The following is a 67,739-nucleotide window of genomic DNA, read 5'->3' on the forward strand; positions in this document are numbered from 1 at the left end:
GGCAGGATGGGTACGACAGGCTACGGTGTCAGCTTACCTTAAGGCGGGCCGAACGCCCGAACGGTCGTTTAATAGTAATAACATTAAAAGTTAAAATGTAATAGAATAAAAATAATAATTTTACGAAGCATCTTCTCAATACCTACCAAAAATAAAATAAATGTAGTAACTGACCTTAATATTTTTGCTAGGTATCTTCTAATACCCACAATAAATTTACACCAAACCCGAGTTCCACTAGGTACAGCCAGGGTTCAGCATCAGCTTAGCTCTATGTATACTGAAACCTTCTCCAGAATGTAACAAACACTTTTCTGGAAACCGCAATCTGCATCAAAATCGGTTCAGCCAAACGCGAGATAATTGCGGACCACACGGGTCAAACTGAGAACCTTTTTTTAAGGCGGTTTAAATGTTTGGAGTTAATTCCGCCGTGTGAGTTAACACATTATACAATGGATAATCTTGTGTAGTCTGGTTACGAGTTTTACTAGGAGCACTAATACAATGAACTCTTACAACTTAAGATAAATAACCTACGCGTGACTGCCTCAATATTCCCCATGCCCTGGTTACACGTTTTACTAGAAGTTGATACAATGTAGTCTTCTAACTTTAGATAAACGAAAACCTCAATAAGCCCGCGAGTCTTGGCCACGCGTAATAGTATGAGCGCTCATACAACGAACTCATCTAACTTTAAGTTAGCATAGTTATGCGCAGCCACCAAATGTATGAAACAGTGGTTACGCCAAACTATGTGTATGCGTTTATTTCAAAAACTATGTACTTTTACATATAAAGTAAATAAATATTATTCTTCACGTCTATTGAAACACAAAACACATATTAAAAATGACGACTCAATAAACTCACGAAATATGTGTTTATTAGTTTTCACGCTCACCAAAAACTTTAAAGTCGATTTACTCAAAACCGTGTTTTTTGAGATAGCAGAGATACTTACGTCTGACACGGCAGAGGTACTGTCTCTTAAAACCCTTATTACCCTTACTAGAGCTAAAAAACCTTTAGAATTGGTACATTCTGATATCTGTGGACTGATGATTACACCTGTGACTTGGGACGGTAACAAATTAAATTAAATTAAAATTAAATTTCTTATAAGAAATCTTAAAAATAAATGTTAGTAATAAATAAATTCTAATGTACCTATAATTTAAAACTTATATTCTAAATTTGTTTTGACAAGCTTGACTAACCCAAATATTATGGGACAGTCAAACCTGTCAGCTACAGTCTTCAGAATACGATTGTTACTGCCTCGCAGTCTGCTTAACAGTGATGCTACCTTCTTTTGCTAGATAGCTTGAAAACTATCAGTACGAGCTTCAGCGAACATTGTAGACGCGCTGCAGAAGCGAGGCAGTCTAGCTCTGCGTTCACGCTCCATATCTACATCATCGCAAAGGTTTTCTGTAACAAAATGTCCAAGGTATTTAAATTGCTTCACTCTCCGTTCATAGTTATGCTGCTGCTCAGAGGATGCTGTTAAGGCTGCCGAGGCACTGTAGTGCGTCAGGCATGTTCGCCGAGGCGCGAACGGAAGACTTCTATGCCATTAGACGGAAGAGAGTGGCCTCATTACTCCGACGTGTGCGCGGCAGCACTAACTGCATGCTGAGGGCGTTAGCCGAGCGCCTTGACTGCCCGCTCATTAGGTACTGGACAGAAGTAGTCATTGGTAGGTCTAAGTAGATATAGGTTACTAACATAGTATTAAGGCTAAAATGTTACTAACAAAATATGGATCGCTTTTGATCTGAAATAAATATTTTTTATTTATTTATTTATTTATGCGAGGGATGTCTGTAGGACATTTGTTACCAGCCTTAAAGATCATGAATTCTGTTTTCTTACAGTTATATAACAGCCCATGTGCCTTTGCGTAACGTTCACAAATAGCCAGAAGCTTCCTTAGTGCACCCACAGAGGGCGCCAGCAACACCATATCGTCTGCATAACTGATATTGTTGACACACGTATCACCAATATGGCAGCCGACACGCGTGCTACTGAGTTCCTCTATGAGTGCGTTCACATAAAGGTTGAAAAGGCCAGAGGGGGAGGACAGTCCTCCCTGTCTCACTCCACAATGCAACCCATATGGTTTAGATAGTTCTCCGGCCCACCTGACCTGGTTAACCTGATTACCGTACCAACATCGGAAGATGTTAACGAGGTCAGGAGGTACCCTCACTCTTTCCATCTTCTCCCAGAGGATGTTATACGATATAACATTCATAGATGTTGTGTGACAGGGACAACATAATAAAACACTATCAATACTATCAGGTTGAGCCTGTCACACGATGTTATACAACATTTTATAACATGAGACTGTATCGTCCGTCCAGTGGCGCCCTCATTGGAGGATTTGTGATTTCTAAAAAATCTATTAATTTCTGTATAAATCAGTATTTTAATATTGTTTTCCTAATGATTCCCCAGCTAAACGGCAAATGGTGGCCACATTTTTCCTTTTAGGTGATAAATCAAAAAATAAACAAAATAAAACTGTGACAGAGACCAAAAGTTGGGGAATCAATAGAACTGATTACTGCAATACTTATACTGATCCCACCAAAAACATTTTCATGTAAAATGTTGCCAAGACGAAACCATAAGGCTCGCACTATCAAAAAGTTATCAGATCTCTTGTAGAGCCAAGCTTCTAACTTCACAAATTCTACACCTTAGTCAAATTATGTGGCTTGGCCGTTTCGCTACCGTCACATGGACGTAAGGTGAAAAGTTGATTCAAAATTAATTATTTTTTATTGTACAATAGTTCTTTTTGTAAGTTACCCTCATTTTTTTCATCCCCTAATTTAAAGGGTTGGGTAATTTACTATTAAAAATCCTGAAATACGTATCTGTAGGCATCCTTTACACAATCTGTTTTTTACTGATTCCAAATACAAACTTTAACCCCCTTTTCCCCTTAACGCTCTTTTCCACCCCTTTAGATGATTGATGGGGTGATTTTGAGGTTGAAACTATTATATACGAGAAACCCCATCACAAAAATTATCTACATACCAAATTTCAACTAAATCGGTTCAGCGGTTATTAATTCCCCATACAAAATTCCACCTCCTCAAGTTTTTGAATTTTTCTGTTGTTTGTGTACTCAGACTATCTTAAATACCAAATTTCAGCTTCCTAGGATTTCCGGAAGTACCCTAAAGGTTGATCAGTGAGTGAGTGAGTGACCAAATCGGGGTTTTTTTTAGATATGAATAACATCTAAATCTAAAGTATAAGAGGTATCAAATTAAAAAAAATGCTTAATAAGTCCACTTAATTAGTCTAGTCTTTTCCAGCATGTAAATGCTCGTGTTTGGCATGGTCCAACATGGTTTATACAGTTATTTTGAATGGTAGACTGGGATTGGGATGGGATTGGTCATTACACATGAGGCGATATTGTGCGCGCGAGCTGTAGGCGAGCGTGCAATAAGAAAGCCGATGTGTGTAATGACCAATGCACACGCGTTTCATACGACGTTTTTCAACACACTTGCGATAAAAAAAAGAAACTTTCATATTAATCAGCATGTAATAGTTAAAACAGTGTTGCGTGTTGCACCTGTCATACTGGCGTGCGCCGCTCTCGCCTGCCGCGGGCGCGGGCGGGCGGGCGAGAGACCCGGCTCGCGAGCACGGGGCTCTTGCCGCGTACCCAGTCTGTGTTGTAATATATATACTCGACAAATTTAAGAAGGCTCCGTTTCCATGCATATTATTAGCAATCAGTTACCGTCTTAACTCAGTCGGATAATATAATGAAAAAGCACGAGTGTTATAATATACCGAAAAAGCACGCGTGTTTAATATCTAGGATTATGAGCCAAAAATCAGTGGAATAAAAACTTAAAATAATTGGCATTTTAGTACTTAAAAAAGTATTATATTTATAATGTAGTCTTAACACATATCCTTGAAAGAGGTTGAATATTAATCAGACATCTGTGTAAATATAATATTATAATACAATTATGCTAATCAAATAAATACAACGATTGGCGGAAACCGTGGTATAAAAATAAAAAAAAACCGGCCTGTTTTAAGAAAAGTCATCGATATCTCTTCTAAATACCTAAAACTGGTATGGATGTGTTCCTCGCGGTCTTCAGAATACGAATTGACCGGTTTTAGCTTTTTCATATCTATTTGACATTTGGAGACCTCGAGGAATCGCAGCCATCTTGGAAAATGTGTACCATCCTGGAGAAATTTGCGTTTTACTCTAAATCTACGTTCTCTATGAAAATATGGTGTAAGGTAACATTAAAGCTTAATTATTAAATTCAATACTTGTTCGTGTACAGTCCTCGATTATAAGAAAAAAATACATCTTGTTATAGAAAATAATTGCTAAATCCAGATTTACCGCTTATACCCTTTCAGGGGATATTCTCTTAATAGGAAACTTGGAGGAATATGAATTCCACTTTAATCTATATATTTGTACACGTTATACCCCAATGTCAACATGTTACTCGCCTCGGTTTAAATACTGATAATCAGTACGCCCTGTAGCTTGTCAAAACTTACAACAAATTTTAATTCAAAAACATGATATCCGCGGTCCTGAGCACGCTCAGTGAGAGTGAGAGAGGAACACGAACCTCGGTAGCTTGGCACTAAAACTTCCTGTCACAAATAAGAATTTTAGGCAATTAGAAGACGTTATCCTTACTAATAGGTATTTTAAATGAGAAAGTATGTCTGTTACCGTTTCATACCAGCGGAACCGATTAAGATGAAATTTGGGATCCTGCCGTTTTCCCAAAAAGAATTTGGTCAAATTTCATTACCCAAACAAATTTTAGCAAATGTTTTATTTGTCAATGCTATCTTTGGCAAGTTTACAATACGCATATTTTCATTTGGTCAAATTTTCTTTAAGCAGAATATTACTACGAAAATTAACATTTAAGCATTTGGTCATTTGCTAAATGTTTTATTAAGGCAAAAAAATATTACACAATAAACATTTAGTCAAATTACTTGTTATGACCCCACAGAAAAGTAGAGTATAGTAAACATTACACATAAACAAATTGTTTCATTACACACCCATTTACCTGTTTAGAATTTGCCCCAAGTGGAAAAAACACCCTTGCAAAAAAACCCCTTCATAATTGGACCTTAGGCTTGAGATTGCTGCCTTCTCAAAATATGTTTTGCCAACTGAAACATTTTACTTAATGTAAATTGGTGAAAACACTACTTGGTAAGTGATTCATTGCCTTAACATTCTTAAACTAAATAAAACGTTAACGTAACATTTTTTTGGGAAAAATAATATTGGCAAATCTTTATTTGGCAAATGAAATTTTGGGAAAAAATTTTTGGGATCTGAAATTTTGGCAATTTCTTTTTGGTAAATCATTAGTAACCCATGAAATTTGTATGCAGGGGTGCCAAGCTAATAACTTTGCTGACTGTACATACTGAACACAGGCCCATCATTTAGGCAGTTGTTACTGTTGTCTTTCTTGTATTTGTATATTTTTGACGTTTTTAATGCAATGTATTAAGGGGAAAGATTTGTGGTTTTTTTCCATACAAACGTTTTCGCTATTTTCCTCTCTGGATGTGATATTTTGTTCTCCACAGCTGCAACGGATTGCCGCATTAACGCTGCTGCAGGCGCCATTCTAATGTCACCTTAAGGTAGTTGACTTTACGCGCTTTCGTCTTTCGCAGTTGAGATCTGCGAACCTGACCTTCGGTTTTCTTTAGAGACACTTGATTATTGAGTTATGACTGTCCTCTTGCATCAATGTCATAAAGAAAACATATGGTTTACAATACGTGTTAGTGCTGCTGACTGGCGGCAGAACATTGCAGTAATACCCCCTATTATAGAGCGCTTCTGCTGATTCTCGTGATCCTATGTCATGATCACTGACTTGACTATTCACGACGCCTTGATGACTGAGTCTTTTTACAAGGTGTTCGAGGTAGTAGCTGTACTACTAAGTACACTAACTGTCGTCCGCGTTAAGAATGCAGTAAAATCATAATTTTTCGACTGCCTAGCCACGACCGTAACTAATCAAACCGTTCCTAATTAGAAAGACAAAAGTTCACAGTGACCAGATAAAAGTTTACCTACTGTCGAATTAGGAACGGTTTGATCGGTTACGAACATACGAGCATCGCTATTCCGGCGGACAATGATGATTTTTCTGCATTATTAACGCGAACGCACTTTATAGGTAGGTAGGTAATAATTAAAACAAATTTATCTAATGAATGCATTTATTTATTCCTTCGACGTAGTCAGTTGTCATCAATGTCCTTCATCTATGGTGATATTGAGGTTTTCTGGCTCGTAGTCAGCGTCGACCACTCTGTTGGCGATGATGTGTTTGGCGACCAGCGCGGATTTGCGAGCAGTTCGCGTCCTCTCGTCCGATTCGAAGTCCACCTCGTACAGACCAAAGCGCTCTCTGTTGAAACAATAATAAGTTAAATATATCGCCAGTGTCAGGTTTGTTAAGTATTATGACTATTATGAATACCAGTGTTGATCGCAGTTCACCAGTTAGATTTCTGAGTTGCAAACTTTCACGACTCGCACGATATCTGAAGGTTCTCCGCGAACATCGAAGTTCGCAAATTGCGGGCATCGTTCTCTTTTACTCCAATTAAGGCGTAATTAGAGTGGCAGAGAGAAATGAACTTCGGTGTTCGCGGCAGGCCCTCTGCTCTAGGAGTTATTGTTATTACATCAACCTTTTTTCAGATCGCCTGCTGAAAAGGACAGAAAAATATATAAGTTTTTTCTCTGTCACTTTTAGCAGCAAAATAGGACGAAGTGTCCAGAAAGGATAGAAGTAACAATCCCTTCTCTCTACAGATAATTACTGATGTTTTGACATAAAGTTTGACTAAGGGCCACTTGCCCTTAACCCCGGGTTAGTGGGATGCTGCAAGTGGCGCTTAAATTTAAAGTTTCTCGGTAATTCATTACAATTTCCTATGAGCAACATAATTTTCTCCTTCCTAAATGAAAACTTGTTTTATTTCATGCGATGTCTGTATATTACTTACGAGAATCCTGCCGTCCACTCAAAAGTGTCCATGAAACCGAAGGCTATGAATCCTTTTATCTGCACGACTCCCTCATCCAGCACATCCAGCAGGTCGTTTAGCATGGCTCTGTAGTAACTGATGCGAACGTCATCCTCAAGACCGCCGGTTGTGGACCATCCATTGTCCGACACGTATATGACTGAGCTGTTGTATCTATTGTGTACTTCATTTAAGGTGTTGTATAAGCTGCGGGGCGCCCACTGTTGAACAACGTCTTGATAAGATTTTTTAAAAGGGGGTTACACTTTTACACACAGCAAGGTTCCTGACTCTCCTGTATCCTTAAGTTAATGGTTTTTAGTGGTATCTACTCGCTTATTATTTACCTTGAGATAAAATCATTACTGATATGCAGACACACTGTACACTGGGTTACCATGGCAACACACTAATAATATTAGACTAATACCGTTCGAGAAATGGGCCCCTGACCTTCCAACCCAGACGGGAAACTTAGCCTTATTGAAACTAGTCGGGTTTCCTAAAGGTGACGCGCGTTCTGATGCCAACTGCAGCTGCATTACTGTACGATGTTTTACTTCACCGAAAAGCGATGGGTAGGTAAATATCAAATGATATTTCCTACACAAGTAAGTTTCTAGGAACTCAATTGGTACGAGCTGGGGTCAGTCGTCCCAACTGGCATCCTACCTAGGATCCTAATAAACTTTACTCTTACCAATAAATGGGGTTAGACCTTTACGATTTAGGATTTTAGATTCCGAATTAAGCAAGTAAAATGTGTGTAGCGCTTGACCGTAGTAATGACATAGGTAACAATACATATAACAAATCATTAACCATTTTCTTATGTCGAATGTTGCTCAAGGCCGTCCGAGTTTGAGCAATTATTAGTGCAAGTGTGTCACCGGCACAACGCGTTAATTTTTTTAACGATAATATCATGCCATGAGTCACCAGGGTGCGTATTTAGTAACTTGAAATATGATGCTATTTTGAGATCAATATCGGAACCATCCGCTTCGGCATATGTAAAGGCTTAGAACGAGTGCGAACCTACGGTTCCGTTTTGGTTTCGGTAAAAAATCCGGTTTCGGTCGAATACTAATAAATATATCCTAATTATGTACGGGGATGATGCGTACTCCGTCGGCGTGCTACGACATATTGCAATTGACATGAGAACTGCGCGTCGAAAGTGCAAGCGTTATTAAATATTATTAGCAACGTATTAGGTATACTTAAGAATAAATCATAATAGACTTTACGAGTATTAAATATGAGTTAAACTATTGTTTGCAAAAAGTATGTAGGTACCCGAATCTATTTAATGTAATGTATTTAGACTCGACTAAAAGCCTGCTGGACAAACTACTAGTTAGCGACTACGCGGTGTTCAGTATACCTATGAAATATTTAGTGTGGAAATAAAACCACATTTTTTTATATCCGATTTATAGCAAAATACACATATTGAGGCCTGCTGGAATTCGCAGTAACAACATCTGTTTCATCATCAACGCGGTTTTTAAAAGCTGCGTAAAACTGTGACGAGCTGCTATTTTGGACGGGTTCAGGGTTCAGGGTTACGTTACGACACATTTCGCGACACGTGTTTCAACTTTCGCACTTTGAAACGTTCTACTCCTAATACTTAAGACCGAAGTGATACCATAAGTGCTCCGTGAACAAATTTTCGTACAAAACCCTAAAAATATTGAAAACAAGAGAGAAAGATGAAGACTGAAAATAAACAGCAAAGGGAAAGCAAATAAAAAAATTAATAATATGATGTTGTATAACGGACAAGGTAGCGTAAAAAACTAAACAGCGAGAAATAGCTGTAGGGTTTATCAGTTAATATTAAGACATAAGACAAAAACAAGAGAGGTAACCTACGAGGTATTTTTCAAGGAAATTGACAGATAGAGTGGTGGCAACAACGACGCCGCAACAATAATACAGTTGTATGTACGTACATGCACTCTTGTTCACAAGAGAGATACTTACCGTTCGTTTTACCAACTTTGTACTACAATCAAGTCTAAAAACTGATTCTATCTCTGAAGCTCTTAGATGTAGTGCAAGAAAACAATCCAGCTTTAATCGAAACAAGAACGTACAGTTCTTTAGTAGCTTTTAATCTCTTAACATTATATAATGTTATATAAAGTACCAGTATATACTTATACACTTACTTTTAACCAGGAAGACGCTGCCGTAGGCCATTCCGTAGGCTGAGACGAGCCTACATTCGTATCGTCCGCCAGGCTCGGCACGATATTACCTGCTACATAATCACTAGCGTAAGCGTACACATAAGCGGCTGTGTAGTGACCAATACCAATGAAGTCCGAAGCGCCTTTCACGAGGGCTATCTCTTCCTCAGTGAACTCTGGGAGACGAGATCTGGGGTAGCCCTGTTCCTCGCTTTTTGCGGCAACGCGCTCAGCGAACTCCTTGGGCCAGCCGCCTTGCTCCGAGAAAATGGGATCGGAGTATATGGCCCACTGAAAAGGATAAAGAATTAAACTCTTAAAATTGTTTCGAACAATTTTTCAGGACCCATTTTTATAGAAGTGGCAGTTGTTCATGGCATTTTACAGGTACAGTCGACTGTAAATTCGGTTTTTTTTAAAGCGATTTTTTTTTCTATGGGGGCAGGTCGACCAACCCTCCATATAAAAGGATTTTTTTTTGCGTCAAAAACTTTTTCTTATACTTTTTCCTAACAAGAACATGATACCAAATATGTCCTTGAACGGATCCCCACATTTATTTATATTTTTGACCTTATCAGGCCAAGCAATAAAAAGGGGGCGTCCATTAATCACGTCATACGTTTTTGGCTAGTTTTTGACCTACTACTTACTAGCATATATAAATAAATTTCCGTTCACTGGTACCAGTGCAATGTGAAGATAATTTAGTTTGTACCTACATATATACTAACTGTTAGTGTATACGTATAAAATCTCTTCGAATAAACCTATTTATAATGCATCGACGATGACATGTCAACATTAATAACATTTGATTACATAATATTATCTGCATATCTGCGTTATTTATGATTATTTGTGTATCGTATATTTATAAAAACAATATCGAATGTTGCCTTTGGAAACTTAAAACATTCCTGCAGTAAGAAAATACGCCTCTTCTTTGACAAGCGTTCCGTTCCATTCAGACAACTTATTAAGAACGGTTTTTCAACTTTAAAAACTAAACGTGTTTAATACCAAAGATAGATATAACTCCGTAATAGATGGATACAGTCTAAGGAAAAAACGTGCCTCGAAAATCAAGAAAATTTGATTCTCGTTCAGAGGGCGCTACTAGTTTTGGCCTACAGTCGTATAGATGGCGTTGACGGTTTCGTTTGTTATTTAACAATTTAACGCATATCAGTGAAAGAAAATGGGTCAAAATCATAAAAATAATTAATGCAAATAAAAAAAAATATTTATCTATATTTAAACACATTTTATCGTATTTCTATAAATCTTCATTTTTAGTTTTAAAGTGTGTCGACAGATGGCAGTGAATTTACTGGGGTTACAAAATTTACTATGACAGTACCGCTCTAGTATAAGTTACTCTATGTTAATACTTATAATGATGAAGAGGTAAGTAATAAAATATGAAATATGCATATTTTTCGTATTCTTACATTAACAGTAGGTTTTTATGTTGATTACGACGTTTAAAGGAAACTAATATAAACACTCATCAATAAGTAGTCATGAATTGAAACAAGTATAAATTTAAAAAAATTGGAAAGTAAAAAGCACTAGTTCGCGAAAACCAACTTTCCGCACGCTAAACAGCCACGAAAAGTATCACTTTTTGAGCAACTGTATTAAAAATTACTTTTATAAGATTCGTCATAAGTCCTTGGATGAGACAAGGACAATGTTGAATTTATTAATAAAATGAATGTAAAAAAAATTAGGTATTTGTTTTTATGAAATAAAACTATGAAAACGGTGACGGGTGAGTCACCCGTTGACCACGAACGCTGTAAAGAGTTCGAAACGTCGGGATGTATTATAAATTCAATATACGCGATATAATCCGTTTTCATAGTTTTATTTCATGAGTAACTATCGCGGTAACCGAAGACAATATTATTTGATTACTAACTTTGCTTATCTGAGACCTCATTTGGACTAAAAACTTACCTGTGCTTGATTAAAAAGTTCAGAAGCAGCCTTATCCTCCTCAGAATCCGTCAATGGCGAGTAATAGTTAACGCCGATCGTGATTCCACACTCCCCGCCCTGGCTGGGCTTGAAGTCGTTGTTGTACGCGTGGTACGCTTTCGCATGAGCCACCACCAAGTACTTCGCGCACAAATACTCCCCTATACCAGTGGCATTCAGCTGAGGCGCTTTTAATGTCTGACCGTAACCTTCATAGCATATCTCCCTAGGATCACAAAGCGTTATCCAATGTTTAACACGATCACCAAATAAGGAGAATGCTACTCTAGCGTAATCCTCAAACCATTCAATAATGAGGGGGTTTGTAAATCCTCCCAACTCTTGGAGTTTCTGAGGCAAATCCCAATTGTACAGCGCTACCATGGGCGTGATGTTGTACTTGACCATTTCGTTGATGTAGTTGTTGTAGAAGTCAACTCCCTCTTGATTTATTTGGTTGGAGAAGCCGGTGGGGAGAATTCTGGACCAGGACAGAGATAATCTATACGCATCTAGACCTAATTCCCTCATCATCTCTACGTCCCGTTCGTACTTGTGGTAGGTATCGCATGCGATGTCTCCGTTGGTCTCGCCTGTGATCACTGTCGGCTTGTTGTGGATCATGTAGTCCCATATGTTTTCTGATTTGCCTATAAAAGCGCAGTTAAGTAATAAGGTAACGTTAGGCGAACTCAGTGGCCTACTACCGAGCTATCTATAGATACGAGCTATCGTACGATTGAAGATGTTTGCTTTAGGTTCCCAGAGGGTCTAACCAAAACCAAGACATACGTACAATTGACCAACACCAAAAGAAAAGTAATGTTTTTGGCAAAAATTTCATTTTTGGTATAAACTCTGTTATCGCTGACTGTACTTTTCTTTCCACAGGTAACGAATACTCATCGAGACAATTCTAAAAACTCCAAACATACTTAGACTTCGTTGTTTTATCTCATACAGCTACGACGACAGGCGAGACGAGTTCCTATGGCCACCTCCTGTCTCCATCATCAGATCTGCTCGATGGTACCATAATATAGCATTTTCGCCCAACTTACATATGTATGCAAATTTTCAGCTTCATTGGAAGTCAGGAAGTGGGTCAATAACAAAAAGCTTGCAAAAATGTATCGGGATGACAGACGTTACGCTTACGTAACTAGTCATGTGACTATTTTCATACATTATTTAAGTTTCGATTTGCGTTTTCTATCTACGATTGTTATCTTTTTTAGGACCCCGCGGTGACAGCACGGTTCCATTTTATCGCCTGTCACTATGCCTGTCACTTTCGCACTTACATACTTGTTAGAATGTGACAGGCATCACATGGTGACAGGTGATAAAAATGCGACCGTGCGACGGCCGCTATGTACTTATATGGTCAAAGAAATCTTTCAATTATATCTTAGAGATTCTTGTAGCAAATTAGCGATACACATTCCATCTAAATATTAAATAGCTAATAATCAAATGCAACTTTTTAATCCTGATGCGACTTCTGTATTGAGTCTAAACTTCATCAGTGGGGATTTTGTTTTCTATCGCTCTAATATGCAAGAGCGATAGAGAGGCAAGTAACAAAATTTTTATTTTTCATGTTGACGGTATGCTCTCAGAACTTTGTTCTTACCACTTATATTCCAAGCTCCCTCTATCTGGTAGGCCGAGGATGAAGCACCAAAGATGAAATCATCAGGAAACTTCTTGACGGATTCGGCATTGCTGCCAAGCACTGCTAAGCTGAAATACATATTAAATTATTTTTATTGTAGAATGTGTACGGCCCGAGCAGGATTTTAACTCGCAGCTACAGATCTACGGTGGCGGAAAATTTCCAAAAAGTTGGATAAGTCTCAGAAATTTTCACAGGAAACAAAGAACACTTTCATTTTGGGAAATGCAATGCAAGAATGCAAAAAATGCAAAAATAGGCTACAAATTCGGTCAGGATCCTTATCGTGAAAAATAATCAAAATTTTCAAAATGGTGAAAAATAAGAGATACTGCCTATACTCCTAAAAATACGTGTGATACCTAGTTGGATTCGCAAAGATGTCTAAATAAATGTATTCGAAGCATTTATTCCCACATAAATAAATTCAAAAGTTATTAACAAAATAAGGAAAAAATAAAAGAAATATTTCTTATTTCCCCAATATCTCAAAAAGTATTAATTAATATTTATGAAATCAAAAATATTATTTTAATAGTAGTTTATGTGACTGCTACATAATGAAAGGCATTAAAACTCGAGTGTGGGTTTATGTAACAAACGAAGTGAGTTACATAATAGAATCACACGAGTGTTTTAATGCCTAATTATGTACAGTTACATACACTGCTTTATCTACACACATATTGTAAACTTTCTATGATATATTCACTAACCTTATATTACAGCCGACATTGGGGCATACCTAGTTGCTCTCTGGCGGAATTCGCGGATATGAATTATGAGGTGGCGTCTCCGAAATATCTTTATCTCACATTTTACACGAAGCTTTTGCTAGAGTTAAATCAGGCAAATGGCGGCAAAGAAAACTTTTTTCACGCATGTCATGCATCCGTAGTTTCTTTTAATTCAGAGACAAACTAGAGTGGGGGTCGATTGCCATATAGTTCGATACCAACTAGCAAGCGAGATTTGTCAAAATTGTATGCAATTGACATTTCATTTCGAATAAAACGTCATCTCGACTGATATTAGAATAGAGGTCAAATCAAATTTATTTGTTGCCAAATTTATTTCAGAGCATTATGTATCTAAGCATACATAGGGACAGACGGATATGTAGTGATTAAAAAAAGTTAAAATAATTGGCTTAAAAATATTTCGCCTAGTGGAGCCCTTACATACTTAACAAAATGACGTCATAAAAGTAAAAAAAAAAAAAAAATATTTCCAGTTATTGTTACAACCAAGTTACAACAATAGGATAATCTTTTACAGCAAAGGTTTAAAATCTAAATGTTAAAGCCTGATTAACGGTGGTCTCCACACTAGGCAAAGCCTGTATCGTGGTTACCAGTTTAAAGATATGTACTTAAATATATCAATTTTGACATAAAACTTTTTTTTTATACATATATTGCCAATTACACTATGTATCTATTTATTTAAATTACGTAAGCAAAAAGGTGCACAAGTTAATAGCAGGTAGGTATTTTAAAATTTAATCTAGATGTAAATACAAAGGTTAGTGTGTGTGTGCATGTATGTGTGTGTATGTGAATGATGTGTGTGTGAGCACGCATTAAATCATAGCAAGCAAATGTAGCCCTACGAGGGAATTTGTTCTCTTGGGATCAGATACCAACCGAAGTTACTATCTACTAATACTATTACCTTACAACTTTTAAAATTTCTTCACATTCGTCATAACTCCAGGACACCAGAAGAGCCTGGATTTGCATTTTGGCTTGACAACCGACAATCTTTAATATGACAGGTTTTGAGAAATTTGTTGTATATGTGTGGAAACAGAAATGCTTTAAACCGTTTAGCAAAGGCAGATTTAACGCGCGGTTTCGGGACTTGGAATATTCTTTTCTGTGACATATTTGTCAGGTTAGATGAATTATTAGTATCTCTGTGCATGAGCATGGTAACACGTAAAATGAATAATTTTCTCACTGTCAAAACTTGAGCTTCACTATACAGAGCATGTGTAGGATATCGTCGGGGTCTACGTAAGGAAACCTTAAGAACTGCCCTTTGAGCTCTTTCCAAGTCTATTAAAGTGGACTTAGCACAGCCACCAAGTTTTAATAAAGTTAATACTTTGCTTAAAATGAGTTTAAGATAATAGTGAAAATCAACAAAATATTTAAAATCAAGTTAAAATTGTAAAATATAAAACAATATTATAACCAAAGTATACATTTTTACAGAACTTTTAAAAAGTGATCTTATTAAGCATGTATATAAGAAGGACCCTACAAAGCGAAAAATTTATAAGTACTATAGGTAGTTATTTAAAAAAAAATTTAGTATTCAACAACGAAGGAAGTTTGAGAAAATTTTGTTAATTAGCAATTGGTAAACTCGTTGAAAAAATAAATTCAATATAAATTTCTACAAGTAGTACATTTTCTGACATCTTTAAAATGCACTATATTTTTTTAAAATTTTCAAAGAAATAATTAATAGCTTTAAAATAATATTTAGTGTTACGTACTCGCTTTTTCATGCCGCGCGCGTTTACCGAAAATGAGGCGCGGAGGGCTGTGTGTGTTCAGCGTTGAACAAAAAGTATAATTAATGGAGAAGAACTGTAGTTTTGCAAGTCAGCATGTTTTCCACAAGAGGTTAAACCAATAACATGAGTAAATGTTAATTACAGGCACAGAGACCTAGCTATTACTTAATATAATATTTTTACCTTAAAATGATGAGTAGCTGCATGGCTGCCATCAGCAAAAAGCATTTAGAACAAGTGCCACATTTCCTTATATATCGATTGGCTGCACATACTATTGGATTGTCTATACCTATCTATATACTTATCTTGTATGCTTGTCAAAGGACTGTCTCATTTCAAACATAGACAGAGAGAATTATACCTACTATCTTTGTCAAACACTAGTACTAGCACCCAAAAGAAAAGGATGAGTATAGTTCGTTTTGTTCTTATTTACTGACAATTTGGTTTGAACGGTTGGTCAAACGAACCCCTCATATAATTATATGTTGTCATAGCAACCAGGGTTATTCTCGCAAGCAAAGTGTACTTAAACGAAAGTAAATTGTTTATGATAACCGGTCTAACCCGTTTTTAGGGTTTCGTAGTAACCTAGAAACCCTTATACTTTCGCCATGTCTGTCTGTCTGTGATGTCTGTCTGTCCGAGGCTTTGCTCCGTGATCTCTAGTGCTAGAAAGCTGCAATTTGGCATGGATACATAAATCATGTATTATGACAGAACGGTAAAATAAAAACTATTTTTTTTTTTTTTTACTTTGTCTCATAGTGTGGGTTATCGTTGGACAGGTCTTTCAAAACGAATGTGTCTCCAAAAACCCTTTTTTTTAAATAGTTAATATTTTAGGAAATAATCGCTCCGAAAGAAAAAAACCCGGCCAAGTGCTAGTCGGATTCGCGGACGAAGGGTTCCGTACCATTACGCAAAGGACGGTAAAAAATGACGTTTGTTGTATGGGAGCCCTACTTAAATATTTATTTAATTCTGTTTTTAGTATAATGTTGTTATAGCGGCAACAGAAATACATCATCTGTGAAAATTTCAACTGTCTAGCTATCACGGTTCATGAGCCTGGAGACAGACTGACAGACAGACAGACAGACAGCGGAGTCTTAGGAATAAGGGTCCCTTTTTACCTTTTGGGTACGGAACCCTATATTACTTTATAATCTTATATAATTGTATCTTGTATAATTGTATATGTGACATGTATATTATTTTTATTTTTATCAATAAAAGATCTCAATCTCGTTCAATCACGACAGTGAAGCGCGTATTTAATTGTCAAAATCAGATAAAATAAGTACCTAATTTAATTTTTATCACAATTACTACAATCGATCACATTTTATCTGATTTTGAGACCCAAACAAATTGATAGCGTTAAGGATGACTCACGTTAGACCGAGCCGTGTCCGGGCCGGAGCTTCCGGCGCTTACTTTTTTTTTTTAAAACAGCTTACAATCTTACACAATATGAATTAATATTAATAAAACACAAGCCAAAACAGTTTCCACTAATTAATTAAGGCAGAAAAGCTCAAAGGGAACTTAATGAAATACAAAATGTAGAAAAGTAATTATTCAAAGCAATCAGGCAAACCAAAAGCTATTAACTTGAATTTTAGCTAAAAACTTATGCTTTAGAAAAAAAATAAAAAAAATAAAAGGCACAATACAAAACTTACATAAGTATGCTAGGTAACTAGTTATTAAGTGCTAATTTTAGGTTTTTTTTATTTTTATTTCATTAAGTTAACAAATTTACCCAGCTTCATATTGAACACATCGAAATTGGAATATTTAGAATTATACATTGAGCATGCTCTAACTAGATATGAGTTTTTGAAATACTTTGTACGACAGAGTGGAATGGCAAATAAAGTTTTTGATCTAGTTCGGGAATTAGGACATCTATATGAAATATTGCTAATAAGATATTGCGACTCGATTAGATTATTTAATAGTTTAAACAGAAAGATTTGATCTTTTTGCTTCCTGCGCAGCTTTTTCTGACATGACAGGTGATCACGTGGTGCTTTCCATAGAAAACGAAGCGCCGGAAGCTCCGGTCCGGTCACGGCCCGGTCAACGTGAGTCATCCTTTACGAATATGATTATATAATATCATTTTTAAGAATCAGATGCAATTGTCCATACTTTATACTAGAACTCACTCACACTGTAAGATAAGCTATGCGAAGGCATTGCTTAAAAAAGCTGCTATAACAGTATAGCAGGGGAGGTGACGACGCTAAATGTGTAGTAACTCGAGCGTCGTAGAAACCTATTGGAATCGAAAGATTAGATGATAGGAAGAAAAAAAAAATTCTTTTTTAGCGAGCAGGAAAGCGTCTACAGATTTTTTTAAATGTAAAAAAACCACCATGTGGAGTTACTCGAGCGCGTCAGATTAAACCCAAGTGGAACTCAGCCTTTGCCCTGCGCAAACCTTACCGTCGACCATCGAGCTTAAAGCTGACTTTCGGATCCAGGTCTGCAACAGCGTCGCTGCTGCAGCGTTGCAGCAGCAACGGCAATTTGACTGTCAGTTTCCTTAATAAATTAGGTTGATAACATTACCACATTTCTGTCGCGATTAAAACGTTCAATCCATCCTTTAATTTATAGAATAGAATAGAATATAGAATATTTTTATTTTTTATTTTTTTGCTTAAAAATGTGGTATAATAGATGTTATAAAAAATATATCGTGGTCACACACATTCCACCAGAAACAGGCATGCAAAATTTAAAGTACCCAAATATTAAAAGAAAGCATGCAACGGTACGCATTTAGAGTACTTACAACTAATATTCTAGTGCTCTTAAATCTAGCGTATTACTAAAATGTCAAAATTACAATTATATTACCAATATGTCATAACTACAATACAGATTCAATAACTAATTATATCATAAAATCTCAAGTTTGATGTCTAAAGTAATCGAAATATTCTTCAACAGAGTAAAAACATTCTTGAATGAGCCAGTTCTTAAGTTTACCGAGAAATTTGTCAGTGACATTTTTGTTCTCCGCAGCTGCAACGGATTGACGCATTAACGCTGCTGCAGGCGCCATTCTAATGTCACCTTAAGGTAGTTGACTTTACGCGCTTTCGTCTTTCGCAGTTGAGATCTGCGAACCTGCCCTTCGGTTTTCTTTAGAGACACTTGATCATTGAGTTATGACTGTCCTCTTGCGTCAATGTCATAGAGAAAACTGGAGAAAACAATATATTTACACTACGTGTTAGTCCTGCTGACTGGCGGCAGAACATTGCAGTATTACCCCCTATTATAGAGCGCTTCTGCTCGTTCTCGTGATCCTAAGTCTTGATCATTGACTTGACTCTTCACGATGTCGAGCGGCCGAGGTGATCACAATATCTGAACACGCACTCTAACGCGTGCGTATAGAGGCGTGTTCAGATATTTGTGAGCTCCTTGGACGCTCCGATATATCTGATGGCGACTGTACTACGTGGTACTATATACTAAGTACACTAACTGTCGTTCGCGTTAAAAATGCAGTAATATCAATATTTTCCGCCGGTAACCAATCAAATCGTTCCTAATTAGAAAGAAGTTCACAGTGACCAGTTGAAAGCTTACCTACTTTCGAAATAGGAACGGCTTGATTGGTTACGAACATACGAGCAGCGCTAGCCCGGCGGACAATGACGATTTTTCTGCATTATTAACGCGAACGCACTTTATAGGTAGGTAGGTAATAAAATTAAACAAATTTATTCAAGAATACATTTATTCCTTCAACATTAAAGTTGTCATCAATCTATGCTGATATTGAGGTTTTCTGGCTCGTAGCTAGCGTCGACCACTCTGTTGGCGATGATGTGTTTGACGACCAGCGCGGATTTGCGAGCAGTTCGCGTCCTCTCGGCCGAATCGAAGTCCACCTCGTACAGACCAAAGCGCTCTCTGTTGAAACAATAATAAGTTAAATATATCGCCAATGTCAGGTTTGTTAAGTATTATGATTATTATGAATACCAGTGTTGATCGCAGTTCGCCAGTTAGATTTCTGAGTTGCAAACTTTCACGACTCGCACGATATCTGAAGGTTTACCGCGAACATCGAAGTTCGCAAATTGCGGGCATCGTTCTCTATTACTCCAATTAAGGCGTAATTAGAGTGACAGAGAGAAATGAACTTCGGTGTTCGCGGTTAGGCCCTCTGCTCTAGTAGTTATTGCTATTACATCAACCTTTTTTCAGATCGCCTGCTTAAAAGGACAGAAAAATATATAAGTTCTTTCTCTGTCACTCTTAGCAGCAAAATAGGACGAAGTGTCCAGAAAGGATAGAAGTAACAATCCCTTCTCTCTATAGATAATTTCTGATATTTTGACTTAAAGTTTGACTAAGGGCCACTTGCACCAATCACTAACCCGAGGTTACCGGTTAAACCTGGAGTTACCATGGTTACCAGTACAATTTGACACTGGGTTAACGATTTAACTGGTTAACCCCGGGTCAGTGGGATGGTGCAAGTGGCGCTTAAACTTAAAGTTTCCAAAATTGCGAAATTTTTCAAACTTGGAAATTTCTCCGAAATTCATTACAATTTCCTATGAGCAACATAATTTTCTCCTTCCTAAATGAAAACTTGTTTTATTTCATGCGATGTCTGTAGATTACTTACGAGAATCCCGCCGTCCACTCAAAAGTGTCCATTAAACCGAAGGCTATGTATCCTTTTATCTTCATTACTCCCTCATCCAGCACATCCAGCAGGTCGTTCAGCATGGCTCTGAAGTAACTGATGCGTTCGTCATCCTGAAGACCGCCGGTTGTGGACCATCCATTGTCCGATACGTATATGACTGCGCTGCTGTATCTCTTGTGTACTTCGTTTAAGGTGTTGTATAAGCTGCGGGGCGCCCACTGTTGAACAACGTCTTGATTAGATATTTTTAAAGGGGGTTACACTTTTACACACAGCAAGGTTTCTGACTCTCCTGTGTCCTAATTAAGGGCTTTTACTGGTATCTATTCCCTTCTTATTTACCCTAAGATAAAATCATTACTGATATGCAGACACACTGTACACTGGGTTACCATGGCAACACACTAATAATATTAGACTAATACCGTTCGAGAAATGGGCCCCTGACCTTCCAACCCAGACGGGAAACAGCCTTATTGAAACTAGTCGGGTTTCCTAAAGGTGACGCGCGTTCTGATGCCAACTGCAGCTGCATTACTGTACGATGTTTTACTTCACCGAAAAGCGGTTGGGTAGGTAAGTTTCTAGGAACTCAATTGGTACGATACACATCCTACCTAGGATCCTAATAAACTTTTTCCTAGTTAATGCACTCAGACTCTTACCATAGAGTAACTTATACTAGAGCGGTACTGTCATAGTAAATTTTGTAACCCCAGTAAATTCACTGCCATCTGTCAACACACTTTAAAACTAAAAATGAAGATTTATAAAAATACGATAAAATCTATTTAAATATGGATAAATGATCTTTTTCATTTGCATTAATTATTTTTATGATTTTGACCCATGTTCTTTCACTGATATGCGTTAAAATTGTTAAATAACAAACGAAACCGTCAACGCCATCTATACGACAGTAGGCCAAAGCTAGTAGCGCCCTCTGGACGAGAATCAAATTTTCATGATTTTCGAGGCACGTTTTGTCCTTAGACTGTATCCATATATTACGTAGTTATATCTATCTTTGCTCTTACCTATAAATGAGGTTACTCCTTTACGATCTAGGACTTTGGATTCTGAATTAAGAAAGTAAAATGTGTGTCGCGCTTGACCGCTACACCCAATGACATAGGTAACAATAAATATAACAAATCATTAACAATTTTCTTATGTCGAATGTCGCTCAAGGTCGTACGAGTTTGAGCAATTATTAGTGCAAGTGTGTCACCAACACAACCGTATTTAGTAACTTGAAATATGATGCTAATTTGAGATCAATATCGGAACCATCCGCTTCGGCATATGTAAAGGCTAAGAACGAGTGCGAACCTACGGTTCCGTTTTGGTTTAGGTAAAAAATCCGGTTTCGGTCGAACACTAATAAATATATCCTAATTATGTACGGGGATGATGCGTACTCCGTCGGCGTGCTACGGCATAGTGCAACTGACGTGAGGTGCCTTTACCTTATGTACGTACATGCACTCTTGTTCACAAGAGAGATACTTACCGTTCGTTTTAACAACTTTGTACTACAATCAAGCCTAAAAACTGGTTCTATCTCTGAAGCTCTTAGGTGTAGTGTAGTGAAGAGAACAATCCAGCTTTAATCGAAACAAGAACGTGCAGTTCTTTACTAGCTACAATCTCTTAACATTATATAAAGTTATATAAAGTATCAGTATATACTTATACACTTACTTTTAACCAGGAAGACGCTGCCGTAGGCCATGTCGTAGGCTGAGATGAGCCTACATTCGTATCGTCCGCCAGGCTAGGCACGATATTTCCTGCTACATAATCACTAGCGTAAGCGTACACATAAGCGGCTGTGTAGTGACCAATACCAATGAAGTCCGAAGCACCTTTCACGAGGGCTTTCTCTTCCTCAGTGAACTCTGGGAGACGAGATCTGGGGTAGCCCTGTTCCTTGCTTTTTGCGGCAACGCGCTCAGCGAACTCCTTGGGCCAGCCACCTTGCTCCGAGAAAATGGGATCGGAGTATATGGCCCACTGAAAAGGAAAAGGAATAAAACTCTTATTTCGAACAATTTTCCAGGACCCATTTTTATAGAAGTGGCAGTTGTTCATGGCATTTTACAGGTAAAGTCGACTGTAAATTCGGAATTTTTTGAAGCAAAAATATTTTTTTTCTATGGGGGCAGGTCTACCAACCCTCCATACAAAGGGATTTTTTTTGCGTCAAAAGCTTTTTTTCTTATACTTTTTCCTAACAAGAACACGATACCGAATATGTCCTTAAACGGATCCCTACATTTATTTATATTTTTGACCTTATTAGGCCAAGCAATATAAAGGTATAGAGAGGAAAATGCTGGGAACACAATTTTGGACTCCGTAACTTTGTTTGGACTAGTTAGGAGGTGAACATATCAAAAGTCCCAGGCCGTAACCCTGGTGCCGAGGGTTTGAAGGTTCCATTTTTCGGATTCTCACATATCTTAGAAACTTTGCATCTTGGCGATATGACTACTTAAACAAAACGAAAGCTGATAAAGGGTCTAGCAGGCTAAGCGAACAAGAAGTGCCCCCAACGACGGATTTGGTCATTCTTTCAGGTGGTGTACTGGCGGGTCCTAAGAACACTATCTATCTATACATATAATAAAGCGGAAGAGGGTCGAAAGTCTGTACTTGGAAGATATTCGAAAAAAAATTGGCTAGGGATACTTAGAATCGATAACAGAACACGTTCCAACAGTTTTTAGATTTTTTGTCTGTTTGTCTGTTTTTCTGTTTTTCTGTTTATCTGTTTGTCTGTTTATCTGTTTGTCTGTTTATTTGACCGCGCATCACGTGAAAACGGCTTAACGGATTTTGATGCAAACTTTACAAATCTGTCGAGCAAATCCCCGGCCAGGTTATAGGCTATAAAAATTTGAGAAATTTCACCCCTAACGGGGTTAAAAAGGGGATAAAATTTTATATGGGGTTCAAGATTTATTTTAAGCTAGCAATTTGAAACTTCGTAAAAAGATATATTATTGAAATATATATATATATATATATATTTTATATTATTGATAAAATTAATGTTAAGAAATGTAGTATTTGTTTTTATGAAGTAAAACTATGAAAACGGATTATATCGCGTATATTGAATTTATAATTCATCCCGACGTTTCGAACTCTTTACAGCGTTCGTGGTCAACGGGTGACTGAGGAAAAATTACAAAATGCAAAAATACCCACATACTAAAATAATGAACAATCATAGACTACAAACTTTAAGGCTGGTTGTACATGCAAAATCGGTTCATAAGGCTAGTTATACACTATAATTATTTTTCAAGTAAAGATATATATTATATACGCGATAAAAAAAACTATGCCGGCTCCAACCCTACACCACGGACCCGAGAAGATTTAATTCCCTCCTAAATTGTAGGAGGGTATCCCAATATGGGACCGGCAACAAACTCGGCGGGACACATCTTTTCAAAACATCAGAATGTCCAGCATCATCCAACACTACGGTCTCACAGTCTATGTCTCGCTTGCTCCTTTATCAGGTGGACTACAGGATCCCAAGCTGGTGGTAGAGAAAAGCCATCTTCCCTATTAAAGTTTGGATATTTCTTAATCTCAATGGCCTCGCGCAGCATTCTGGGTATGTAACGCTTCTCCTTGGCAAGAACCAGAGGCTTATCAAACTTGATTGAGTGATTGGCTTTATCCATGACATGCTCACAGACAGCAGACCTAGGTCGACGGTGCTTGACATCAGCTATGTGTTCCTTCACCCGAGTGGAAATGCTCCGTTTCGTCTGCCCGACATATGATAGGCCACACTCACAGTCCAGCCTGTACACTCCTGCAGTCTGTAGAGGGGTATTGCATTTTACAGGCCTCAGGAATTGTGACATCTTCTTCATTGGCTTGAAATATGTTTTTATAGAAGCACGCTTCAAGATGTGGCTGGTGGATGTGTGTGTTTGATAAGCCTCTGGTTCTTGCCAAGGAGAAGCGTTACATACCCAGAATGCTGCGCGAGGCCATTGAGATTAAGAAATATCCAAACTTTAATAGGGAAGATGGCTTTTCTCTACCACCAGCTTGGGATCCTGTAGTCCACCTGATAAAGGAGCAAGCGAGACATAGACTGTGAGACCGTAGTGTTGGATGATGCTGGACATTCTGATGTTTTGAAAAGATGTGTCCCGCCGAGTTTGTTGCCGGTCCCATATTGGGATACCCTCCTACAATTTAGGAGGGAATTAAATCTTCTCGGGTCCGTGGTGTAGGGTTGGAGCCGGCATAGTTTTTTTATCGCGTATATAATATATATCTTTACTTGAAAAATAATTATAGTGTATAACTAGCCTTATGAACCGATTTTGCATGTACAACCAGCCTTAAAGTTTGTAGTCTATGATTGTTCATTATTTTAGTATGTGGGTATTTTTGCATTTTGTAATTTTTCCTCAGTCACCCGTTGACCACGAACGCTGTAAAGAGTTCGAAACGTCGGGATGAATTATAAATTCAATATACGCGATATAATCCGTTTTCATAGTTTTATTTCATGAGTAACTATCGCGGTAACCGAAGACAATATTATTTGTTTTTACTTAAATTATAGGCAGATTTGAGCTTTCTGACAATCAATTACTTTGCTTATCTGAGACCTCATTTGGACTAAAAACTTACCTCTGCTTGGTTAAAAAGTTCAGAAGCCGCCTTATCCTCCGCAGAATCCGTCAATGGCGAGTAATAGTTAACGCCGATCGTGATTCCACACTCCCCGCTCTGACTGGGCTTGAAGTCGTTGTTGTACACGTGGTACGCCTTCGCATGAGCCACCACCAAGTTCTTCGCGCACAAATACTCCCCTATACCAGTGGCATTCAGCTGAGGGGCTTTTAATGTCTGACCGTAACCTTCATAGCATATCTCCCTAGGATCACAAAGCGTTATCCAATGTTTAACTCGATCACCAAATAAGGAGAATGCTACTCTAGCGTAATCCTCAAACCATTGACTAATGAGGGGGTTTGTAAATCCTCCCAACTCTTGGAGTTTCTGAGGCAAATCCCAATTGTATAGCGCTACCATGGGCGTGATGTTGTACTTGACCATTTCATTGATGTAGTTGTTGTAGAAGTCAACTCCCGCTTGATTTATTTTGTTGGGGAAGCCGGTGGGGAGAATTCTGGACCAGGACAGAGATAATCTATACGCATCTAGACCTAATTCCCTCATCATCTCTACGTCCCGTTTGTACTTGTGGTAGGTATCGCATGCGATGTCTGCGTTGGTCTCGCCTGTGACCACTGTCGGCTTGTTGTGGATCATGTGGTCCCACATGCTTTCTGATTTGCCTGTAAAAGCGCAGTTAAGTAATAAGGTAACGTTAGGCGAACTCAGTGGCCTACTATCGAGCTATCGTACGATTGAAGATGTTTGCTTTAGGTTCCCAGAGGGTCTAACCAAAACCAAGGCATACGTACAATTGACCAACACCAAACAAAAAGTAATGTTTTTGGCAAAAATTTCATTTTTGGTATAAGCTCTGTTATCGCCGACTGTTCTTTTCTTTCCATAGGTAACGAATACTCATCGAGACAATTCTAAAAACCCCAAACACAATTAGGTTTCGTTGTTTCATCACAGACACCTACGACGACAGACGAGACGAGTTCCTATGGCCATCTCCTGTCTCCATCATCAGTTTTGCTCGATGGTAGCATATATGAATATGAATATGAATTTCTTTTATTTTCTACCGCTCTAATATGCAAGAGCGATAGAGAGGCAAATAACAAAATTTTCATTTTTCATGTTGACGGTATGCCCTCAGAACTTTGTTCTTACCACTAATATTCCAAGCTCCCTCTATCTGGAAGGCCGAGGATGAAGCACCAAAGATGAAATCATCAGGAAACTTCTTGACGGATGCGGCATTGCTGCCAAGCACTGCTAAGCTGAAATACATATTATTTTTATTGTGGAATGTGTACGGCCCGAGCACGATTTTAACTCGCAGCTACAGATCTACGGTGGCGGAGAATTTCCAAATAGTTGGATAAGTCTCGGAAATTTTGACAGAAAACAAAGGACACTTTCATTTGGGATAATGCAATGCAAGAATGCAAAAAATGCAAGAAAAACCTACAAATTCGGTCAGGATCCTTATCGTATACAATAGTCTGGTTCACAAGTTCAAAATGGTGAAAAATAAGACATACTACCTACTCCTAAAAATACGTGTGATACCTAGTTCGATTCGCAAAAATGTCTAAAAAAATGTATTCGAAGCATTTATTCCCAAATAAATAAATTCAAAAGTTATTAACAAAATAAGAAAAAAAAGAAATATTTCTTATTTCCCCAATATCTCAAAAAGTATTAAGTAATATTTAAGAAATCAAAATTATATATTATTAAAGAGGAGAATGTTTTCAATAAAAACATCCTGACTTTCAGAAGTATCTCCATTATTTACACTTTTTATTCAACGTTCAACACAGCCCTCCTCGCCTCATTTTCGAGAAACGCGCGCGGCGTGAAAAAGCGAGTACGTAATAACACTAAATATAATTTTAAAGGTATTAAATAATAATTTGAATTTTGAAAAAAATTATAAACATTGAATATATTTCGATAATAATCAAAGAGTTAGAAAATTATTGATTAACACATTTTTCTCGAAGTTTCGTCTTTATTGTGAACTAGCGACCCGCCCCGGCTTCGCACGGGTAGTTGAACTAATTTACACAAAACCTTTACAAATTATACATACGAACCTTCCTCTTGAATCACTCTATATATTCAAACAAAACCGCATCAAAATCCGTGGCGTAGTTTTAAAGATCTAAGCATACATAGGGACAGACGGACAGACAGCGGAAAGCGACTTTGTTTTGTACTATGTAGTGATAAAAAAAAGTTAAAATAATTGGCGTAAAAATATTTCGCCTAGTGGAGCCCTTACATACTTAACAAGATGACGTCATAAAAGTTTTAATAAAGTTAATACATTGCTTCAAATGAGTTTTAGATAATAGTGAAAATTAACAAAAAATTTAAAATCAAGTTAAAATTGTAAAATATAAAACAATATTATAACCAAAGTATAAATTTTTTCAGAACTTTTATAAGGTTATCTTATTAAGCATGTATATAAGAAGGGCTCTACAAAGCGGAAAAATTATACTATAAGTAGTTATTTAAACATTTTTTTAGTATTCAACAAAGAGGGAAGTTTGAGAAAATATTGTTAATTAACAATTGATTAATTTAAGATAAATTTCTACAAGTAGTACATTTTCTGACATGTTTAAAATACACCATAACTTTTTTAAATTTTCAAATAAATAATTAATAGCTTTAAAATAATATTTAGTGTTACGGAGGGCTGTGCTTGATCAGCGTTGAAACCAATAACATGAGAAAATGTTCATTATAGGCACAGAGACCTATTACTTAATATAATATTTTTACCTTAAAATGACGAGTAGCTGCATGGCTGCCATCAGCAAAAATCATGTAGATCAAGTTCCAACGTTTCCTTATATATCGAGTGGCTGCACGTACTACTGGATTGACCTATCTACGCACTTATCTTGTATGTTTGTCAAAGGTCTGTCTCATTTCAAACATAGACAGAGAGAATCATACTATATTTGTCTTACACTAGTACTAGCACTCAAAAGAAAAGGATGAGTATAGTTTTTTTGTTCTTATTTACTGACAATTTGGTTTGAACAGTTGGTCAAACAAACCCCTAATATAGTCATATGTTGTCATAGCAACCAGGGTTATTCTCGCAAGCGAAGTGTTCTTAAACTAAGATGAAAGAAAATTCAAAAATAATACGAAAGTATATTGTTTATGGTAACCGGTCTATCCCGTTTTTAGGGATTTCCTAGTCACCTAGAAACCCGTGTCTATGTCTGTCTGTCTCTCTGTCCGAGGCTTTGCTCCGTAATCGCTAGTGCTAGAAAGCTGCAATTTTTGCATGGATACATAATTAACATAAATCATGCAAAGAGACAGAACGGTAAAATAAAAACTAGATTAAAAAAACATTTTTTTTTCGCTGTGTCCCAATGGTGTAGGATATCGTTGGATATAGGTCTTTCAAAACGAATGGGTCTCAAAAAGCCCTTTTTTTAAATACTTTGTTAATATTTTCGGAAATAATCGCTCCGAAAGAAAAAATACCGGCCTAGTGCTAGTCGGACTCGCGCACGAAGGGTTCCGTATCATTACGCAAAAGGGCAAAAAAATCGCGTTTTTTTGTATGGGAGCCATACTTAAATTTTTAGTTTATTCTGTTTTTAGTATAATGTTGTTATAGCGGAAACAGAAATACATCATCTGTGAAAATTTTAACTGTCTAGCTATCACGGTTCATGAGATACAGCCTGGTGACAGACGGACTGTAGACAGACAGTGGAGTCTTAGTAATAGGGTCCTGTTTTTACCCTTTGGGTACGGAACCCTAAAAATATGTGCCCCCCCCCTCTAACTTTAGAACCATGGGTCCAAAAATATAAAAATTCATGAAACAAAAGCTTAATAAATACTTTCAATAAAAACTATATCGAACATGATCGTCGTTTTTGTGTTATTGCAGAAAATCTTATTTTCTTAGTAAAAAGACGTACAAAAAGCGCTGCAAAGGTACTCCCTCATGCTTGTAATGTACATGATACTTTAAAATAGCCGCCTATATAATAGTTTGGCCTATTTTGACAGAATGGTAACTACGAAACCCTACACTGAGCATGGCCCGACATGCTCTGGGCCGATAAAAAAAAAACAATATCGTAATTCTGAGTAGGTATTAATAACTCAAAACTTTCTATATTTTTAGAATAAAATAAATGGTACGGTCTATTTTTTGAAAATGACCTGCTAGAACTAGCTAACATTACAATAACCTAAAGTATGCCATCCTAGATGTCGCTTTTTGTGGGGGCCCATCTAATCTTGTGGGTGCGAGTGCCGTTTGCCGGAAATAAAATTATTTTATTAGGCAGGCGTCCGGTTTTATATCCCATAGCGCAGTATTTAGTCCAGTTTCACCCAATAGCCTAGTACATTTTAGATATCATCAACTCTCAATAGTCCCTGTCGGGAGCTGCCTCCGAGTGCGTTATAAATTCAATAAACGCGATATAATCCGTTTTCATAGTTTTATTTCCGAAAAATTGTTCCGTGATGGGAAATTTTAATGTTTATTTTTTTATGTCCGGAACTTCGCCCGCGTGGAATGAGATGTCCTTTCTCGGGCCTCAAACTCTCCATATCAAATTTCATCTAATTCGGTTCCGCTGTTTAAGAGTGAAGAGGTAACGTGTAAGACAGAAAAACAGTTTCTTCCGCATTTATGTATATCAACTTTAGGAAACAGTAGATATATATTGCGGAAGTCTATCTAAAGAAGAATATTTAAAATTAAACTGGTTTATTAACATAAGTTGTAATTTGTTACAGAATTTACCTTGTTTGTCCGAAAATCAGTCAAGACACCTGTTGGTGATGTGGAGGTGATGTAGGCCTTATAGGCCTAATAGGCCTGTCCAGACGAGGACAATTTTTCGCCGATCTGATTAAATTGTCCGATCAAATCAGGCCGTGTGGACGCAAACGCCAATTTGGCTCGCCGAATTCGACCGCCGATTATGACCGATATTGCCGATAAAATGAGGTGCGGACCCGTGCTGCTGTCGTTGTCGTTACTGCGTAAACAATTCTGGATTTTATCTGCTCGGACTGTCATTAACCGATTAATTCGTAAATGTTACAAATGCTTCAACGCCATTTCAAAGCCAACCTGGCTGATTTACCTGCATCAGGAGTCACGCCATGTAGACCGTTTTCAAAGGTCGAAGTAGATTATGCCGGTCCTTTCTTAATCAAGACGTCTAAATTAAAACGTGCTCCAGTCACGAAAGCATATTTGTGTATATTTATCTGCATGGTCACGATTACGTGCCATTTGGAATTAGTATCGGATCTCTCCACAGACTGTTTCTTAGCCTGTCTCACTCGGGTTATTAGTAGACGAGGATGGTGTTCTGATGTCTTTTCTGATTGTGGAACCAATTTTATCATGTAAAATGTTGCCATGACGAAACCATAAGGCTCGCACTGTCTAAAAGTTATCAGATCTCTTGTAGCGCCAAGTTTCTAACTTCACAAACTCTACACCTTAGTCAAATTATGTGGCTGTACGCAAAGTAAAATAAAAATGTATGAGAATGACAGATGCAACGAAAATGTAATCATTGAATTTTTTTGCATTTATTATACAGTTATTTTGTATGGTGGACTGGGAACGTATTAAAATATTTGGCAACCAGGATTTAAAAGTGCCTAGACGTTTTAATGGAAACATAATGTTGTTATATATCTTTTAAAACATGTAGAATAATATAAGGTACAGTGCTCGTTTCTCTCAAAAACTCAAAAAAACGGCCAAGTGCGAATCGGACTCGCGCTCGCGCATGAAGGGTTCCGTACCACTAGGCAAAAAACTTCATAAAAATCACGTTTGTTGTATGGGAGCCCCCCTTAAATATTTATTTTATTCTGTTTTTAGTATTTATTGTTATACAACAGAAATACATCTGTGAAAATTTTAACTGTGTAGCTATCACGGTTCATGAGATACAGCCTGGTGTCAGACGGACAGACAGACAGACAGACAGGCAGACAGACAGACAGACGGACAGACGGACAGACAGACAGACAGCGAAGTCTTAGTAATAGGGTCCCGTTTTTACCCTTTGGGTACGGAACCCTAAAAATAGACATTTAATTTTTAGTACTTGAAAAAGTATTTTAAATGTTTTCCAAATATGTCAGTACTATTAACACATACCCTTGAAAGAGGTTGAATATTAATCAGACATCTGTGCAAATATAAAATATAATATAATACAATTATGCTAATCAAATACAAAGATTGGCGGAAACCGGCCTGTTTTGAGAAAAGTCGTATTCGACCACCAAATGCAAGTAGGTATATAAAGTTCTAAACGAAGAAAGAAAAAAGCGAGAAAAAAAAGAACAACATGAATTAAAATCAATCCTAACCAAGCTGACAACAAAGAAACAAAAAAGCATTCAAAGGGCGATTGAAGAAAAAATCATCACAGTGGCTAACAGTAATACCGACCAAAGCTGATGATACCGACCTAACAGCAACGCGGTTTCTTGATGGAGTTGCGATCAGATATGGGCATGAACCCTCTGGCCTGCCACCAACGTGCGATGGTTGCGGAGAAAATAGCTTCAACCTCAACCACGCACTTAATTGCAAGAAAGGAGGGCTCATAAAAAGAGGCCACGACCAACACAGAGACGACATCAAAATCTGGGCGGAACGAGCATGGGGTTTGGCTACTACTGAACCAATAATGCGAGCCGCAGCCCTGGATCAACCAGGGTTAATAAGCGACTTTTACTAATGGAAAGTGTGTGGGAGCTGGGAGCTAGCGATGAAGGCGTTTTTTGACATTCGCATTGTAAATGCCGACACCGCTTCGTATGACCTACTCACATGGCCCACAATCGCCCAAATACACGCTCGTGAAAAACATCGCAAATACGATCTGGCGGCAGAAGATCTTAGAGCCTCATTTACCCCCCTTGTGGTCTCCTACCCATACCCATCTCACACTGTACTCGTACTCATACCTACACAATATTCATGCATGGCCATGCCAAACTATACTTATACGTACTCATACAATACTCATACCCAAGTAAGCACCCATCCCTCACCACACCATACCCGCACTAATAGGTACCTATACCATATTCATGTCCTTACCATACTTATAGCCATACCACTCATACTATACACATATTACAACTATACACATCTTCATACTCACATCGTACATTTTACCCACTATTGGTAGTAACTGCAAAAATAACTATGTAATAGGATATATTTATATGGGACTACAAACTTACTTATGCAGTTCATAAATCTTTAAAACGTGACTGATATTGTAATATTTTTAGGTTTTTTATGGCGTGATAAGCTAAACGCTACTTATGTTTAAAGTTTGAAGCTTGTGGGTCTGCTAGAAGTACCTTAGAATTATGATGATCTTAAGTAAGCGAGTCAGTGATAAAACTAAGGAACTTTGACGTGCAATAATTCTTAAACTACAAGTTCAAATTGAATGTTCTTGGGAATATATCTAAGCCATATTATTATTTCCTATATGTCACTGAAAATTCAGGGTTCTAGCTTTAGCCAGCACAAAATTACAGGATGTTGAAAATAGCCTGAATGGCTTCGAGAAAAGGATGGTACGGCCGTGCCTCTTTGTTTTGTTCGACTTGGCGGGGGCACTGCCGTGCCCCCAGATTTTCCGCCGGCCTGGTCACACCCGTAAACAATCAAATCGTTCTTAATTAGAAAGACCAGTTCAGAAAGGTTACCAGTTGAAAGCTTACCTACTTTCGAATTAGGAAGGGTTTGATTGGTTACGAACATACGAGCATCGCTAGTCCGGCGGACAATGATGATTTTTCTGCATTCTTAACGCGAACGCACTTTATAGGTAGGTATGTAATAAAGTTAAACAAATTTATATAATGAATACATTTACTCCTTCAACGTAGTCAAGTTGTCATCAATGTCCTTCATCTATGGTGATATTGAGGTTTTCTGGCTCGTAGTCAGCGTCGACCACTCTGTTGGCGATGATGTGTTTGGCGACCAGCGCGGATTTGCGAGCAGTTCGCGTCCTCTCGGCCGATTCGAAGTCCACCTCGTAAATACCAAAGCGCTCTCTGTTGAAACAATAATAAGTTAAATATATCGCCAATGTCAGGTTAGTTAAGTATTATGATTATTATGAATACCAGTGTTGATCGCAGTTCGCCAGTTAGATTTCTGAGTTGCAAATTTTCACGACTCGCACGATATCTGAAGGTCTACCGCGAACATCGAAGGATTCAAGTAACAATCCCTTCTCTATAGGTAATTTCTGATGTTTTGACTTAAAGTTTGACTAAGGGCCTCTTTCACCAATCACTAACCCGGGGTTAACCGGTTAACCTGGAGTTACCATGGTTACCAGTACAATTTGACACTGGGTTAACGGTTTAACCGGTTAACCCCGGATTAGTGGGATGGTGCAAGTGGCGCTTAAACTTAGTTTCCAAAATAACGACATTTTTTAAACGAAATTCATTACAATTTCCTATGAGCAACATAATTTTCTCCATCCTAAATGAAAACTTGTCTTATTTCATGCGATGTCTGTAGATTACTTACGTGTATCCCTCCAACCACTCAAATGCGTCCATGAAACCCCAGGCCATGTATCCTTTTATCTGCACGACTCCCTCATCCAGCACATCCAGCAGGTCGTTCAGCTTGGCTCTGTAGTAAAGGATGCGATCGTCATCCTCAAGACCGCCGGTTGTGGACCATCCATTGTCCGTCACGTATATGACTGGGCTGTTGTATCTTATGTGTACGTCGTTTAAGGTGTTGTATAAGCTGAGGGGGGCTAGCTGTTGAACAACGTTCTTGATTAGATTTTTTTGTAAGGGGATTACACTTTACACACAACAAGGTTCCTGACTCTCCTGTGTCCTTAAGTTAAGGGCTTTTAGGGGTATCTACTCCCTTGTTATTTACCCTAAGATAAAATCATTACTGATATGCAGACACACTGTACACTGGGTTATCATGGCAACACACTAATAATATTAGACTAATACCGTTCGAGAAATGGGCCCCTAACCTTCCAACCCCGACGGGAAACTTAGCCTTATTGAGACTAGGCGGGTTTCCTAAAGGTGACGCGCGTTCTGATGCCAATTGCAACTGCATTACTTAACTGTACGATGTTTTACTACACCGAAAAGCGATTGGGTAGGTTCCTACCTAGGATCCTAATAAACTTTTTCCTAGTTAAAGTATAAAGTATCAGTATATATGTACCTAAGGTCTGTTTTTTTTATTCCGTAGACTAAAATGACGTTTCATGTGTAAGACATGACATTTCTTAGTACCACATGAAATGTCATTTTAGTCTACGGAATAAAAAAAAAACAGAATTTATACACTTACTCTTAACCAGGAAGACGCTGCCGTAGGCCATTCATCGGGCGTAGACGTGCCTACATTCGTATCGTCCGCCAGGCTCGGCACGATATTACCTGCCTCATAATCACTAGCGTAAGCGTAGACATAAGAGGCTGTGTAGTGACCAATACCAATGAAGTCCGAAGCGCCTTGCACGAGGGCTATCTCTTCCTCAGTGAACTCTGGGAGACGAGATCTGGGGTAGCCCTGTTCCTCGCTTTTTGCGGCAACGCGCTCAGCGAACTCCTTGGGCCAGCCACCTTGCTCCGTGAAAATGGGATCGGAGTATATGGCCCACTGAAAAGGATAAGGATTAAAACTCTTATTTTGAACAATTTTCCAGCACCAATTTTTATAGAAGTGGCAGTTGTTCATGGCATTTTACCGGTACCGACTGTAAATTCGGTATTTTTTGATGCGATTTTTTTTCCTATGGGGCAGGTCAACCAAAACCCTCCATAAAAAGGGATATTTTTGCGTCAAAAACTTTTTTCTTTTACTTTTTCCTAACAAGAACACGTTACCGAATATGTCCTTAAACGGATCCCCACATTTATTTATATTTTTGACCTAAGTAATTAGGCCAAGCAATAAGAAAGTATAGAGGCAAATGCTGGGAACTCAATTTTTGACTCCTTAACTTTGTTTCGACTAGTTAGGAGGCATAATATCAAAAGTCCCCGACCGTAACCCCGGTGCCGAGGGGTAGAGGGGATTTGAAGTTTCCATTTTTCGGGTTTTCACATATCTTGGAAACTTTGCGTCTTGGCAACATGACTACTCAAATAAAACGAAAGCTGATTAAATTTGCTACGAGTTTCATTCAGTCAAATTTTTCGATATCTTGAATAGTTTTCGAGATATTCTCTATTGAAAGTTTATTTGGGGCTCTTAATTTTATCTTGATATCTACATCAATGAAGCCACTACTAGGCCATGTTTGGTATCGGTAATAGGGAGTGTCAAATTCATTTAAATTTTAAACAAATACCTTTTTTTAACCCCTCTTCACGCTTAAACCGCTGAATCGATTTAGGTGAAATTTGGTAAGTATAGAGATGTTGTAAGTTCCGAGACAGGACATAAGATTTTTTATCTCAAAAATCATACTTTGAAGGTGTGAAATTTGCTGTAAGAGGAATTCAGCTTCTTCGCTGAAGTTGAATTCCTGATGTTAATACTGTTTAAGTTTAGGTTTGAAGTCATGTTTGGCATTCTTTTCAAACATGTATACCATCCCAAATACTATTTAGCCGGTTCAGCGGTTATGGATTCCCCGTACAAACTTCCATCCAACTTTTGACACACTAAAAAGTTAACTTTGGCATGCCCTCCCATCCCGAAGGCCTTATAATTATTTTCAAATCGATATCAATAGATGGCGCCAACTGTCACGATCGACCATTACGAAATTTTTATCCTACAGATTAAGACTTAATTAATGGTATTTAAAGTGTCATTAATTCAAAACATTATAAATTAAATACAAACATCAATAAAAGCACGAATTCAATGCATTATTTTAGAAGTTATAAATCACAACTATATGGCGAACGTCTTCGACGTAAACACACATAAGTAACAGCATGCGACAGTTTTTGGGCTTTCCAAATAATATTGAATATTGACACTAGATGGAGCCGACCTGCGCACTGAGAAACGCGGGTCGAGATTTTGTTTCAGTGTGCGTGCGGCGACCATAGATACAAGTCGCGCACACATACAAACCGCGCGCGGTGCGTTGTATCACGTTGCATGAAGATAACATACTTTGCTCTGAGGGCCTACCGCGAACCACGTTCGACGTGTTGCCTCCCTGTCACACTTACATACGAATTTACAAGTGCGACAGAGAGGCAACACATCGAACGTGCTTCGCGGTAGGCCCTCTGTTTATGTTCATCAAAACGGGACGAGTGTGTGCGTTCCGTTTCATCCATCTATCCTGCGTTTTGTTTCTCGTTTTTAAGGTGTGATGTTATGTTTGATTTCAAATAATTACGTATAAGTTATAAATTACGAAAATTATCACAAAATGTAAAAAAGGGACCGGTGAATACATATAATCTAAATGGGTGTTTTAAAGTAGGCCTGATGTTAAAATACAAATTAAAAACGCAAAGCGCAATGTCTTTTACTACTGCATTATCAAAACGCAAGAATACTTTGTAAACAGAATCCAGTTTTTGGAGTTTTCACTTCGCTTGGTTTCCGAGTCAAACGCGCACCTTAGGTACCTTTTTATTTACTAATTTCCTGCAACCAATAATTGCAATCGACGACCTGGCATTCAAACGGACTTTTGACGGACATTCCACATACGCGACTGGCAATTAATAGGACTCCGACAATTACTCACGACGACCTGGCTTGGATTTGGACTCGAAAATCCGCTACAATTTGATACGCCGTACCGTACGCTTTCGAAAACAGAAGTAATGCAGAAAAATGCCGCCCACGTGTTCGTATTACCAATGCAAGGCCATGACCGGTCAGAAGTCGATGTTCCGCTTCCCAACTGGCGACAGTGCTCGATTGCAAACTTGGATTGTCAACTGTGGTAAGTCTTTACTACTTTCTAAAGCTTTCTTACATTAAACTTTCCTCTAACCAATTCAATAATTGATTTAAGACGAAAGTGGAGGACCCGCGCGAAATCGCCTTTTTATACAAACGTAGTCCTCATTTTCCTCTCTGGATATTAACATTATTGAGAATATTTTGACACAATTTTTTGTATATAAACCACAGCTATGTTAGATTTTTTCGAATTTTTAATTAAGTATTATAAGAGAAAAAAAAAAAAAAAAATTGTATGAAATCTGTTTTCGCTCCTAATTTTCAAAATAGTCAAACATAGGGGCATAGCTATGGTTAATATACATATGTACATCCAATTATGTAAAAATATCTTCCATAATGTCAATATCCAGAGAGGAAAATGGGGACTAACATAGTATGGAGATACGGCCATCCCCTTTCCTCTTAAAAAGTGTTTGCAGTTTAGGTATGTTGTATTGACAATGTACATATTTGTCTATTGATATAAAATATACCTAAACAGATTTTGTTTCAATAAATTATAATTTTTTGTGGTAACAGGTATGTTACATATTACAGAGATACAGTGACAAATAATGTTATTGTCACAGATCATGCAATCCTAGTGTATCGTTGTGTAGATGCCAATTAAAAGGTGTTCCAATCCATTGCATTTTGAAATTTTATTTTTGTCTTTTGTGTTGGAAAGTATTAATTATGGGCAGTTAAACTTTAAGTATGAAACATAATTCAACACGGATAGATGTTTAGGAAATCAAGTTTTCCAAATACCCACCTACATCATTTTACAAGCATCTAATTTAGCCTTAAAAACAATGGAAATTATGTACATTTGGCATCTAATTCTAACTATTGGCATAGGCACTAGTTTTAATGAAAGTGATTTCCCGCTGATTTTCCAATCCCGCTGATTCTCATAATATTGTCACAGATCACATAAATATTGTCCTTTAATGAAGAGTTAGTTAGTTACATAACTTATAAAAAACTCATTGGTACAAGCCGGGGATACCTCCGGATGGAAAATTGCATGCTCTTAGCGCTAGGCTACCAGCAGTTATTTATATGGAAATAATATTAGTTGATATTTTGTATATTATATGTAAAGTATGTAGCCATATTTTAGTTGGTTAATATTAATATTTACATGTACCAGTGAAAAGTTCTTGTTCTTATAATTTAATAATTGTTTGCTGACACAATGTTTGCCTTGCATAAGTAGTAGTAAATACCTTTTTGCATTAAATCCTCTTTAATACAAGCTTAATTTAACCTAAACATAAAACCAAGTTCTTTAGGGGAGGATTCAAGTACGCAGCAACAAAAATTTGGAATGATCTCCCACCACCACTAAGAACTCCTATGCCGTTGCTAAAATTCAAGAAACTGGTTAAAGTACATTTACTAAGAATACAGAAAGGAAATCCCCCCCTAACTATCTAACGAATAAATAAAAAACAATATAACAATATAACTAATAAAAATATATATATATATATACACAAACACACACACCACACACACACACACACACACACACACACACACACACAGCTATAAGCAGCCGCGCCGATCGCATATATATAATATGACCAGTATAGGTACATACTGGTTTGAGCAATGGTGTGTAACGACCGACCAAAAGGGGCCCGTCTGAAAATCAGCGCTGGGTATATCAACATATATCTAGCAAAAGCTGAGACTGGTACCCATTGCCTATACCACAAACAGACCTAGATGTAGTTTACTGTTTCAATTTTCTTTTTTTTTTCTGTGCATGTTTTCTATGTTTTTTTTTTGGTTTGGCTCTTGTGCAATGTTTTTATATTTTTCTTCTGGTATAAGCAATAAAACATATTTTATTTTTATTTTTTATTTTTTTAGTTTCACCTGTCTTGTTGCTGTCTGTGTAGTGTAGACACAGACAGACGTCTGGTGGACGTCTGTATTCAAGTATTGCAAGTTAGGCTTAGGCCCAGGCCCACTTCCCGGTTTCCAATGAAGCTGAAAATTTGCATACATATGTAAGAAGGGTGACAATGCAATATTGTGGTACCATCGAGCTGATCTGATGACGGAGACAGGAGGTGGCCATTGGAACTGAGATAAAACAACGCCACCTAATTGTGTTTGGGTTTGGGCTTTCCACAGGCAACGCAAGAGAAGTACTTACAGTCAGCAATAAAAGTTTTTATCAAAAATGAAATTTTTGACAAAAAACTAAAAAAAGAGTTTAAATAAATATCATTTTCAGGTAACATGACCATTGCCCACTTGTCTCGAGATGCTCTTCGTCACAAATATGTCTGCATTGATCATTTCGAAAAGCGGTTCATTCAAATGATTGAATAAGTTAGCCGTACCTGTCCATTACAAAGGAGATCCATCGACAGAGAACTTCCCAGATTCACCAGTTGCGTCAACATCAGAAGGTATGTGATTACCTATAATTAATTAGCTCGTGCATGTCGTTACCTATACCTATCGTATGTATATATTCAGTGTCTTTGTTGGTGATGTGAAAAAAGATGCCCGTTTGCGAACTTCGGTGTTCGCGGTATAGTCCTGGCGGTTCACCTCGAAATTCAGTAAAATGCTGCAAATGGTGTTAAAGCTGTGAACATCGGCATGATTGATATTTAGTCTATACAGGGTGACCTTAGCCATTCGACAGACCCTGAAATCCCACGTAGGGTTACTTCTCAGGAATGCTCTATAACTTCCAAAACTTGTTCATAGATGGCAGCACCAGTCTCTCTCGCTACAACGTAAATCCGTAAGGAGTTCGTTTAGGAGGTGCAAGCGCGCACTGCTTGCCCTTAGAGCTGGTCAAAGACGCCTAGTCTTACTAAGATGGCATATAGTCGAGAAATTCGGACGGGCACCGCCGTGGCGGGGTGGCCTAGGGGTTCATGGCGTTAGCCGCGATAGCTAAAGACGCCGGTTCGAATCCGGCCTTCACCACTGGAGGGCTTCGTCACTTTTTCTTAAATATATGAGACATCTATTACTGTTCTTAATTTATATATAGTAGTGTGACTACTTAAAAAAACACAAAATCAAAATATTTAATAAAATAATTTGATTTGTTCCCAAAACTTGTTAATGCTCTATAACGTTAATATTTTTTTAATTAGAACAAAAGATAAAAAAATAAATGTTCAAACAAAAGTTATTTCCAATAATCGACAACAAAAATAAACATGCTGTATTAATCATTGGCAGTGCTGTTGACAATTTGTTCGAAAATGTACGGCAATGATGACATTTGTCAAAAGTCAGAATCGTATTAGTGTCATAAATAAAAAAGATAATCACAAAGGTCGAAGAAGGTTTCATACTATTTATTACCTCAGGAGCTACTAACACATACATCAGGCTGCTCTAAAGTAAAAAATCGTAATTTGTTAATTTCTTCGTAACCGCTACACCCGTTGTTATGATACCTACTTTGTATACTGGTTCTAAATACCCTAATGCATATGTATATTTCGGCTGTGTCCAATGGCTAAGGGACACCCTGTATAAATCAATTTGACTCGAAGCACCAAAAAAACAGGAGAAATTTGTTTTTGTTTAGAAACCTATTATATCGTGTATGCTATTAAATGAAAGGGCATTCTAAGCCGGTACTAAAAATATGTCTCGTCATTACATTTTAGTCACGTGTTTTAAATAAAAATAAAAATAATTTTCAATACCTACCAAGTCCTCCTCCTCCCAGATATGATATGATACGATACTTCAGATACGATATGGCAGTTTTTTTGTATAATATACTATAGGTACAAATCATTCGTGATACCCTCATATCTAACCCCAAGAACGAAATTTTGAAAATAATTCCATTGTTTTTTTTTTTTTTCAATATTACAAAGTAACAGTTCTGCTTCAGTACCTATTTTACGAGACTATCCATAAGCAGGGGGGTGTCACTGCGCAGTTTAGGTATATTTGGCCGGCGCACCGCCCGGGCAGGTGTATGGCAGTGGGCTGCCGCTCGGCTCGCACGATAGTCGTGTCACGTGCTCACGTGGCGCTCGCGCAAAATTGAAAAATTTGAAAATACGCAATGGCTTCGAAACCTAAATCGCGATCTAATCTGTATAAAAGATAATGTTCTGTTTACGGATGTCTGAATAAACGGAAGAACCAAGAAGCAGAAAAAAACATTTTTTTAAAATTCCGGACTATATTGACCGACATATTTTCAAAGGAATAAGTACTTATGTGGCATACCTACTTCCGTGAGAATCAGACATACTATCTCCGGCTAAAAATTTTATGTTTACAGAATCAACGTTTGTAATTCCTACATATTTATCTTAAAAATAATAAATCAGTAGGTATAGGTACAAAAACTTGTCGCGTGACAACCCCGTGCCGACACTCGCAGCTCGGTCATAAAACTGCGGCGCGCAAAGAAGATTCACGGTTCGTGCGCGGTTATAAGTTTCAATTTTGCTTGCAGGCGGCGAGTGTAGGTATAATTTTATACCTAAATCTGGCTTTTGTGAAGGAGTGAATTTTCTGTACGGTAGTTCTATTAGTTATTCTGTGCCATAAGTCTCGTTCCCTATTACTAAGACTTCGCTGTCTGTCTGTCTGTCTGTCCGTCTGTCTGTCACCAGGCTGTATCTCATGAACCGTGATAGCTAGACAGTTGAAATTTTTACAGATGATGTATTCTGTTGCCGCTATAACAACTAATACTAAAAAGTACGGAACCCTCGGTGGGCGAGTCCGACTCGCACTTGTCCAGTTAAAAAAAACTAATGAAATTATTTTCAAAATTACTTTCTTGGATATTAGGTATTATTTGAGATATACTTTACAATGCGACCCCCGCTCTGGATCGTACCTGGTTCAACAGATCTCAATTGCAGTGCAGCGAGGGAATGCTGCAGGCATCATGGGAACTTTTGAGCCGGGTACGATGCAGGGTGGAGGCGCATATTAGACCTTTAGTTTATTAGTTTTAGATTATTAGTTTTAATTATTGTTTGTAAATGGATTATATTGCGTATGATTAGAAAAGAAAATTATACCCAGAATATACTTTACAAAAAATTATTCAACGGTATCGTATCTGAAGAAGCCCAAACTTGGTATGTTTTGAAAATTATCGTCACTGCAATGTAATGATGTGATATATTTTTAGAACCGGCTCAAGATGCCCTTTTATTGAATACTACACACGTTACGATAGGACTCTACTCCTGTTTTTTTTTCTGGTGCTTCGGGTCAAATTTATTTATATGGACTAAAGATCAATCTTGCCGATTTTCATAACTTTAACACAATTTGCAGCGTTTTGGGGAGGCCTTTGCCCAGCAGTGGGACACTAAATTACGCTGATAAAAAAAAACCGGCCAAGTGCGAGTCGAACTCGCGCTCCAAGGGTCCCGTACATTTACACAATTTAAACAATGTATTTTTTATGTGAAATGTCTTTAAAAAACCCGTAGGTGTCGGATCAATAACTAAGTAATTAAGTCCGACTCACGCTTGACTGCACATGTATAATAGGTTTTCCTATGTGCGTGTAAAGATCTATTTTGTGTATTTTTTATCAACATTTTTAACCCAGTTGTTTCGGAGATAAAGGGAGGGAATGGTCGTTTCTTGAATAACTTCTAAACTGTTTATCTTAAAATTATAAAGAAATATATTTCAGATTCTCACAATGAGCTCTTCCATTTGGTATGTAACACGATATAGTTTGAAAACTTTTTTATTTTTATTTTCTCATTTACCCCCCAAAAGCCACCGTGTTTAAAATGTATTTGTTTACGTTTCATGCCCGTCTTTGGGTCACAAACTTCCATATGTATACCAAATTTCAACTTAATTGGTCCTGTAGTTTCGGAGAAAATAGGCTGTAACAGACGGACAGACAGACAGACAGACGCACGAGTGATCCTATAAGGGTTCCGTTTTTTCCGTTAGAGGTACGGAACCCTAAAAAATAGTAGGTATATTATTATATAGCAGTTCGTTACAATATTATGTACCTATTTTTTTTTCTAGGCCAAGGACCGACAGAATTAAAAGTATTAACACCAAAAAAGTTTACCCTGGTGTTAAAAATCAAGAAGAAAATGAGGAGGAAATATTTACGACACCGAAAAAACGCAAGCGACCAGCCGATAGCGACACACCGAATTGTAAAAGATTAAAAACTGTTATTGAAGATACCAAAGAAAGAAAGAATGAAGCATAGGCGATTGCAGAAAAAAAATCAGAATAAGAAATTAATAAATTTAAGCGCTTAATCTATTCCTAATCATTCGACACCCTTCCTGTGGAAGGGTGCATGTGGGAGTTCTCGTCCGCATTTCTGCTTTGGAGACTGTCGCGCCTCACCGTGTAGGGCGATCATCCGTTGTCGTGTCTTGGCTATGGACAGCTGTGCGTCTGTGAAGCGAGGCCCAGTTCCTGACTACGCCACTGTCCCACCTACCCGCTACTACGCTCAGGAGGCTATGAGTGTGGCGGCTGACGCAGACTTTGTAGAGCGTCGCGGCGCAGCGCTTGTGTGGCGTCGCATGGAAACCGTCCAGCCGTCCACGTGCGCGTGCGCAAACATGCCAGACGTTCAGGGTGCTGCCGCGGCAGCCGCAACAACACCCTGAATGCGTCATTATATTGAACCTGCAATGTATTCAGTGAGCGAGCGAGCCTATAACACAAATAAGGTAATCAAATGCTTATAAGGGATTTGAGGCATTAAATGACAGGTTGTCTTCTCCACGGTTATCTTTAGCTATCAAAAATAAACATATCCTCCTTAACTTCTTGTTGTTGTTTTTATTTAATTCTATGTTTTAGCAATTTACTTATAGGAATACAATTTGTGTTTATCTTTAAGAAATAGAATCACACAGAACCTGATATTATCATGTTTTGCTTTTTTAGGGTTCCGTACCCAAAGGGTAAAAACGAGACCCTATTACTAAGACTCCTCTGTCCGTCTGTCTGTCATCATGCTGCATCTCATCAACCGTGATAGCTAGGCAGTTGAAATTTTCACAGATGATGTATTTTTGTTGCCGCTATAACAACAAATACTAAAAAGTACGGAGCCCTCGGTGGGCGAGTCCGACTCGCACTTGTTCGGTTTTTTAAAAGTAGGTAGGGATATTTTTTTTGACATACCAGTTCTGAAGGCTCTATATATGTTTAAGAAACATATGGGACAGTTGTATTTTATTTATCTACTGAGCAAAGTGGCAAAGCATTTGATGCAAATTTTGAGTTGTTTCCTCATGTTGGCTAACTGGCACCGTGCGAAGATTATGGTGGGGGTAAGTAAAACGATCGCAGCGCATAAGGTGGTAAAAATTGGCAACTAACGGACGTTAGCGTCTTTAACATTTCATACAAGTTATATGGGTCGAAGTGAAACTTTAATTTACGATTACTCCTGAGATATTCATTTTAATTGTATCTTGTATGAGACCATTGTAATCTGTATGAAATGCTTAATAGAACTAACGTATTTAATTTGATAATTATTAATACTGTATCCGTGTAAATAGTTTTGCAAATACCACATACTATGAAATCTGTTTCTGTTTGTAGAAGATAAGAATGGGTATACTTAGTAAGTTATCCTTAAAAGATAGACATACATCATCGCGTGCCATCGCGGACTTTTTAGTAGGTAAACCAATGAAAGCTGACTTCATTAGCAAATATCTTCATATTTCAACCAATTTACACAAAACCTTAACAAACTATACGCCTTAACCATCCTTAACTTTCCTCGAGAATCACCCTACTTATTCATAGGTGAAAACCGCATAAAGGCTCCGTCACACACGCGCGTTTTGCGGGCGGAGCGTGAGCGGAGCGCAATGAAAGCGCTCCCGTCGCGCCGGCGTCCGCTCCGTCCGCAAAACGCGCGTGTGTGACGGAGCCTTTATAGTACATTTCGATGCTAGTGCGGAAAGTATGTCATTACGAGTACCGAGATATCTTGCCAAGAGCCGTAGGCGAGTGGCAAGACTCGGGACGAGTGAAGAATGACATTTCCGCACGTGTATCGAACGACGTTTTTTAATACAGTTGCGATAAAATGTGACGTTTTCAACTAAAAGGTACCACATTGTCGGTTGTCGATAAGGTTGATTTCAAATTGAAGCTTTATGGGAAGAACCAACGTTATTGACAACCGACAATAACTACCCTTTTGGTTGAAAACGGCGCAAATAAGAAAAACAACAAGTAAGGAATAAAAACAATATCGCATGTTGCCTTTGGAAACAGTAAGAAAAAACGCTTCTTCTTTGACAGGCGTTTCGGCAGCTATTCCTACCTCTACCTTCCAGAGCTATTCCGTTCCATACAGACAACTTATTAAGAACGGTTTTTCAATTTTCAATATTAAAAAATAAACGTGTTATAATGATAAAGAGGTAAGTAATAAAATATGAAATATGTATATTTTTCGTATTCTTACATTAACAGTAGGTTTTTATGTTGGTTACGACGTTTAAAGGAAACTAATATTAACACTCATCAATAAGTAGTCATGAATTAAAACAAGTATTAATTTCAAAAATTGGAAAAGTAAAAAGCGAAGCGAATACCAACTTTCCGCACGCTAAACCGCTACGTAAAGTAGCACTTTTTGAGCAACTGTATTAAAAAATATATTATAGGGGTACGAGCTTAATAGACTGCGATCGGCATAAACTTCTAATGTCAACTCATGGTAGCCGCACTGAATAAGCCACAAAACACGCTTAGGTAGTAGTCCATAAAATCCATAAATCCTAAAAAAAAGTTTTCTGCGTTTCATTTTTTAATGCAATCTTAGAGTTAAAACCACGCAAAGCAACACCCGTTCGTCCAGTCGCCCAGCGAGAGCGAGAGCGGCAAGTGCGGCGAGGCCCGAGGCTAGCACAATGTTCTATGGCGCGAGTCACGCTAATTGACTCTCGCGTGTCTACTGCACAAATTAGACGATGAAACGATGGGTAGGTACTAGGTAGTAGGTACCGACACCGACCGGTAATTGGGGCATTTTCTATGAAAAGGGACCTTATTGTCGATGGCGCTTACGCCGCACAGCGTCGCGCGGCATTGCATTTATATCGGAGCATCGTTAATAATGGCGTAAGCGCCATCGACAATAAGGTCCCTTTTTATAGAAAATACCACAATTGTAATAGTAGCGAGCGGTCGACTCACTTTATGCACAGACTATGCTCAGTTTGTTGTGTAAATTTCATGCTCGAATGACATTCACGCCATACGTACGCTCGTCTAACAAAAATTTATACCTAATTAAATTTAAAATGCCATATTGTGCAGTATTAAGCTGCAGAAATCACAGCGGTTTAAAAAAACCTTTCACGTGGAGGTATCTCCTATCACCGGTGGTTATTTCTTACAATATAATCCGATAAATACGAAAAGTCTGTTTATTTTGCATTATTTACGATTGTCGTTAAGTAAAACTATATTTTATTTGTTTAAACTTAGAGTTCATAATCCTTTGTCACTATTCTTTACGTTTATCTGGAATATTCGCTATCCTAAATGTCAAATAACTTAAATGCTGCGCAATGTCGATATTTATATCGATAAAGTTAAAGCTTGAAATATCGTAACAGTACGATATTTCAAGTTTGATGTTTGGTTAGTAGGTAATAAATTATTATTTGGGATAATCAATGTCTATAAGTAAATATGGCAGCTCTGGTCATCAAGCACTAAGTTAAGTCGGGGTCATTTCATGGCAACCTTTCAAACCTTTGTATTCCTTTATATACATTTATTTGTTCTTGTTTTTTACACCCATCATATTTTCATCGTTAATATAATTAGACTAGGTACTTAATGTACTTATGCGTACAATGCATGCAACGTGCCATGAATAAATGATTTATATTTTCCATTTCTTTATTATTAAATGTTTTAGATTTCCAAAAGATGCCGATATTAAAAATAAATGGATTAATGCTACTGGGCAAGAAAATTAGTTTCCCCAAAAATAAAGCACCATTTGCTCGCAGCATTTCTTAGAGAAAGATTTTTGGGGATAAAATTGACATACATCTGATCTCATCTAGCGTCCACACGCCTAAAACTTAATTACTAATTTAGTAATTATTTGTGACATTCGGGCTCACTAAATTAATAAAAAGTGTTTCTTACCACGCAAACTAACGTCAAATATTGGAATTTTGCAGCGCCCCTTCCTGATTTGATAGGCATGGGATCGATGATCCAGTTTAATGTTTGCTTACACACCATACAATTAATTTGACAATTGAATCAGGTTGTCCCGTCTAGATTAAGCTTAAATGCTGCTACAAATTATTAAAGACGAATACTGACATAGGTAATTGCAGATTTGTGATTGCAAAATAACAACAATAACTATGATTTTATCTATTTAACCTTAAGATATATTTAATGTGACAGGCTAGCATCAGCGTGCTATGCCTTATCCAGACTCGCGCCTACCCTATCGCGCATTAACTTACTTAAGGCGTACTATGGATATTTCCATTCAATACTAACGCAAAGTGTAGACCTGTGGGGCCTGGCAGCTGATCGTGACAGAGCCTTTAAAATGCAGAAGCGCGCAGTAAGGATCATAACAGGAAAGTGTCACGACCATCCTGCAAAAGAATTATTTAAAGAATTGAAAATACTTACGCTTCCAAGTGTCTATGTCCTCACTGCGTGCAAGTATATAAGAGCAAATCTACACAACTATGTCTCCTCTACTACCAGGGAAAGAAGCACCCGACGGAGACCCCTTTTAGTTGTCCCACAACGTAAACTAGCTAAATCTAGAAAGTCACTCGCTGTTGTTGGGGCAAAATTGTACAACTCGCTTCCTGCCGAAATAATTGATGCAAGCGATACAACATTTGAAAAAAAACTCAGGGCACTCTTAACTGAACTGGCGTGCTATACCATCGACGACTTTGTCAGTAGGGCAGCCAACCCAACCACATAAAAAATAGATACGTAAGTTAAGTACCTATATTTGTAAAATGTATACTAAAAATGTAAATTAATTAGTGATAATTTAATATAACTATTTATTATACTGAAAATGACGTGTAAAATACTAAATTTTATTAATAAATATCTGAATCTGAATCTGAATCTGAATGTTTACATTAACAACCTAGTTGGTCAATAAATAAGAAACAAATTTTTAGTTAGATATTTGTTGTACTGTACTACATATTATTTTTCATACAATCACGATTATCACTACCTATATTATAATCATAAATAAAATATAATCTAAATGTTATAAAACATACGGTAATGAAATATCAATTCCTAACCGAACACACAAATATCGATAAAACACTCGGATTACACTGTCCCCTCCCTACATCGAATGAAAGAAGTTCCCAACGGTTAGCTACTCGCAGGCGTGTAGAGATCTCGAAAACACCAGTGTAACGTGACCGTGAGATCCGTAACAAACCATGCGTAATTAGATCTTACTTATACTGGTTACTTTAGCCCTTTTCTCGCCTATAATAAGTAAGTGAATTTAAAACTATAAAAAAATAGCGCCATCTGGTGTTCAGTAGTTGTATTAGGTGAACGTTGAGTGAGGTTTTGTGAGATGAATGAGATAATTAAAGTCGTATGTCTTATAACTTTGACATTATACCTTAGACCGTCGCTCGTGTAGCCTACAGTTGATAACCGTTCGAGAAATGTCAACCGGTAATAACCTATTGGTATGGAAAGTTGCTACGAATCAAAGCAATTTTGTAAGTGTGTAATGTATTTTAACATGGCTATGAATGTGTGAGTTTAGCGACACTGGTTTTTATACTAAAAGCAGTCATTTCGCATCCACTAGTTTATTAATTAGTGTTTGTAACGAAACTTTGACGCCTTACTAAAGTACCCAATCAAACTTCAAAATCATGCAAATAAATTTTAATTTTGTCGCTGATATCTGAAACGCCATCTAGTAATAATTTACCTTAAAAGTGAATGTGACGTATTGGTTTATTGCGTGGAAGCTACAACAGATGTCGCAAGAGAGGTGTTTCAACGCATGTTAGTCGTAAGAGTTGTATTAGCTCCGTGCGCCATCTAGTTCGCTACTGTGAACTAAAAAATAGCCTACAAGTATATGCTACTTAGGACGGTGCGCTTTTTTACTATGGGATTGGGTATCTGTACTAGTATTATATAATCTGTGACTTTGGTAATAAAAATTTTTTTTTTTTATTTTGTTTTTACTTAGGAACGGTGTCAATGTTGAAACCATAAATTAATTCAGCACCCCCGATTTATACGAAAGCGATACCAAACCCGGCCTAGCAGCTTCACTGATGTAGATAATCAAAATAAAAATGAGAGCCCTAAATAAACCTTCAAGAGCGGATATCTCAAAAACTATAACTTGACTGAATAAAACTTGTAACAAATTAAATCGCTTTTCATTTTGTACCTAAACATAATATATCTGTGACGTCGACTGTACCTGGGGAAAACACAGAACCCCTACTGAATTATTAGACTAAAGCCATCTGCAGCCTATTGGTTAAAATATACACCACAAAAGAGAGGTAGCTAAAATGCTAGGAAATATGACGCAAATAAATTACTTTTATAAGATTCGCCAAAAGTCCTTGGATGAGACAAGGACAATGGTGAATTTATTACTAAAATGAATGTTAAGAAATTAAGGTATATATTTGTTTTTTCTTAAATTATAGGCAGATTTGAGTTTCTGACAGTCAATTATTAACTTTATTTGGACTAAAAACTTACCTGTGATTGCTTAAAAAGTTCAGAAGCCGCCGTATCCTCCTCAGAATCCGTCAATGGCGGGTAATAGTTAATACTGATCGTGATTCCACACACCCCGCCCTGGCTGGGCTTGAAGTCGTTGTTGTACGCGTGGTACGCCTTCGCATGAGCCACCAACAAGTTCTTCGTGCACAAATACTCCCCTATACCAGTGGCATTCAGCTGAGGGGCTTTTAATGTCTGACCGTAACCTTCATAGCATATCTCCCTAGGATCATGAAGCGTCAACCAAAGTTTAACTCGATCACCAAATAAGGAAAATGCTACTCTAGCGTAATCCTCAAACCATTGACTAATGAGGGGGTTTGTAAATCCTCCCAACTCTTGGAGTTTCTGAGGCAAATCCCAACTGTACAGCGCTACCATGGGCGTGATGTTGTACTTGAGCATTTCATCGATGTAGTTGTTGTAGAAGTCAACTCCCGCTTGATTTACTTGGTTGGGGAAGCCGGTGGGCAGAATTCTGGACCAGGACAGAGAGAATCTGTAAGCATCTAAACCTAATTCCCTCATCATCTCTACGTCCCGTTTGTAGTTGTTGTAGGTATCGCATGCGATGTCTGCGTTGCTCTCGTCTGCGATCTCTTCCGGCTTGTTGTGGGTCAAGTAGTCCCACATGCTTTCTCCTTTGCCTATAAAAGCGCAGTTAAGTAATAAGGTAACGTTAGGCGAACTCAGTGGCCTACTACCCAGCTATCTATATGAGCTATCGTACGATTGAAGATGTTTGCTTTAGATTCCCAGAGGGTCTAACCAAAACCAAGACATTTGTACGAGTACAATCGACCAACACCAAACGAAAAGTAATAAGTTTTTGTCTAAAATTTCATTTTTGGTACAAGCTGTTATCGCTGACTGTACTTTTCTTTCCCCAGGTAACTAATACTCATCAATTCTAAAAACCCCCAACACAATTAGGTTTCGTTGTTTTATCACAGAGTTCCTACGGCCAACTCCTGTCGCCATCATCAGATCAGCTTAATGGTACCGTAATATTGCATTGGCGCTCGAATTACATATGTATGCAAATTTTCAGCTTCATTGGAAGTCAGGAAGTGGGTCAATAATAAAAAGCTTGCAAAAATGTATCGGGATGACAGACGTTACGTAAGGTCATGTGACTAGTTTCATTTGCGTTTTCTATCTACGATTTTTATCTTTTTTAGGACCCCGCGGTGGCAGCATTGTTCCATTTTTATTGCCTGTCACTATGCCTGTCACTTTCGCACTTACATACTTGTTAGAACGTGACAGGCATGGTGACAGGTAATAAAAATGCGACCATCGATGGCCGCTATGTATTTATATGGGAAGTCAGCTCCGGAATGACAATAGCCTGACGTCCGAAACACCATCCAGGATAGCCGGTGCAGCCGCAGCGTTTGGGAAACTAAACAACCGTGTTTGGCGATCACATGACCTTAAATTAAAAACCAAAATTATGGTCTATAAGGCCATAGTCATACCAACTCTTCTTTATGCCGCAGAAACCTGGTGCTGTTACAAAGCAGATATTAAAAGGCTGGACTCCTTCCATCTACGCTGTCATCGCTCAATTCTGCGCATAAAGTGGCAAGACAAAATACCGAACACGAAGTCTTGCGTCGCGTCAAGATGCCTGGTATCGAGGCACTCATCATCAAACATCAGCTGAGTTGGGGTGGCTACATCGTGCGCATGGGCAATAACAAATTACCCAAAGCTGTATTCTATTCAGAACTCTCTAGCGAAAAAAGGAAACTGGGGGCACCAGGGTCAGTACTTGCGCCATAAAGATGTCCTCAAGCGTCACCTGACTGACCACTTGTGGTATACCGAGTGATTTCTGGGAGGAAATTGCGATGAGTAGGTAGAACGGTATGGCGCGCAACTGTTCATAAAAGTGTAGAACAATACGAGCAGCGGCATTTGGAAGACCTGGATTCATAGTAGCAAATTATCGATAGATATTCCATCTAAATATTAAATAGCTAATAATCAAATGCAGCTTTTAATCCTGATGCGACTGCTGTATTCAGTTTATACTTCATCAGTGGGGGTTTCGTTCCTAAAGCTCAATCTCTTCCTACATATCATCGACATTGACTTTACCTAGGGAGGTACAGTAGATGTGTCTCTGTCGCTCTAATACGCAAGAGTGATAGAGATCGAGGCAGATAATGCCCTCAGAACTTTGTTCTTACCACTTATATTCCAAGCTCCCTCTATCTGGTAGGCCGTGGTAGAAGCACCAAAGATGAAATCATCAGGAAACTTCCTATCCTGCTTGACGGATGCGGCATTGCTGCCAAGCACTGCTAAGCTGCAATACAATTTATTTTTATTGTAAAATGTGTACGGCCCGAGCAGGATTTTAACTCGCGGTTACAGTGGCGGAAAATTTCCAAAAAGTTGATAAGTTCTCGGAAATTTTCACAAGAAACATAGGAAACTCTCATTTTGGAAAATGCAATGCAAGAATACAAAAAATGCAAAAAAGGTTACAAAATCGGTCAGTTCAAAATGGTGAAAAATAAATAAGAGATACTACTCCCAGAAATACGTGTGATAACTCATTGGATTCGCAAAGATGTCTAGAAAAAATGTATCCGAAGCGTTTATTCCCACATAAATAAATTAAAAAGTTATTAACTAAATAAGGGTAAAAAAGAAATATTTCTTAATTCCTCAATATCTCAAAAAGTATTAATTAACATTTAATAAATCAAAATATATATTATTAAAGAGGAGAATATTTTCAATAAAACCATCCTGACTTTCAGAAGTATCTCCATTATTTACACTTTTTATTCAACGCTCAACACAGCCCTCCTCGCCACATTTTCGGGAAACGCGCGCAGCGTGAAAAAGCGAGTACGTAATAACATTTTTTTTACTATAAGTAGTTATTTAAACATTTTTTTTAGTATTCAACAAAGAAGGAAGTTTGAGAAATTTTTTGTTGCGTAATTAGCAATTGCCTAACTCGTTAAACAAATAAATTTAATATACATTTTTACAAGTAGTACATTTTCTGACATGTTTAAAATGCACTATATATTTTTATTTATTTAAATAAATAGTTAATAGCTTTAAATTAATATGTATTGTTACGTACTCGCTTTTTCACGCCGCGCGCGTTTTCTGAAAATGAGGCGCGGAGGGCTGTGTTCAGCGTTGAATAAAAAGTATAAATAATGGAGATACAGTTCTGCAAGTCAGGATGTTTTCTACAAGAGGTTAAACCAATAAACATGAGAAAATGTTCATTATAGGCACAGAGACCTATTACTTAATATAATATTTTTACCTTAAAAGGACGAGTAGCTGCATGGCTGCTATCGGCAAAAAGCAATTAGATCAAGTTGTACGTTTCCTTATATATCGAGTGGCTGCACGTACTACTGGATTGTCTATACCTATCTACGCACTTATCTTGTATGTTTGTCAAAGGACTGTCTCATTTCAAATGGCGATTTGTCCTCTTCGTTATGTTTGTTAAGCAACTAAGGTTTTCAAGACACATTTTTGTCAAGCTCGATTTCTGATTATAGGATCTATGAGAAATCGAGGGAACTCCTTAAACGTGAAAGGCATACATATAGTGATTTTTGTATTTTAGAATAGAATAGAATAGAAATAATTTATTCGTTAGCACAAACACAGAAATAGAAAATTATACAAAACAGAGAAACCATAGAAAGAAAAAGTGCCACGAAATGGTCTCACCTCAGTATGTTGCTGGCGACTTTCAGCGCTGATCTTCGCTGATTTTCATCAACAAATCCAGCATTTGCATTTAAAATAGTGAATTTTGATGAAGTAGAACTGCTGATGATGATCAGAATGGAACTCTTCAACGACACATAGTTCACGTTTGCCGATTTGTCCTCTTCGTTACGGACCCGGATTCAAACTTGGACCCGGACTCAAACTTGGACCCGGACTCGGACCCGGACCCGGATCTGGAAATGGACCTGGTCCCTAGACCTGGAACCAGCCCCGGACCCACACCCGGACTCGAATCAGGACCCCGACTCGGACTCGGGCCCGGACCGAGCCTGGACCCAAACTTGGACCCGGACACGGACCCGGATCTGGACATGGTCCTGGACCTGGATCCGGACTTAGACTCCGACCCGGTCCAGGACCCGGATCGGAACCCAGACCCGGAAATAATAATAGAAAAGTGGGTTAGGTTAGATTTGAACTGAACCGAACCGAACCGAACTTCTATCAGAAAATTGGGTTAGGTTAGAACTGCGATCCTCAAAGTGGGTTCTACCTCCTTTTCTACATAATTAGGCAAAAGATGTTGTCTCTATCATTTCCTTGTATGAAATCGTGCACCATCAACAATAATATTTCACCGGCATCCCACATGGAAGTCGTTTTTTTATTTTATTTAATTGAGAGCTCTCAAATATCACCGTAAATTTAAAATTAGTGAAAGCGGCAAAATTGACGTTTGCGTCCGCATTACCTGATTTGACCGGACAATTTAATCAGATTGGGGAAAAACTGTTTCCGTCTGGACAGGCCTAATACGAGTATGTAATAGTACATTTCGATGCTAGTGCGGAAAGTATGTCACTACTTCACGAGTACCGAGATTCGGGATGAGTGAAGAATGACATATCCGCACGTGTATCGAACGACGTTTTTTAATACAGTTGCGAAAAAATAAGAAAAGCAACAAGTAAGGAATGGAATTACAAACTTTTATATTATTAATTCTGTGACACTGACATCATCAATTGACATTGACATTATGAAGAGGTGTTTTTCTAGCTTTTATTCGACTAGAATAGATTTTGTTATTATTATTGAACCCACTTCAATGAAAGCTTTTTTTTCAAATGCATGTTCTATAAGACAGAAACAATTGTAAATATTAAAACATTGTACTATTATTACCTAAATATCGTTATTTACGATTATTTGTGTATCGTATATTTATAAAAACAATATCGAATGTTGCCTTTGGAAACTTAAAACATTCTTGCAGTAAGAAAATACGCCTCTTCTTTGACAGGCGTTCCGTTCCATTCAGATAACTTATTAAGAACGATTTTTCAACATAAAAAATAAACGTGTTACAATGAAGAGGTAAGTAATAAAATATGAAATATGCATATTTTTCGTATTCTTACATTAACAGTAGGTTTTTATGTTGATTACGACGTTAAAAGGAAACTAATATTAACACTTATCAATAAGTAGTCATGAATTGGAACAAGTTAAAATTTAAAAAAATTGGAAAAGTAAAAAGCACTAGTTCGCGAAAACCAACTTTCCGCACACTAAACAGCCACGAAAAGTAGCACTTTTTGAGCAACTGTATTAAAAAGTAATTATTGATATTATTAGCAACGCTTAATAAGATTTAATGTGGTTGGGTGGCTGAACGTAGACCTTATCTCAACGAGATAAGATCTACACGTGGTCAGATGAGTGTGATGCTGTCTTGCAAGATAGATTTAAGATACGTATAAGTATGTTCCTGTTCCCAATACTACTTAACTGGTTAAGTACTTGATTTTTAGTGTAACTAGGTACCTATTCAATTTAAGATTATTTTAGAGCGCACCGCCAACAAACTGCTTCACAGTTTGTAAAAACATTAGATTAACCTACCTACTACCTACCTACCTACTACTTACTTATATGTAGTTTGTCAAAGGACTGTCTCATTTCAAACATAGACAGAAATAATCATACTATCTTTGTCTTACACTAGTAGTAGCACCCAAGAAAAAAGGATGAGTATAGTTTTTTTTTGTTCTTATTTACTGTCAATTTGGTTTGACCAAGGGCCCGACACTCTTTGATAGAGAAAGATAAGTCTTATTGCGATTCCTATAAGAAGAAAGAAAAAATAGTGCCATGCTTTCTCTTTATCACCAACCGGGCATTTTTTCATGGTCAGGTTATGGCGAAATACCGAAATTTATAAGTGTAAGATAAAAAATTCCGCAATAGGATTATGCTGCCATACATGAAACTGTCAATCATACAATACTTATGTCCTTCTCTTACTCCTGGTAGCTCGGTTTCATGTATACTAACTACTTGTATATACTATGTCTATGTGTTTGACCAACTGTACAATGTTGTCATTTATGTTAAATTTGCGATAACCAAAATCAAGCTTATCGTTCTTGTTTTTTTGAATTAATTTTTTTATTAGAATTACAATCTGTAGAGAGCATTTTATTTACATAAAAGATATGTATACAGTAGTACCTAATACTAAACTGAATTACATGTTTAGTTATAAATATTTTGCTAACAAGTAGATGCCAAAATATTATGCAACGGCGGATGGATGCTAGAGATTATAGTTCCAAAAATTCTAGTTTATCATAATTAAAATTATAGTTTATCATAATTAAGATTAACACGGAGATAAAACATAAGATTGCCATTTTCAATCTAGATAAGTCTAGATCATATCAGCAAGAGTGCACGTCCCTCTCTAGAACAAGCCCTCAAAGCAAATCTCATTGCCACTTCTAAGCTAGGTACATGGCAAGCCTAAAATAAAGGATGACACGCTAGAACGGCCCTGCGGGTCCACGACGAAGCCTCCGAAGTTCCGACACTCGTTCTTTGACGAGTCATCGGTGTTCACGTGATGCTTTCTATAGTAAACTGAAGTGCCGGGAAATTTCGGACACCTCGGCCCGTAGTAGTAGGTCAAACAAAAGCGTGTTTACTTCATTCCTACCCAACCCAAGACATACCCAAAAGTTAAGGGCTATAAAGGTTAATTTTCTTATTTAACCCTTATCCACATGAAAAGGTACTCCTTGAAGTGCGGGTCCACGACGAAGCCTCCGAAGTTCCGACACTCGTTCTTTGACGAGTGATCGGTGTTCACGTGATGCTTTCTATAGTAAACTGAAATATCGGGAAATGTCGGACACCTCGGCCCGTAGTAGTGTAAAAAAAATCTGTGTTCACGTCGCTCCTACCCAACCCAAGACATACCCCAAAGTTAAGGGCTATAAAGGTTAATTTTCTTATTTAACCCTTATCCACATGAAAAGGTACTCCTTGAAGATAAAATCGTTAGTGATATGCAGACACACTGTACACTGGGTTACCATGGCAACACACTAATAATATTAGACTAATACCGTTCGAGAAACCCATTTCTCGGGCCCACCCCTGACCTTCCAACCCAGACGGGAAACTTAGCCTTATTAAAACTAGGCGGGTTTTCTAAAGGTGACGCGCGTTCTGGTGTCAAGTCAACTGCAACTCTGAATTACTGTACGATGTTTTCCTTCACCGAAAAGCGATGGGTAGGTAAATATCAAATAATATTTCCTTGAAGTCCTTATAGGTAAGTTTCTAGGTACTCAATTGGTACGAGCTGGGGTCAGTCGTCTTAACTGGTATCCTACCTAGGATCCTAATAAACTTTTTCCAAGTTAGTGCACTTACACTTTTACCAATAACTGAGGTTACACCTTTACGATTTAGAATTTTGGATTCTAAATTAAGCAAGTAAAATGTGTGTCGCGCTTTACCGCTACAAGTAGTGTCGCTCAAGGTCGTCCGAGTTTGAGCAAATATTAGTGCAAGCAAAAATAGATATAACTCCGTAATAGATGGATAAATAACAGAAAAGGATTAATAACAGGACATAACACACTAAACAAACACCTACATATTATGGGTAAAACGGACAGCCCCATGTGCAGAGCGTGCATGGCAGAAGAAGAAACAACAAAACATATTCTCCTAGACTGTAAACAGGTAGAAGTATATAGGAGCAAATACCTAGGGAATCCATGCACACTAAAGGAAGCAACTAGCAACCTGAAGACCTTGCTAGGCTTTGTGGAGGAGCTGGGGTGGTTAGAGTAGCGCTACCTCGTTTCACGCAAAATAGGCACATTGGATGTCGAGTTGCGGAAAATGCCCAGCATAACTAACTAACTAATAGATGGATACAGTCTAAGGAAAAAACGTGTCTCGAAAATCAAGAAAATTTTATTCTCGTTCAGAGGGCGCTACTAGTTTTGGCCTACAGTCGTATAGATGGCGTTGACGGTTTCGTTTGTTATTTAACAATTTTATCGCATATCAGTGAAAGAACATGGGTCAAAATCAGCAAAATAATTAATGCATTTAAAAAAATCATTTATCTATATTTAAATACATTTTATCGTATTTTTACAAATCTTCAATTTTAGTTTTAAAGTGTGTCGACAGATGGCAGTGAATTTACTGGGGTTACAAAATTTACTATGACAGTACCGCTCTAGTATAAGTTACTCTATGGTGCAAATGTGTCACCACCCGTTAAATTTTTTAACGATAATATCATGCCATGAGTCACTAGGGTGCGTATTTATTTAGTAATATGAAATATGATGCTAATTTGAGATCAATATCGGAACCATCCGCTTCGGCATATGTGAAGACTTAGAACGAGTGCGAACCTACGGTTCCGTTTTGGTTACGGTAAAAATCCGGTTTCGGTCGAGCACTAATAAATATATATCCTAATTATGTACGGGGATGATGCATACTCCGTCGTGCGTGCGTGCTACGGCGTAGCGCAACTGATAACTGCGCGTCCAAAGTGCAAGCGTTATGAAATGTTATTAGCAACGTACGTAGGTATACTTAAGATTAAATCACAATAGACTTTACGAGTATTAATTATGAGTTATACTTATGTTTGCAAAAAGTACGACTGACAGCCTGCTGAACAAACTACTGGCGACTACGCGGTTTTCAGTACCTATGAAATATTAGTACGAAAATAAAACCACAATTATTGCTATCCGATTTATAGCAAAATACACATATTGAGGCCCGCCGGCATTCGCAATAACAACATCTGTTTTATCATCAACGCGGTTTTCAATAGTTATTTACGATACAAGTGCGGAAAAGAGGAAATTCGAAACGAGTGGCGATAAATTAAAACACGACCGCAGGGAGTGTTTTAAATTGACACGAGTTGCGAATTACCTATTCGCACGTGTATCGTACAACGTTTTACAGTACATATGGCCCTTTAAACTTTCGACATATGCACGAAAAGTGCTATTTGACGCACTAGTGCGAAAAAGTAGCACCATATGTACTGTAAAAGCTTTTTTTAATTAATTAATTACTTAAAACGCCTATATCAGGCTATCACTTTCTAAGGGGTCTTTCAGAATCAGATAAAATATGATCGAGTGTAGTAATTAATGATTTCTTCTTTTCTTGCTGTTGTTGTCTGTACATGTGTTGTGATCGTCATGAATAAATATCTTTTATCTTAATTGTGATAAAAATGGAATTATGTATTTTATCTGATTTTGATACGTTTCGAAATCAGATAAAACTGCACTGTTTTGATTGAGAGAGATTGAGATTGAGATCTTTAATTGATAAAAATAAAAATAATTTTGCATGTCACATATTATATATAAGATTAAATGTCAATTTACATCGATACATATGATGATTGATGATCGTCCAAAAGAAATAATTAATAAACGCCAAATAACAAAAATAAAAGTATCAATTAAGAGGAAAGACCAGCTGAGCCCCTTTTTAGTTGAGTATACGTAATGAGGGCTATCGTTTTTTTGCTCACCAGTTGGCGCCTCTGTTGATGGTGGTCCAAAAGACTAAAGAACAGCTGTCAGTCATTGAAGTGACAAGTGACATTTGACATTTCGAACTATGGAAAAGACCACCATCTACACTAGCGCCCCTAGCGGCGAATTCATACGCGTTAGCCCTCATTATACTTGTAAGTTTTGACAAGCTACAGGGCGTACTGATTATCAGTATTTAAACCCATAACCCTACTTTCTGTTCTAAGTTGCAGTCGAGTAAAATGTTGATATTGGGGTAGAACGTGTACAAATGTATACATAAAAGTGGAATTCATATTCCCCCAAGTTTCCCATTAAGAGAATATCCCCTGAAAGGGTATAAGCGTATTATTAATTTATAGGTATAATTTATTTATAATTTATTAAATTTATTTATAATTTATATCCAAGACTTTATTGTGAGGAATTTAATAAGCTTTAGGTACTGTTGCCTTAAACCATAGTTTCATAGAGAACGTAGATTTAGAGTAAAACGCTAGTTTCTCCAGGATGGTACACATTTTCCAAGATGGCTGCGATTCCTCGAGGTCCCCAAATGTCAAATAGTGTATACGTGAAAAAGCGACCTTCAATTAACATACATAACAAATTTTAGGACTGTTACGACTTTTCTCAAAACAGGCCGGTTTCCTCCAGTGTTTGTATTTGATCAACATACTTATTTGTATTATATTATATGTATTATATTTTATATTTGCACAGATGTATGATTAATATTCAACCTCGTTCAAGGATATGTGTTAACACTATAATTGAGATATTTGGAAAACATTTTAAAATTACTTTTTAGGGTTCCCTACCCGAAGGGTAAAAACGGGACCCTATTACTAAGACTACGCTGTCTGTCTGTCCGTCTGTCAACAGGCTGTATTTCATGAACCGTGATAGCTCTACAGTTGATTTTTTCACAGATGATGTATTTCTGTTGCCGCTATAACAACATTATACTAAAAACAGAATAAAATAAATATTTAAGTGGGGCTCCCATATAACAAACGTGATGTTTTTGCCGTTTTTTGGGTAATGGTACGGAACCCTTCGTGCGCGAGTCCGATTCGCACTTGGCCGGTTTTTTAAGTACTAAAATGACTATTTTTTTGAGTCTGAGACAAACGAGCACTATACCTTATTTTATTCTACATGTTTTATAAATCTGATTTTAATGTGTTACTCTTTGGTTTACTAAAAAGGCTAGTGCAGCACTCTGGTGGCAGAACATTGCAGTAATAATTATTATTTATCTCCACGGGACTTAATCGCGTAACATAGTTTTAAAATTACCTCCGACGTTTCGAGGATGCCGTCCTCGAAACGTCGGAGGTAATTTTAAAACTATGTTACGCGATTAAGTCCCGTGGAGATAAATAATAATGAGTAAAAATCGTGAAAGTTTAAATCAGTGTATTGCAGTAATATCCTCCTATATATGACATTGTATTGATGATGAAACTTGAATGAGACTACGTTCACATTATCCCATTGAGCCAATTCGGTTATTTAATGAAGAAAGTTCCTTCTCCTAATTGTGATTAGTGTGATGTAGTAGAAGACGTGTACCATGTTATAATGGAATGTGTCCGAAATGAAGCTGCTCAGATACAACTGGCTTTTTCAAGCCATAATACCTACTATGTTTGATGTCGGGAGCTGCAATAGCGTCCTGAGGGCCTACCGCGAACCACGTTCGACGTATTGCCTCTGTCGCACTTGTAAATTTGTACGTAAGTGAGACAGGGAGGACGTCGAACGTGGTTCTCGGTAGGCCCTCTGGACGCTAATGCAGCTCCCGACATCAAACATAGTAGGTATGGTAGGCTGTTCATCTGTCAGACTCCGCCATGGCACTACTGCAGCTTGTACGAATTGTTAATAGAATAAGTTAATTGTAAGAACTATTGTTGTTTTCTATGGAGCGACATGTTCACCTCGGTGACAAGCTCTTAAATAAAGTGAAAAAAAAATGTTCTACAATCTTTCTATAGGCCTGTCCAGACGGGAACAATTTTTCGCCAACCTAATAAAATTCAGGTGGTGCGGACGCAAACGCCATTTAGCCACTTTCACTAGTTTTAAATTTATGGTAATATTTGAGCGCTCTAAATTTAAAAAAAATGTCCTCAAACGCAAATACTGGCGTCACAAATTGGTATTATTGCATCCGCACCGTTATCGGCAATATCGGACATAATCGGCGGTCGAATTTGGCGAGCCAAATTGGCGTTTGCATCCGCAGGGCCTAATTTAATCGGACAATTTAATAGCAAAGCTCAAGTTGTGCTGGACAATTTTTCGCCAATCTGATTAAATTTTAAATTAAATTTTAATCAGATTGGCGAAAAATTGTCCTCGTCTGGACAGGCCTATGAGGCCTACATGACACATCACTTCCACATCACCTCTTACACGTGTATCGACTCATTTTCGTAAAAACAAGGTAAATTCTGTAACAAATTACAAATTATGTTAATAAACCTGTTAATTTTAAATATTCATCGGTTAAGACCATCTCGTGCCATGCTCAGTGTTGGGTGTCGTAGTTACCATTCTGTCAAAATAGGCCAAACGGGGGCTATTATGGATTTGCCAATATTATGCGTTCTGCGGTCAGGTCAAACCCGCATTATGTATGAACAACATTGACAGCAACCTTTGAAGCAGGGATGTTGCGAATATTCGAATCCGCATCCGCAACCGCGGAATATCCGCATTATTTTCAACATCCGCATCCGCATCCAATCGATGCGGAGCATAATGCGAATGCGGATGTGGAACAGGAAGGTACTGAAACGTCTTAGTGGCGGCGTAAGTGCTAGGTAATTTCGTCATTAGCCAATAGGAATCTCGTTTCGTTGTTGTGATTCGTCGATCGAGCACTTTAGCCTATAACGGACAGCGACAAGAAGTGAATAATTTGTTTTATTTTGACTAGTACACTAATGCGATTGTGGGGCACCCATATTCTTGTTCAAATACTGTTTCGTTTTTTTAAATAAAAATTACTAAAGTGTAATATTTGACGTTTTTTATGTGCCTAATCTCGACATCCGTATCCGCATCCGTGGATGTCAAAAAATCGGCATCCGCAACATCCCTGCTTTGAATTTGAAGTTTGACCGTGGTTTGACCTGACCGCTGCCCGCAGAACGCATCCAGTGTGGCAAATCCTTAAAAGTATCATGTATGAAAAATGGTTCGTAGATTTCAAACAGTCCCCTTTCGGCTTATCCTTTGTCTATTGTTAAATGAAACCGCACGTGCTACTTACTAGCATAAAAAAATGGTATGGCCGTTTTAACCGGTTATTCAATTACCACTCTATGGAGATTGCAATAAGGTTTAAAATGAACTAATGGGAAAACATATTCCTTAGCTGTGTGGTCTTTGCGGTTACTGAGTGCCGGCAAGTCGAACGCTACAGAACCAGTCTAAAATGTGTCATCGATATGCGTAACAAAGGCGCGTTATCGGAGAGCGCACTTACACTGGTTTTTTTAGCGTTGGACTAGCCCGCGCTCGCCACGATGCACGAACCAGGTAAGGGACAGAGACGGATTGCGATTAAAACATTTTGATGGATTCATGACAAGTATGTATTTACATATTTAAAACAAACAATAATAACATTTTTTACTAATCAGTTAAATAATAACATTAGGTAATAATCCGTTTTACAAATAATCAACTATTAAAATATTCCTCTCTAATGTTACAGACTAAAAACTAAAACTATATTTAACAAAATTAATACATATATGCCCTTTTTAAACAATATCGGCTTTTTTACAATATATAGGTATTACAGACAAATTTTTAATAAACTAAAATAACGTTTTTTTATACAATGTAAATAATAAACAACCAGTCAAACAGTAATGAGTTATACATACATAAAATATAAATTACTAACTAAAAATATAAATAAACATGCATTGGTACAATATAAATAAAGATGTAGATATATTCAATTAATAAATAACAAAAATCACGACTACTTTTTTTAACTAGTTTCTTCATCTTCGGAATCTTCTGTCACATTAATTATGACAGAGGGGTGCCCATAATCTCGTTTCATTTTCTTTTCAATCTCTACAACATGCCTGCAGCAATTTTTCCATTGGCCACTAGTGCTGTTGACGATGTCTCTGATGTGTTTTAGCACCGCCTCGCTAAATTTGGGATCAGTGTTTCTTTTCCTGACACTTGTTTTCAGATTACCCCACATTAATTCTATGGGGTTAAGTGTGCAGTAATATGGGGGTAATCTTAGCACTTTACAATTATTTTCTTTCGCCATTTCGTCTACATAATAAACTTTTTCGAAATTATGTTTCTTCAAAATAGTTAATAATTCTTTTTTAGTGGCTTTTGCCGGGTAACTAATCCCATTCTTGTGCAAGAACGCTTGAATTATGCCCTTCCTTGTATTGGTGCAGGGAACTAATTCTTTCTGACGCGAGTGATAGGATGCGTTGTCCATTATTATAACGCTTTCCGCTGGGATATTTGGTAATAGTTGCTCCCTGAACCATGTTTCAAACAGGCTTGCTGTCATGTCCTGATGGTAGTCGGCGCTGCAGTTTGCAATATTTTTTGCTGATAGAAGTAATGCGCCGTCTACCCAACCACTTTCAGAGCCAGCGTGTAGTATTATTATGCGTTTTCCTCTAGACGCCGGCACATTTAAAGCACATCCACTGCTTCCATTGGCCCAACCTTTTTTTACGACATCGTGTGTATCATACCACGTTTCATCTAAATAAAAAACAGGCTTTCCCTGCTGTCGGTATTCTTCAATTTTACATTACAAGCATAAAGGGGCCCACTGACTATCAGTCCGCCGGACGATATCGGCCTGTCAGTTAGAACAAAAATTTGACAGTTCCCTACAACTGACAGGCCGATATCGTCCAGCGGACTGATAGTCAGTGGGCCCCTTAAGGGAGTACCTTTCGAACGCTTTTTGTACGTCTTTTTACAAAGAAAAAAAGTTTTTTTTGCGATAACACAAAAACGACTAGACTGATCATGCTCGATATAGTTTTTATTGAAAGAATAGAGTAACTTATACTAGAGCGGTACTGTCATAGTAAATTTTGTAACCCCAGTAAATTTACTGCCATCTGTCGACACACTTTAAAACTAAAAATGAAGATTTATAAAAATACGATAGATTGTATTTAAATATAGATAAATTATTTTTTTTATTTGCATTAATTATTTTTATGATTTTGACCCATGTTCTTTCACTGATATGCGTTAAAATTGTTAAATAACAAACGAAACCGTCAACGCCATCTATTCGACTGTAGGCCAAAACTAGTAGCGCCCTCTGAACGAGAATCAAATTTTCTTGATTTTCGAGGCACGTTTTTTCCTTAGACTGTATCTATCTATTACGGAGTTATATCTATCTTTGATTGAAAGTATTTATTAAGCTTTTGTTTCACGATTTTGTCATATTTTGGACCCATGGTTCAAAAGTTTGAGGGAGGGGGGCACATATGTTTTTTCTTTCGGAGCGATTATTTCCGAAAATATTAACTATATCAAAAAGGGGTTTTTGAAGACCCGTATTCGTTTTGAAAGACCTATCCAACGATATCCCACAGTATTGGGACAAAGTATAAAATAAAATAAAATAAAAACATTTTGAATGGGAGGTGCCCTAAAGAAAAATCTTTTATAGTTTCTATTTTACCGTTATGTCGCATAGCATGATTTATGTATCCATGCCAAATAGCAGCTTTCTAGCACTAACGATCACGGAGCAACTAAGCCTCGGACAGACAGACAGACATGGCGAAACTATAAGGGTTTCTAGGTGACTACGAAACCCTAAAAACGGGTTAGACCGGTTACCATAAACAATTTACTTTCGAACTATTTTTGAATTTTCATTCATCTGCGAGAATAACCCTGGTTGCTATGACAACATAATTATAATATATGAAGGGTTTGTTTGACCAGCTGGTCAAACCAAATTTTCAGTAGGTAAATAAGAACAAAAAAACTACACATCCTTTTCTTTTGGGTGCTAGTACTAGTGTAAGACAAAGATAGTATGATTCTCTCTGTATATGCTTGAAATGAGACAGTCCTTTGACAAACATACAAGATAAGTGCGTAGATAGGTATAGACAATCCAGTAGTACGTGCAGCCACTCGATATATAAGGAAACGTGGAACTTGATCAAAATGCTTTTTGCCGATAGCAGCCATGCAGCTAATCCTCATATTAAGGTAAAAATATTAATAGTTCTCTGTGCCTATAATGAACATTTTCTCATGTTTTTATTTCATATTTCATATATTTATTGCACAGTCATGATACATAAAATAAGGTGTTACAAATAAAGTAAGTAAATTCATGACACCCTGTTAGGGCACAACAACAATGTTTAACTTACTATCTAATACCTATTAAAACATTTCATTATAATATATCTACCGTAATTTGTGTAAAGAAATAAAATAAGATAATTATAATCATCAAATAATAACATTGTAAAAGTGATAAAAGATAAAAAATTTAATAACATTCCATACATTCCGATTTTGGCAATTGTAAAAGTAAAAGTAAAATAAAAAAAATAAAAAAAATTAATCATAATTTGAATTCAATGTCACAATAAATAAATTAAAGTATTTTAAATTCTTATTATAAGTATTTGCGCTATTTTACTTCGTCAGCTTTTCATCATTTAAAAATTCCTCAATTGAGTAATAGCATTTGTGAATTAACATGTCTTTTAATTTCGTTTTAAATAATTTGTCACTTGGTTCAAGTTTAATAGTGTCCGGAATTTTATTGAAAATTGAAATACAATTATATTGTGGCCCATTTTTGAAGATAGCCAAGTTAGATTTTGGTAGGAGTAATTTGTTTTTATATTGGCTTCTAGTTTTTGATGTTTCCGGTTTTATCGGGAATAGATCTGGGTGTTTTCGAACAAAGAGGGCCGCTTCCTTTATAAATATTGAAGGCAGCGTTAACAAATTAAGTTTAATAAAGTGGGGGCGGCAGCTATTAGGAATGTGAATATTTGCTAATATGCGGATACACTTCTTCTGCATGATGAAAAGTTGGCAAGAGTCTACGCTAGCTCCCCATAGGACCACACCATAACGGAGACTCGAGTAGATATACGCGTAATACACAGACAACGCAGATTCAAGCTTAGCGCGTATGTATATGTAGCTATTTTTGTTTTGGTATTTTGAATGTGGGTTTTCCAGTTTAAACTGGAGTCTATTGTGATTCCTAGCAATTTAAATTCGTTAACCTCTTCAATTTCATTATTATTTACTTTTAATTGTAACTCTAAGGGCTTCTTTTGGATGGGTTTAAACTGCATAATTTTGGTTTTTTTAAGGTTTATTTCTAAATTGTGGTCCTCGAGCCACTTCTGAACGGTAAGGAGCGTGTGGCAAAGCTGTTTGTTGCACTCAATACTATCAGTACCATTAAGTAGCAGGGAAACGTCGTCCGCGAACATAACACACTTGATATTTGTATCCAATATTTTAGGCAAGTCGTTTATGTAACACAAGAATAGGGTACATCCGAGAACACTTCCCTGTGGAATTGAGCAGGTGGTTGACCGCAACCGTGAGGTGGTCGCCGTAACCTCCCGAGTCTCGTCATCGTAGTTATCGATTTGCACAACCTGTTTCCTATTTTGCAGGTACGATTTAAACCATTTATGTGCAGTACCCCGTATTCCCATGTCGTGCAATTTAGATAACAGGATTTCATGGGACACTTTATCGTAGGCCTTCGTCATGTCCAATAGTAATCCGATAGCATATTGTTTTGTGTTTATTCTCTCTAAAATTTCTTTTACATAGTTATAAACTGCTAAAGTTGTCGAGTGATTTTTTCGAAACCCATGTTGGTTTTTATCAAATATATTATATTTTTCAAAGAAGCTGTAAATGCGATTTGACATGGCCATTTCGAGAATTTTAGACACAGTCGGCAAGAGCGCAATTGGACGATATTGGTTAGGGATTATTGATTTAACTTCTTGTAGTTTTCTTCTTTTTGTTCACAAAGTCAAAATGGTGAAAAATAGAGGTACTAATCATAAAAATATGTGTGATACTGATACTTAGAAAAATGTATTCGAAGTGTTTATTCCCACATAAAAAAAAATTAACAATAAAGGGAAAAAAAGAGATGTTTTATTCAGATAGAGATATGTATGTATATATGTAACAAGCGTTCCACCAGGCGAAATATTTTTACGCCAATCATTTTAACTTTTTTTTTTATTTACAATAAAGACGAAACTTCGAGAAAAATGTGTTAATCAATAATTGTCTGAAAAAAATGACATTCATGTTTAAAATACACCATATAATTTTTAAATGAATATTTAATAGCAATACCTTTAAAATAATGTTTAGTGTTACGTACTCGCTTTTTCACGCCGCGCGCGTTTCTCGAAAATG

General features: G+C 37.4%; 3 protein-coding genes across 3 annotated transcripts; all 3 read right to left on the minus strand.

The window, feature by feature from the left end:
- Positions 1 to 6,326: 6,326 nt before the first annotated feature.
- On the minus strand, positions 6,327 to 15,711 carry LOC134750508 (myrosinase 1-like). The gene is made up of 6 exons (XM_063685695.1): positions 15,689 to 15,711; positions 12,937 to 13,046; positions 11,280 to 11,950; positions 9,294 to 9,605; positions 7,093 to 7,334; positions 6,327 to 6,488 (listed from the first exon to the last, which is right to left on the minus strand). Exons 1-6 carry the CDS (start codon positions 15,709 to 15,711, stop codon positions 6,329 to 6,331), a joined length of 1,518 nt encoding a protein of 505 aa, XP_063541765.1. The 3' UTR covers positions 6,327 to 6,328.
- Positions 15,712 to 19,299: 3,588 nt separating this feature from the next.
- On the minus strand, positions 19,300 to 27,688 carry LOC134750512 (myrosinase 1-like). Its single transcript, XM_063685699.1, has 6 exons — positions 27,666 to 27,688; positions 26,037 to 26,146; positions 24,873 to 25,543; positions 21,903 to 22,214; positions 20,175 to 20,416; positions 19,300 to 19,450 (listed from the first exon to the last, which is right to left on the minus strand). The coding sequence occupies exons 1-6, from the start codon at positions 27,686 to 27,688 to the stop codon at positions 19,300 to 19,302; spliced, it is 1,509 nt and encodes a 502-aa protein (XP_063541769.1).
- Positions 27,689 to 32,806: 5,118 nt separating this feature from the next.
- On the minus strand, positions 32,807 to 52,983 carry LOC134750773 (myrosinase 1-like). Its single transcript, XM_063686015.1, has 6 exons — positions 52,961 to 52,983; positions 51,855 to 51,973; positions 49,633 to 50,303; positions 34,279 to 34,590; positions 33,475 to 33,716; positions 32,807 to 32,987 (listed from the first exon to the last, which is right to left on the minus strand). Exons 1-6 carry the CDS (start codon positions 52,981 to 52,983, stop codon positions 32,828 to 32,830), a joined length of 1,527 nt encoding a protein of 508 aa, XP_063542085.1. The 3' UTR covers positions 32,807 to 32,827.
- Between the last annotated feature and the right edge of the window lie 14,756 nt (positions 52,984 to 67,739).

The sequence above is a fragment of the Cydia strobilella genome, chromosome 20 (assembly GCF_947568885.1).
Source record: "Cydia strobilella chromosome 20, ilCydStro3.1, whole genome shotgun sequence".
Taxonomy (NCBI): domain Eukaryota; kingdom Metazoa; phylum Arthropoda; class Insecta; order Lepidoptera; family Tortricidae; genus Cydia; species Cydia strobilella.

Bases quoted from the DNA above. Each gene is read 5' to 3' on its own strand.
- LOC134750508 (XM_063685695.1), bottom strand. From the start codon at position 15,711: ATGCAGCTACTCATCATTTTAAG. The intron at 13,047-15,688 runs GTAAAAATATTA...TATGTATTTCAG, and splicing joins CAGCTACTCATCATTTTAAG to CTTAGCAGTGCTTGGCAGCA. The intron at 9,606-11,279 runs GTAAGTTTTTAG...TATCCTTTTCAG, and splicing joins AACTTTTTAATCAAGCACAG to TGGGCCATATACTCCGATCC.
- LOC134750512 (XM_063685699.1), bottom strand. From the start codon at position 27,688: ATGCAGCTACTCGTCATTTTAAG. The intron at 20,417-21,902 runs GTAAGTGTATAA...GTTGTTCAACAG, and splicing joins CAGCGTCTTCCTGGTTAAAA to TGGGCGCCCCGCAGCTTATA. The intron at 19,451-20,174 runs GTAAGTAATCTA...TTGTTTCAACAG, and splicing joins GAGTGGACGGCGGGATTCTC to AGAGCGCTTTGGTCTGTACG.
- LOC134750773 (XM_063686015.1), bottom strand. From the start codon at position 52,983: ATGCAGCTACTCGTCCTTTTAAG. The intron at 51,974-52,960 runs GTAAAAATATTA...ATTGTATTGCAG, and splicing joins CAGCTACTCGTCCTTTTAAG to CTTAGCAGTGCTTGGCAGCA. The intron at 32,988-33,474 runs GTAAGTAATCTA...TTGTTTCAACAG, and splicing joins GAGTGGTTGGAGGGATACAC to AGAGCGCTTTGGTATTTACG.